At 34.3% G+C, this 72,089-nt stretch overlaps 1 protein-coding gene and 1 non-coding gene across 2 annotated transcripts; both read right to left on the bottom strand.

Annotated features, from left to right (window-relative positions):
• Window positions 1–42,114: 42,114 nt before the first annotated feature.
• On the bottom strand, window positions 42,115–42,188 carry TRNAW-CCA (transfer RNA tryptophan (anticodon CCA)). Its single transcript has one exon. It is a non-coding gene; the product is annotated as a tRNA-Trp (tRNA).
• Window positions 42,189–47,073: 4,885 nt separating this feature from the next.
• LOC139860145 (putative pentatricopeptide repeat-containing protein At5g13230, mitochondrial) lies at window positions 47,074–49,727 on the bottom strand. The gene has a single exon (XM_071848917.1). It carries the CDS (start codon window positions 49,725–49,727, stop codon window positions 47,238–47,240), a length of 2,490 nt encoding a protein of 829 aa, XP_071705018.1. The 3' UTR covers window positions 47,074–47,237.
• Between the last annotated feature and the right edge of the window lie 22,362 nt (window positions 49,728–72,089).

Consider the following 72,089-nt stretch of genomic DNA (forward strand, 5'->3'; position numbering starts at 1 on the left):
TGTACGTGGACCGGGTTATTGGAGCCAAACAGTCCTCAATTATATTGAGACCAAACGAATCCTGCCCCTCTGCTGCATCTTTTGGCTATTCGAAACGTGGGCAAAATCAGAAAAGTCTATTAATTGGATAACTTATTATAATTTTTCTTTCCTTTTTAAAACTAATAGGATATTCAGTGAATGCACCGAGCAAGACGTTCATCACCTTTTGTACGTTCACCACCTGTAACTAGATCAAGACATTTAGCAAATATAACCGCCGTTGATTTTTCTTTAGAATCATCATCCAGTCGACCAAGTACTTCAGTTCAAATTTCCGATAATCCATTTTTTGAACCCGACCTCACAATTGAGAATCCGGAGAATATTCAGGAACGGTTCATAGATCCTGAACCATTAAACTTTCCCCCGGAACCACCAATCATTCAAACAGAGATTGTTGAGGAATGAACCATTAAATCAGAATCATCTAGTGATACCGATTCAACAAATTCAATTATGGAGAATCTGGAACCTCTAAGTATGGAAGACCGAATGAGAGCTAAACGCACTGGCCAAGGTCACGCAATTACTCATCCAGACATTAATGCGCCAGATTATGAAATCAAAGGACAAATTCTACACATGGTAACTAATCAATGCCAATTTAGTGGTGCGCCGAAGGAAGATCCTAATGAACATCTACGAACCTTTAATAGGATCTGCACACTATTTAAAATCCGAGAAGTGGAGGATGAACAGATATATCTCATGTTATTTCCCTGGACTTTAAAGGGAGAAGCCAAAGATTGGTTGGAATCGTTACCTGAAGGGGCGATCGATACATGGGACGTTTTAGTTGACAAATTTCTTAAACAATTCTTTCCTGCATCTAAAGCCGTAAGACTTCAAGCAGAAATTGTTACGTTTACACAGAAACCAAATGAAACTCTATATGAGGCGTGGACAAGATATGGAAAGTTATTAAGAGGATGTCCGCAACATGGTTTAGACACCTGTCAAATAGTGCAAATATTCTACCAAGGATGTGACATCACTACAAGAAAAGACATAGATATAGCAGCTGGTGGTTCTATTATGAAGAAAACCGAAACTGATGCTTACAAAATTATTGATAACACTGCTTCCCACTCACATGAGTGGCACCAAGAAAAAGATATCATTAGATCATCTAAAGCAGCTAGAGCCGATTCTAGCCATGACTTAGATTCCATTTCCGCAAAGATAGATGCTGTGGAGAGACGAATGGAAAAGATGACTAAAGATATTCACTCAATACGAATTAGTTGTGAGCAGTGTGGAGGACCACATTTGACAAAAGATTGTCTCAGTATTGAATTAACAATGGAACAAAGAGAGAATATTTCATACATAAACCAAAGGCCTGGAAATAATTATCAGAATAATTATCAACCGCCAAGACCGATTTACAATCAAAACCAGAATTATAACCGAAATATTCCATACAACAACCAACAAGGTCCTAGCAATCAACAAGTATCCAATAATACTTACAATCAGCAAAGACCTAATTTTCAAAACAAACCACCACAACAAACCGATGATAAAAAGCCAAATTTAGAAGATATGATGACGAAGCTAGTTGAAACTCAAACGCAGTTTTTCACATCTCAAAAACAAACTAATGAACAAAATGCTCAAGCATTTAGAAATCAACAAGCTTCTATTCAAAATCTGGAACAAGAAGTAAGTAACCTAGCAAGGTTAATAGGTGAAAGAAAACCGGGAAGTTTACCGAGCGATACAAATGCTAACCCCAGGAATGAAACAGCTAAAGCTATTACCACAAGAAGTGGTACAACACTTAAACCACCTGAAATACCTGTAACTTCTAATGAAACTATTCCTACTCCACAAGAACCACAACCTGATCAAGATAAGGAAAAAGAACCGGTAGTTGAAAAAGTTAATGAAGATAACACAGTTAAGGATAAACCTTATGTTAAACCATACCAACCACCACTTCCTTACCCGAGTAAAATGAAGAAAGAAAAACTTGAAGCCGAGCAATCCAAATTTTTGGATATGTTTAAACAGATAAATGTAAATCTTCCTTTCATTGATGTGATTTCAGGAATGCCAAGATATGCTAAATTCTTGAAAGATCTAATCTCAAATAGAAAGAAAATGGAAGAACTCTCGGCTGTTACTATGAATGCTAATTGTTCAGCAGTGCTGTTGAATAAGATACCAGAAAAACTATCTGATCCAGGAAGTTTCACAATTCCATATTTTCTGGGTAGTCTTAGTTCAATAGAAGCATTGGCAGACTTAGGTGCTAGTATAAATCTAATGCCGTATTCACTATACGCTAAACTAGACCTTGGAGAATTGAAATCAACCAGAATAAGCATACAACTAGCCGATAGATCAATAAAATATCCTAGAGGGATAATGGAGAACATGCTAGTTAAAGTTGGTACTTTAGTATTTCCAGTAGATTTTGTTGTTTTGGACATGGAAGAAGATTCTCAAGTTCCTCTCATATTAGGAAGACCATTCTTAAACACGGCTAAAGCAATGATAGACGTGTTCGGTAAGAAACTGACCCTAAGTATAGAGGATGAGAGTGTTACCTTTTCAGTTGATAGAGCAATGCAACAACCACAATCTGCAGATGATACATGTTATTATATTCAAACTATAGATGCACATGCAGAATTATTAGAAGAATTTCCAGAATTACAAGGAACAGGAGAATGTTCTTTAGGAGAAGGTAATGAACCAATTGATGAAGCTGAAATGTTAGCTACACTTATAGCTAATGGATATGAACCAACAACAGAAGAAATTCAAATGCTAAAAGAAGAAGACAGATATCGATACAAATCATCGATAGAAGAACCTCCGAAATTAGAGTTAAAGCCACTTCCAAACCATTTGGAATACGCTTATTTACATGGTGAATCTGAATTACCTGTAATAATATCGTCTTCTCTTACTGAAAATGAGAAATCACAACTCATTTCTGTGTTGAAAGCTCATAAACCCGCCATTGCATGGAAGATTCATGATATTAAAGGAATAAGTCCTTCGTATTGCACACATAAAATCCTTATGGAAGAAGGTCATAAAACGTATGTGCAACGCCAATGAAGACTAAATCCTAATATGCAAGATGTAGTTAAGAAAGAGATTATTAAACTGCTAGATGCAGGTCTAATTTATCCAATCTCTGATAGTCCATGGGTAAGCCCAGTTCAATGCGTGCCTAAGAAGGGTGGCATGACTGTCATTACAAATGAGAAAAATGAGCTTATTCCTACTAGGACTGTAACAGGATGGCGTGTGTGTATTGATTATAGAAAATTAAATGACGCCACCAGAAAAGATCACTTTCCCTTACCTTTCATAGATCAAATGTTGGAAAGATTAGCCGGAAATAGTTACTATTGTTTTCTAGATGGATTTTCCGGATCTTTTCAAATTCCAATAGCACCCGAAGACCAAGAGAAAACCACATTCACGTGCCCTTATGGTACTTTTGCTTACAAACGCATGCCATTTGGACTTTGCAACGCCCCTGCAACCTTTCAAAGGTGTATGATGGCGATTTTTCACGACATGATAGAAGAATGCATGGAAGTATTCATGGATGACTTTTCAGTCTTCGGTGATACATTTAAATCATGTCTAGTTAATCTGGAACGAATGCTAATTAGATGCGAAAAATCAAATCTAGTACTTAATTGGGAGAAATGCCATTTCATGGTTAAAGAAGGCATCGTTCTTGGACATAAAATTTCAAAAGAAGGAATTGAAGTGGATAGAGCTAAAGTAGATGTAATTGCTAAACTTCCACATCCCACCAATGTTAGAGGAGTTAGGAGTTTTCTAGGGCATGCCGGTTTTTACCGACGTTTCATAAAAGATTTTTCAAAAATTGCCACTCCTATGAATAAACTCCTAGAAAAGGATGCTTCATTCATCTTTTCAGATGAGTGTATCAAATCTTTTAATATTCTTAAAGAGAAACTCACTAATGCACCGATCATGATAACACCAAATTGGAATCTACTATTTGAACTAATGTGCGATGCAAGTGATTTTGCAATGGGAGCCGTTTTAGGACAAATGATTGAAAAACGATTTCAACCTATATATTATGCTAGTAAGACATTACAAGGAGCACAAACAAACTATACAACTACTGAAAAAGAACTCCTTGCTATTGTCTTTGCTTTTGACAAATTCCAAGCATATCTCGTTCTAGCAAAAACGGTGGTCTATACCGACCATTCTGCTCTTAGATACCTATTTTCAAAACAAGATGCTAAACTAAGATTAATCCGTTGGATCTTACTCTTACAAGAGTTTGATATTGAAATCCGAGATAAAAGAGGAGCAGAAAATCTCGCCGCTGATCATCTTTCTCGTCTTGAAAATCCTGAGTTAGAAGTTCTAAATGAATCGGCCATACAAGACAACTTTCCTGATGAATATCTATTGAAGATAGATTATAAAGAAATCCCATGGTTTGCAGACTATGCAAACTACTTAGTTTGTGGATTCCTTAAAAAAGGATTATCGTACCAAAGACGAAAGAAATTCTTCAGTGATATAAAACACTATTTCTGGGAAGATCCACATCTGTTTAAAAGTTGTCCCGATGGAATAATACGCCGATGTGTATTTGGAGATGAAGCTAGTAAAATTTTAAACCATTATCACACAGGACCAACAGGAGGGCATTATGGGCCTCAACTAACAGCAAGAAAAGTTTATGAAGCTGGATTCTATTGGCCTACAATTTACAAAGACGCACACCTTCTTTGCAAATCCTGTGATGCTTGTCAAAGGGCCGGAAAAATAAGTCAACGTGATGAAATGCCACAAAATGTCATCCAAGTATGTGAAGTATTTGACATTTGGGGCATTGACTTTATGGGTCCATTTCCAAAATCTCATAATAATCTATATATACTCGTAGCCATTGATTATGTATCTAAATGGGCGGAAGCACAAGCTCTCCCAACTAACGATGCACGAGTTGTAGTCAACTTTTTAAAACGTCTTTTTGCAAGGTTTGGAACACCGAAAGCTTTAATAAGTGATCGGGGTACTCATTTATGTAATAATCAACTTGAGAAAGTTCTTAAAAGATATGGAGTAACTCATAAAATCTCCACCGCATATCATCCACAAACAAGTGGACAAGTTGAAAATACCAACCGAGCTTTAAAACGTATTCTAGAGAAAACCGTAGGATCAAATCCGAAGGAATGGTCCATTAAATTGGAGGATGCACTCTGGGCTTTTAGAACAGCCTACAAAACTCCAATTGGAACCACACCTTTTAGACTTGTTTATGGAAAAGCATGTCATCTTCCAGTAGAAATTGAACACAAAGCATTTTGGGCTTTGAAAACATGTAATCTTGATTTACATGAAGCCGAACGTCTACGGTTAAGTCAACTAAACGAATTAGAAGAATTAAGACATGAAGCATACGAAAATTCGTTAATCTATAAAGAAAGAACGAAGAAATGGCATGATAAAAGAATCAGAAGTTCAAAAGAATTTAAAGAAGGAGACAGAGTTCTTCTTTTCAATTCACGATTCAAGCTATTTCCTGGAAAATTGAAATCAAGATGGTCTGGACCATTCATAGTCAAAAGAGTTTTCCCATACGGAACGATAGAATTGATAAATTCAAATGGGATTGAATTTAAAGTTAATGGTCACAGAGTTAAACATTACATACATGGTCCGATGGAAGTCGACAACGAAGTTAATCACAATTTCGACACCACAGCTAACTAAGTGTGGGGAGAATCAAGTCTTTAAAGGATAATATGTATTTCTGTTAGAGTTAGATTGTCTGTTTTCGTGTAGTTCTCGAAAATGGAACCCGAATGGTCTTTCCCTAGCAGACCCTAAAGAACTAGTCTTCTCCCCCCATTCTGAATTTTTATTTTTTTTAGGTTTTTACAAAATGAAGACTGCCTGTGAACTAAACCATGGTCTAATGCTACACGCTTTGATCACTAAACGTAATAATGACATACTACCGAGTGAAATAGTATCAGTAATCAGAGAAAGAATGGACGGAGTTAGAAAAGAATCCAGATGCGAAGATAATAAGTTACAATTTGGTAAAGGAAAATCAAAATCCGCAGCGAAAAGAAGAGCACGACACCTAGAAAGATGTCACAAATGCGGAAAATGGTCACATGGAGGTAAATGTTCAAATAATCAAACCTATTCAAATACCGAATTTGTTACTTTATGCAGAGACGGACCGTTCATATGTTTAGAAGAAAAGACACTGAATGCTCGAGGTTACGCCTATGTAGCCATGGAAAATCAATTAAACTGACTATCTTATGAATGGGATAGATCATATAACTAAGAAATCTATTTCACAGGTATGTCTGTACAGTTTTTATTTTTATTTTTATTTTTAACCTTTTGATAATAAACGCTAATTTGTTCGCTAAAAAGTATTAAATTGGTATTAAATAAAATTAGGTTTGGCGACCGAAATTATTGATATCATTCAAAAATTTATTACATCACTGCGAAATTTAACGTTTATTCTTAAGGTATAAATATCTTTAAACAATCAACCCAAAATATTTCAAAAATTCGTCATGAGTTAAATTAGGTCTTGGAACCGAAATAACTTTACCGAAAAGAGGGGCGCATATTTTTGATAATATTTGATTGATTAAAGTGGGATAAAAGACCAAAAAGATTTTTAATTTTATTTTTACTTTGTTTTAAAACTAATATATATATATCTTATGATATAATATCTTTAAGTTTTTAAATATTTTAAATCAATATTCAATATAAGTTTATAAAAATTAATATAAGTTTAAAAATATCAACAATATATTGCATTTTTAATTTTTAATATGAATTTTTAATTTTATGCATTTCAAATTAAGTTGTGTGAATTTTTTTTTTTAAAAAAAAAAAAAAAAATTTACTTTATCTCATTAAGTTAAAAATATGATTTTTAAAATTCGTCGTGAGTTGAAAACTAGACCGTTGAGTCGAAATTGCTTTACCCGAGGGCGGGACGAGAATTTTTATTATTATTATTTTTAAGCTTCTTGATTTAAAGTATGCCAAAAAAATTGAAAAATCCAAAAATCTAAGCTTTTAAAACAATCGCTTGAAAATGACAAAATTTTAAAATTTTGTCGAGGGACGGACTAGGGCATCGTTCCGAAACGACCTCGTCCTAAAAAGAAACAAAATTTTTAAAATTTTATTTAATTCTATGTTTTAAAAGTATAAGGTTTTATAAATAAAAAAAAAAAAAAAAACCTAGATTTCAACCCCATGCGACTCGCATGGGGGAAGGGCAAATACCATGCGAGTCGCATGGCTGATAAAAACTGGCCACATACAAAACTTCTCAGTTTCGCTGATTCTGTCACAATACACACACATATACACGAACTTGCACCCAAACTCTCTCAAAAATCCGTCATTTTTTTTGAAATTTCTTGCAAAACTTCACAATAATCATGCGTAGGTTCAGTAGGCTCAACCCCTTCAGGCACACGGTAAAGATTTCACCCCTAATCTCTTTAAATTCGAATTATGTGTGTTCTTGAGCCATTTTACCTAATTTAATTTTTGTTAATTTTTAGTGAAATTAGTGTTAAATTGATGTTATATTATGCATGTATATCCTAGATAGAAGCTATTTAACATGAATTGAAGCTAAAAACTTCAAATTTTTAAGAATCTAGGGTTTGTGTTCTTGAGCAATTTGGGGCTTTTTGATATAAACAGGTTATGGCCGATTTTTGTCATGAATTGTTGCTAAATTAAGTAGTGTAACATGTTTAGGTAGTTAATTGATCCAAACTTTGAGCCTAAACATGTTTTTGAGAATTAAAGTAGACTTTTTAAGTCTAAAAAATTCATAAACTAGGTTAAATTGATATAAAGGCCATTTTAAACTTGTTTAATTGCTAGTAGTGATTAGTTTGGCATGTTATTTAAGATGAATGTTTAAAAACTTGATGAATATTTTCATATGTACTTATTTGAAAAAAATGTAGGATTGACAAAAATATGAAAATGAGCACTAGTTTGATATGAATGCCATGTAACAAGTGTTTAATTGTTATAATAATTATTGTTGACATGTTTAAGAGTTTAAATGTGATAAAACATTGTACACATTTTCGTATGTAAAAGTATAGAATTGTTATTTTTAGGAAAATATGTATAAAATGTGTTATGAATTGAACATGTCATCATAATTGTTTCAAGTTATTATTTTGCTAACACTAATGCATATTTGGATGCACAATTTTTGTGTTTAATGTGTTTTGCAGAGAAATACAGATACGGACGGTGCATCATCGTCCAGACAACCAGAGCCCGAACCGGAAATGTTTAATGAACAAGAACAACAAGTGCAAGAAGAAGAAGAACAACATGAGGATCAACATATTCCATATCACGATCAAGATCAATTATTCATGAATCAGTTTCGTCAATTCGCTCCACATCAAATGATTCTGAGCTTAGACATTAATGAAGATCAGTTACACCCAAATCTGAGATTTGATCGATGTTGGATAGAGTATCCAGATTATCAAAAGAACATGCACATTCTCTACTTTAAGGTTGTTGAAATGCCAAGGGCAATTGACTGGGTACCTTTGGAAACAGTTGACCTTGCCGAACCGATTCGGGAATTATTGGTGCAAAGGTATGGTAATTCTCAGTTTAACGATTGGATGCGCCTATTTTCCATTCGTAGAACCATATATAGGGAATGGTGTATAGAATTACTTAGTACTATTAAGTTAAACAGTGATGTTAGGAGGATAGATGATAGAAGCTTTATTAGATTTCTGTTAGGTGGACGCATGTACAGAATGTCCATGATAGATTTAGCCAGGGCCTTACAGATTTACACCCCTGCTGAACTTTTGAGCCCCGACTGTAATAGCCTGATTGCCCAAGGAGAAAGGGTAGATAGGGAATTTAATGTTAATGCCGTCTGGAGGCGTATGTCCCATTTTAATGAGTTTCAAGCTGGTGGGGGACATACATACTTAGATATTGATAGAGCTGAACTCCGGGTGATACATCGATTCTTAGCAAACACAATTACACAAAGGGGTAAAAATAAGGAGAAATTGACTTTAAATGATTTATTCTACCTTAAGTGTATTAGAGACCCGAGGAGTTTCGTTAACATTCCCTATTGTGTAGGTTATTATCTATCTAATGTAGTTGGGGGGATGAAATCGGGGAGTATTATAGGTGGTGGTATTTTCATTACTCTCATTGGAGAGTATTTAGGTGTTGACAAGAACCGAGGGGGTCCAATGGTAGAAATAGAGGACGAAGGTGAAACTATAAGTTCACACGTCTATCAGGGTGCAAAGGTTTTATTGATGAGACGTAATCGGGTATATCGATACGAGGGACCTCAGCGACAGGTAGAAAGAGGTTCGGATGACGAAATGGAGGAGGCGAACAACATTATGGAAGTTTTTCGGGAGACTGCTCTTGATTTAGGCGTTCGTATGGAGGAAGAATACATGACGAACGATGATAGGCATATGCAGTACGAGGCGTGGCAACGCCGGAATGATTACGAGCATTCCCGGCAACGAGAGCATCACCGATGGGATTATCATCAGCGCCAAATCATAAGCCGGCTGCAGCCTAATGAGATTTATTATCCGACCCGACCCGCATTCTATCCTGCACACCAGCCAGAAATGAGACCGCCCTATGACATATATGATTATGACGCAGCATACCAGTTCACCTATCAACAGCCATGGAACCCTGATCCGAACATGAATTGGGATCCCTATCCTAATTATCCTCCTAACCCACCTCCTGATCAGTAGAGATAAGTTGGTAATTTATATTTTTATTATTTTAAACACTTAACATTTTAATTACATTTATGTAATGTTTGATATTTCTATTATTATTATGTACTAATATTTTTCTTATAATTTGAAAGTGGGATGCCAAAGTTCCATTTCAAATTGCATGTATGATTATATTTGTATTGTATGTATTTTATGTTATGCACAAAACAGGATAAAACAACGCGTTTTCAAAGACTGGCATTAAGTTCAGCAAAAGCAAGTAATTTTGACGACAAGATGCAAAATATATGTGAAATAACAACAAGACGGAATGAACAAATGACGTGCACCATTTATCATTCAAACAATCAAACGACAATATGTTTGAAACTTTGGTAAAATTTAATCATTTTTCTGCGCTAATCACCCTCAATAATTTAAATTATTTCTGATTTCTTGCAAATGAGGGCATTGCAAGATCTTAAGTGTGGGAAGGGGTTAAATTCTTTCGGATTTTAAAATTTTTTTTATTTAAACACTTGGTTACCATTAAAAATGCTAGTAACGCAGTAGTTGTGTTAGAATCTAGTGCTCTCCGATAACAAGGAACAGCCCTAGTCTTATATACTGACTACCCACTTCTAGTAAATTTTTCAAAATTTTTAACAAAATGGATTCAAAATCATGTTTATACATATTTATGAACGATTAAAACTAGGTCATTGAACCGAAATTATTGTTACCTCGGAAAGGACATAAATTGAGAAACAAACTAAAATGTTAAAATTCATTTAAAATAGAATAGAGGACGATAAAAAGGAAAATAAAAGCCAAGTGTGGGAAAATTTACCAAGTTATTTTAAACATATGTCACATATATCTGTAACAAATAACTGAAAATACTTTTGCTTTGGACTAAACTAAACTGTTTTACCCGATGAAAGAAAAGAAGAGATGGATCTACACGATGAATCAATTCCATCATTTAAAGGAAGTAAATTCTTCCGAAAAAGACACACGCTTCTTGATTTAGGTCATGAAGTTGTCGTCCAGACCAGCTGTAGGTTGACGAAAAATCTAGAAAAGTCATCACTAAAATCGGCTGGAAATCCACGGACCTCAGCATCAAACAGGGTCGCCAAGTGGTCAGATTTATCCTAACCATGAGAAGGATTTATCTCGTACAATGGGGAGGCACCGTGCAAATTAGCTGGATAAGACTAATGAATCAGATCCCCAGAAAGGATAATCTCCTTAAAGATTAAAAATCAGCTTTTAAGCCTGATATTACTCAATCCTTGAGATTGACCTTAAAGATTGAGAATTTAAACTCATGGAATTCGATGATATCTAAACTCGAGCTTGAACGAGAAAATATTTTGATCAAAATTATAAACCGATTTGTTTTCTGAAAACCCATTTTCAATGCGTTCATTACCATTGAACGTAAAATCCTAGGAATTCATCTGGAATTCATTAGGTCACCTGAACCAAATCGGGTGTCAACCGTAAGAACGGTGGTTGCATAGCATGGTCGGAGACAGGACCTTATGCCAGACCGAAAAATTAAAGGATGATCTTTACTATTGCTCCTACCAAGGATAGTTCTAGCATCCGACACGTTAAAAAGACCATAATCATCTGCATGTCACTGGACATTGCCTTAACAGTTTCTTGTTCATCGCTTTCCTTTACAACCGGACGGTAGTTTACTGAAAGGTAATATACGAAACAAGTAAACTGGATGTGTGCTTTCCGATACCGGGATAGCAGTGGATTACACGAACCTAAAAAGTTTTAGCCAAAATATTGATCCACAAACATATTTTGCAACACCGATGATGGATCAAATCAGAAAACTTGTCTAGGGTAAAATCTAGCTTGAATTTTCAAAAGATCAAATGTTTTCATAAAGATCCAATTTCCTAAAGGATCTAAATTTTTATAGTCATGTGGGACTGTAAACCGCCTTTCAAATGTGCACTTTGCTTTGGAAACCGAAAGTAAATCGGCTATTTAATTGCCAGTGTCGTTGACCTAAACCCGAGGCAACCATAAAAAGACACACCCACCTTTAACCACATCGTTACTACCATTGTTTATACCGCTGTATTGAAGTCACTGATGTACAAAGTGTGAAGAATAAAGAAGTGATTCAAGTGTTTCAAGACTATATTGCTTGAGGACAAGCAACGCTTAAGTGTGGGAATATTGATAATGCCAAAAATGAACACATATTTTATAGCATTATTCCCCAAGAAAGACAAGATTTTAGTTGGTATTGTTCGATTTACAAGCAATATTCGTTTAAATATTAAAAAGTGAAGACAAAAGGCAGATTCGACAAATTGAAGACAAAAAGGTCCAAAGAGCTAAAAAGTACAAGATACAACTAAAAAGGTTCAAAATATTGATGAGGAATGTCTCAAAATGACAAGAGTACAAGTTACAAGACGCAAAGTACGCGATTTAAAATAATACGCGAAGACGTCCGAAAATCCGGAACCGGGACCTGAGCCTAAAAGAAACGCCCGACGTAACGGACCAAAAATATCTACTCAACTATGCATATAAATATAATATAATATATAAATAATTATTAAAATTATTTATATATTTATATTATTTATTTATTATTTCGGCAAGCTAGAAAACAAATGATCCTGAGCTGGAAATCACGGCCATGCGAGTCGCATGGCCTAATGCCCAAACTCATGCGACTCGCATGAGTACCTTTTCCAGGCCACCTTCTATTTAAAGCGACTTCGTGATCCGTTTTTACTTACACCATAAAATCTATTTCTCTCTTCTCTCATATATACGATATATATATATATATATAATTTATTGGTGCAAAGGTATGGTAATTCTCAGTTTAACGATTAGATGCGCCTATTTTCCATTCGTAGAACCATATATAGGGAATGGTGTATAGAATTACTTAGTACTATTAAGTTAAACAGTGATGTTAGGAGGATAGATGATAGAAGCTTTATTAGATTTCTGTTAGGTGGACGCATGTACAGAATGTCCATGATAGATTTAGCCAGGGCCTTACAGATTTACACCCCTGCTGAACTTTTGAGCCCCGACTGTAATAGCCTGATTGCCCAAGGAGAAAGGGTAGATAGGGAATTTAATGTTAACGCCGTCTGGAGGCGTATGTCCCATTTTAATGAGTTTCAAGCTGGTGGGGGACATACATACTTAGATATTGATAGAGCTGAACTCCGGGTGATACATCGATTCTTAGCAAACACAATTACACAAAGGGGTAAAAATAAGGAGAAATTGACTTTAAATGATTTATTCTACCTTAAGTGTATTAGAGACCCGAGGAGTTTCGTTAACATTCCCTATTGTGTAGGTTATTATCTATCTAATGTAGTTGGGGGGATGAAATCGGGGAGTATTATAGGTGGTGGTATTTTCATTACTCTCATTGGAGAGTATTTAGGTGTTGACAAGAACCGAGGGGGTCCAATGGTAGAAATAGAGGACGAAGGTGAAACTATAAGTTCACACGTCTATCAGGGTGCAAAGGTTTTATTGATGAGACGTAATCGGGTATATCGATACGAGGGACCTCAGCGACAGGTAGAAAGAGGTTCGGATGACGAAATGGAGGAGGCGAACAACATTATGGAAGTTGTTCGGGAGACTGCTCTTGATTTAGGCGTTCGTATGGAGGAAGAATACATGACGAACGATGATAGGCATATGCAGTACGAGGCGTGGCAACGCCGGAATGATTACGAGCATTCCCGGCAACGAGAGCATCACCGATGGGATTATCATCAGCGCCAAATCATAAGCCGGCTGCAGCCTAATGAGATTTATTATCCGACCCGACCCGCATTCTATCCTGCACACCAGCCAGAAATGAGACCGCCCTATGACATATATGATTATGACGCAGCATACCAGTTCACCTATCAACAGCCATGGAACCCTGATCCGAACATGAATTGGGATCCCTATCCTAATTATCCTCCTAACCCACCTCCTGATCAGTAGAGATAAGTTGGTAATTTATATTTTTATTATTTTAAACACTTAACATTTTAATTACATTTATGTAATGTTTGATATTTCTATTATTATTATGTACTAATATTTTTCTTATAATTTGAAAGTGGGATGCCAAAGTTCCATTTCAAATTGCATGTATGATTATATTTGTATTGTATGTATTTTATGTTATGCACAAAACAGGATAAAACAACGCGTTTTCAAAGACTGGCATTAAGTTCAGCAAAAGCAAGTAATTTTGACGACAAGATGCAAAATATATGTGAAATAACAACAAGACGGAATGAACAAATGACGTGCACCATTTATCATTCAAACAATCAAACGACAATATGTTTGAAACTTTGGTAAAATTTAATCATTTTTCTGCGCTAATCACCCTCAATAATTTAAATTATTTCTGATTTCTTGCAAATGAGGGCATTGCAAGATCTTAAGTGTGGGAAGGGGTTAAATTCTTTCGGATTTTAAAATTTTTTTTATTTAAACACTTGGTTACCATTAAAAATGCTAGTAACGCAGTAGTTGTGTTAGAATCTAGTGCTCTCCGATAACAAGGAACAGCCCTAGTCTTATATACTGACTACCCACTTCTAGTAAATTTTTCAAAATTTTTAACAAAATGGATTCAAAATCATGTTTATACATATTTATGAACGATTAAAACTAGGTCATTGAACCGAAATTATTGTTACCTCGGAAAGGACATAAATTGAGAAACAAACTAAAATGTTAAAATTCATTTAAAATGGAATAGAGGACGATAAAAAGGAAAATAAAAGCCAAGTGTGGGAAAATTTACCAAGTTATTTTAAACATATGTCACATATATCTGTAACAAATAACTGAAAATACTTTTGCTTTGGACTAAACTAAACTGTTTTACCCGATGAAAGAAAAGAAGAGATGGATCTACACGATGAATCAATTCCATCATTTAAAGGAAGTAAATTCTTCCGAAAAAGACACACGCTTCTTGATTTAGGTCATGAAGTTGTCGTCCAGACCAGCTGTAGGTTGACGAAAAATCTAGAAAAGTCATCACTAAAATCGGCTGGAAATCCACGGACCTCAGCATCAAACAGGGTCGCCAAGTGGTCAGATTTATCCTAACCATGAGAAGGATTTATCTCGTACAATGGGGAGGCACCATGAAAATTAGCTGGATAAGACTAATGAATCAGATCCCCAGAAAGGATAATCTCCTTAAAGATTAAAAATCAGCTTTTAAGCCTGATATTACTCAATCCTTGAGATTGACCTTAAAGATTGAGAATTTAAACTCATGGAATTCGATGATATCTAAACTCGAGCTTGAACGAGAAAATATTTTGATCAAAATTATAAACCGATTTGTTTTCTGAAAACCCATTTTCAATGCGTTCATTACCATTGAACGTAAAATCTTAGGAATTCATCTGGAATTCATTAGGTCACCTGAACCAAATCGGGTGTCAACCGTAAGAACGGTGGTTGCATAGCATGGTCGGAGACAGGACCTTATGCCAGACCGAAAAATTAAAGGATGATCTTTACTATTGCTCCTACCAAGGATAGTTCTAGCATCCGACACGTTAAAAAGACCATAATCATCTGCATGTCACTGGACATTGCCTTAACAGTTTCTTGTTCATCGCTTTCCTTTACAACCGGACGGTAGTTTACTGAAAGGTAATATACGAAACAAGTAAACTGGATGTGTGCTTTCCGATACCGGGATAGCAGTGGATTACACGAACCTAAAAAGTTTTAGCCAAAATATTGATCCACAAACATATTTTGCAACACCGATGATGGATCAAATCAGAAAACTTGTCTAGGGTAAAATCTAGCTTGAATTTTCAAAAGATCAAATGTTTTCATAAAGATCCAATTTCCTAAAGGATCTAAATTTTTATAGTCATGTGGGACTGTAAACCGCCTTTCAAATGTGCACTTTGCTTTGGAAACCGAAAGTAAATCGGCTATTTGATTGCCAGTGTCGTTGACCTAAACCCGAGGCAACCATAAAAAGACACACCCACCTTTAACCACATCGTTACTACCATTGTTTATACCGCTGTATTGAAGTCACTGATGTACAAAGTGTGAAGAATAAAGAAGTGATTCAAGTGTTTCAAGACTATATTGCTTGAGGACAAGCAACGCTTAAGTGTGGGAATATTGATAATGCCAAAAATGAACACATATTTTATAGCATTATTCCCCAAGAAAGACAAGATTTTAGTTGGTATTGTTCGATTTACAAGCAATATTCGTTTAAATATTAAAAAGTGAAGACAAAAGGCAGATTCGACAAATTGAAGACAAAAAGGTCCAAAGAGCTAAAAAGTACAAGATACAACTAAAAAGGTTCAAAATATTGATGAGGAACGTCTCAAAATGACAAGAGTACAAGTTACAAGACGCAAAGTACGCGATTTAAAATAATACGCGAAGACGTCCGAAAATCCGGAACCGGGACCTGAGCCTAGAAGAAACGCCCGACGTAACGGACCAAAAATATCTACTCAACTATGCATATAAATATAATATAATATATAAATAATTATTAAAATTATTTATATATTTATATTATTTATTTATTATGTCGGCAAGCTAGAAAACAAATGATCCTGAGCTGGAAATCACGGCCATGCGAGTCGCATGGCCTAATGCCCAAACTCATGCGACTCGCATGAGTACCTTTTCCAGGCCACCTTCTATTTAAAGCGACTTCGTGATCCGTTTTTACTTACACCATAAAATCTATTTCTCTCTTCTCTCATATATACGATATATATATATAATTTATATTTTAATTTTAATTATAATTATAATTCTAATAATAAGGGTATGTTAGCGAATGTTGTAAGGGTGTAAGTCGAAATTCTGTCCGTGTAACGCTACTCTATTTTTTAATCATTGTAAGTTATGTTCAACCTTTTTATATTAATGTCTCGTAGCTAAGTTATTATTATGCTTATTTAAAACGAAGTAATCATGATGTTGGACTAATTACTTAAATTGGGTAATTGGGCTTTGTACCATAATTGGGGTTTGGATAAAAGAACGACACTTGTGGAAATTAGACTATGGGCTATTAATGGGCTTTATATTTGTTTAACTAAATGATAGTTTGTTAATGTTAATATAAAGATTTACAATTGGGCGTCCTTATAAATTACCATATACACTCGATCGGACACGATGGGCGGGGTATTTATATGTACGAATAATCGTTCATTTAACCGGACACAGGAATGGATTAATAGCCACTAGAATAATTAAAACAGGGGTGAAATTACATTCAAGGGTAATTGGTGTAATTGTTAACAAAGTAGTAAAACCTTGGTTTACACGCAGTCGATAACCTTGTGTATTCATTAAACAAAGTATTAAAACCTTGTTACAATTCGAATCCCCAATTAGTTGGAATATTTAACTTCGGGTATAATAATAATTTGACGAGGACACTCGCACTTTATATTTATGACTGATGGACTGTTATGGACAAAAACCAGACGGACATATTAAATAATCCAGGACAAAGGACAATTAACCCATGGGCATAAAACTAAAATCAACACGTCGAACATCATGATTACGGAAGTTTAAATAAGCATAATTCTTTTATTTTATATTTAATTTCCTTTATTTTATATTTAATTGCACTTCTAATTATCGCACTTTTATTTATTGTTATTTAATCGCACTTTTAATTATCGTACTTTTTAATTATCGCAATTTTATTATCGTTATTTACTTTACGCTTTAATTTAAGTCTTGTATTTATTTTATATTTTACATTAGGTTTTAACTGCGACTAAAGTCTTAAAATCGACAAACCGGTCATTAAACGGTAAAAACCCCCCTTTATAATAATAATATTACTTATATATATATTTGTATTTTTATAAAAGTAAACTAATATAGCGTTGAGCTTTGTTTAAAGATTTCCCTGTGGAACGAACCGGACTTACTAAAAACTACACTACTGTACGATTAGGTACACTGCCTATAAGTGTTGTAGCAAGGTTTAAGTATATCCATTCTATAAATAAATAAATATCTTGTGTAAAATTGTATCGTATTTAATAGTTTTTTTCTGCTAAAATTAATAACTATTTTATATACACCTCGCATAACATCAAATCTCTTTGGCTATAAATTCAGACGAGTGTTATCTGTATGTATATCACAATTTACTACTACAATTCATAAAAAAAAACATCGACCTCTATTCTTGTTCCATTATTCAAAAATCTAGATTTTGTATTGTTTTTAAAAATCCTTAAATGCCATATTGTTAGGAATCATCTAAGTAAACTAACTGCAAAGTTTGAGCTTCCAATTCTTTAAAACGAGTGTGAATTCGTGAGTCAAAGTTTCAGTTTTTAAAAGTCAAACTTTTGTTCATCGAGGAATTCAAAGTTGTTTTGATGTTTCAACTTAAATTGAAGAGTCATAAAGTTTCTAAAGATGATTTAGAACCTACTTCATTTTATAATCATAGCCTAAAACGAACTACAATTCAAAAATCGAATTTAAGTTGTTCTTCATTTTTTTCGAACAGCAGGTACCCTCTTTCTTTTAATTTTTTTTTTCGTTTTCTGTTAAATTCAAACACACAGAACGTTAATGTTTATTAATAAATCATAAAACTATTTTATTTTGTGTTCAATTGTTATGATTAATTTGATTTTGGCCGATTATATTTGTGAAGAAGAAGAAGGAGTAGAACAGAAAGGAACGGGCTATATATATTTAGGATAGGATAAATTCAGAAAAACGTAAATAGAGGAGTGGTTTTGGGTGTTTAATGTTGAGCGAGAGGTCTCGGGTTCGAACCCCGTCTTGGGTATTTTTTTTTTGAAAAGTTTTTCAAGGTAGTTCTCTTTATCAAAGTTTTATTTTAATTATTATTGTTATTATTATTAGCATTATAATTATTATCATGATGATTTTAACTATTATTATTAATAATAAAAGTTACCAAGTATTATTAACATAATTAAAATTAAAATTATAATTACTATTATTGTATTACTACTAAAAATATTATTACTAGTATTATTAGTAAGTATTATTATTAATATTATCGTTAGTATTATTAAAAGTATTACAAATTTTGTCATTTTAAAGTATTATTATTATCATTATGATTAACAATATTACCATTATTATTAGTACTAGTATCATTTTAAAAGTATTCTTATTAATGATATCATTATTATTATTACTAATATGATTATCCTTATTATTAAGTATTATTTTTATTAACATTTTTATCTTAACAATAATATTAAAACTTTCATTTTTAAATTATTATTATTACTATCATTTTTACAAAATAATATGATCCTTTATACATTATCATTATTAAAGTCATTTAATCAAACAAATACTTATACATAGAATATATATATATATATATATATATATATATATATATATATATATATATATATATATATATATATATATATATATATATATATATATATATATATATATAAATATGAAACAATTGAAAAAAAATTATTCGATTATGAGTATATGTGTTAATATATATACTTGATATAGGTTCGTGAATCCGAGGACAACTTTACATTTGTTCAGTACCATCATACACATATTTACTACAAACTATCGTATCGTATCGTGAGTTCATTTGCTCCCTTTTTATCTATATTTTTGTGCTGAGAATACATGCACTATTTTTATAACTGTTTTACACGTTAGACACAAGTACTCAAACTTTTATGCTATATACGTGCTTTGTCATGCTAAATCCCTGCCGTAATATCGTTAATTGCTGAGGTATAAGATGCAAGCTTAGTTATTGTGAGTAGCGCTACTGAGAGTGACGCCTCTGTCCATTTGACCGTTGGTCTTTGGATACATAATAATGATTCAACGACACTGACAGTACAAGGTGTCACGGGGTAACTTTTGTTTAGTCGCGATATTACAAACATCAACTCTTTCGATTGATATATTTGGTATCAATCAACTTTTAACTGAAATCTTGTGGTCTAATGCTATACTGAACTATTGATTTATGATAAACCTATGAACTCACTCAACCTCGTGTTGACTTTTTAAGCATGTTTATTCTCAGGTACTTAAATATTGATTCCGCTGTATATCTGCTGCTTTGATGATGATTGCTTGCTATGCTTGGAGTCTTCATTACATATCATATCAATTAAAGAACATTTAATGCTTTAAATACAATGTAATCTATTTATCTTCCGCTGCAAAACTCAATAAAACGTCTCATATAGAGTTGATCTCGTTTATACAACTGTGATTTGATATAATTAGTCACAAATAACTCAGGCCCTATTTGGGGGTGTGACAGATTGTTATCAGAGCAGGTTGTTGTAGAGAACCAGGATTGCATTTTATGTATGCCTTATACAATTAGGTGCCTTAGCAATGTAGGACTACAACTTTCCTTGACCGTAGTACCTTTAATTGTTACCTTTAACTGTTAAATGCCACACTATGCCTTAGAAACTATGCTTATTAAATTCTTTAATATTTCTTAGAATGCCGAACCAATCTGAGAACTCTGTCTACTCTCCAATTATGCCACCACTTTCAAATGCGACACCTGTTGATTCTGCTGACTCTGGCTCTAATCACTCACCGGTATATAAACCAACGAGTACTTCTGAATGGGAAGCTATTTAAAGCCTTCCTAACTACAATGGTGACTACTCAGGCTACGAGCCCGAAGAAGAGCCTATTAAGGAATCATCTAAAAACTTATCTCTAAAGAGAAAGCAAACCAAAACCGCTACTGCTGATGAAGCCGGTCCATCAAAAAGGGCTAGCTCACCATTTTGTGAAAACATCGCTCAGATAGAGGCGCGTCTAAATAACTGATGTTATGAGAGGTGTATATGAAATAGCTTATATTTTACTAGGAAAAACTATTAAATACGATACAATTTTACACAAGATATTTATTTATTTATAGAATGGATATACTGAAACCTTGCTACAACACTTATAGGCAGTGTACCTAATCGTACAATAGTGTAGTTTTTAGTAAGTACGGTTCGTTCCACAGGGAAAATCTTTAAATAAAGCTTAACGCTATATTAGTTTTAATTTATAAAAATACAAATATATATAAGTAATATTATTATTATAAAAAGGGGGTTTTTACCGTTTAATGACCGGTTTGTCGATTTTAAAACTTAGTCGCAGTTAAAACCTAATGTAAAATATTAAAAATAAATATAACTTAATTTAAAGCGTAAAGTAAATAACGATAATGAAATTGCGATAAATAAAAGTGCGATGAAATAAAATACAATAATTAAAAAGTGCGTTAATTAAAAGTGCAATTAAATACAATGACAATAAATAAAAGTGCGATAATTAGAAGTGCAATTAAATATAAAATAAAGGAAATTAAATATGAAATAAAATAATTATGCTTATTTAAACTTCCGTAATCATGATGTTTGACGTGTTGATTTTAGGTTTATGCCCATGGGTTAATTGTCCTTTGTCCTGGATTATTCAATATGTCCGTCTGGTTTTTGTCCATAACAGTCCATCAGTCATAAATATAAAGTGCGAGTATCCTCGTCAAATTATCCTTATACCCGAAGTCAAATATTCCAACTAATTGGGGACTTAAACTGTAACAAGGTTTTAATACTTTGTTTAATAATTACACCAGGTTATTGACTGCGTGTAACCCAAGGTTTTAATACTTTGTTATCAATTATGCCAAGTGTCCTTGTACATAATTTCACCCCTGTTTTAATAATTCCATAGACTATTAATCCATTCCCGTGTCCGGTTAAATGAACGATTATTCGTACATATAAATACCCCACCCATCGTGTCCGATCGAGTGTATATGGTTATTTATAGGGACGTCCAATTGTAAATCTTTATATTAAAATTAACAAACTATCATTTAGTTAAACAAATATAAAGCCCATTAATAGCCCATAGTCTAATTTCTACAAGTGTCGTTCTTTTGTCCAAACCCCAATTATGGTACAAAGCCCAATTACCCAATTTAGTCCAACATCATGATTACTTCGATTTAAATAAGCATAATAATAACTTAGCTACGAGACATTAAATTAAAAAGGTTGAACATAACTTACAATGATTAAAAATAGCGTAGCGTTACACGGACAGAATTTCGACTTACACCCTTACAACATTCGCTAACATACCTTATTATTATTAAGATTAAAATTAAAATTAAAATTAAAATATAAATATATATACGTTTTTGAGAGATAGATAGAATTAGGATATATAAAACTCGTCGAATTCGCTGCCTTTTATAGACATTCTGGGACCTGGTTTCTCCGCGAGTCGCGGTACTCTAACCCTTCAAACTCCGCAAGTCGCGGAGTTTGCTTTTACAGCTCATCCCTTTTTGGATCTTCTTTGCCGACGTTTTATTATATAAATATAATATATATATAATTTATATAATTAATTATATATTATATTTTATTTATATACATAATTAATTTGTAACTTTCGCTCCGTTACGTCGTGCGTTGAGAGTTGACTCATGTCCCGGTTCCGAATTTTCGAACGTCCTTTAGTACTATTTTATATCGTGTACTTTGCGTTTTGCGTCTTGTACTCTTGTCATTTTTAGACGTTTCTCATCAATAATTTGAACCTTTTTGATTGTATCTTGTACTTTTTAGCTTTTTGGACCTTTGTGTCTTCAATTCGTCGAATCTGCCTTTTGTCTTCAGCTTTTAATATTTAAACGAATATCACTTGTAAATAGAACAATTGCAACTAAAATCTTGTCTTTCTTGAGGAATAATGCTATGAAATATGTGTTCATTTTTAGCATTATCAATATTCCAACACTTAAGCGTTGCTTGTCCTCAAGCAATATAGTCTTGAAATAAAAATACTTGAATCACTTCTTTATTCTTCACACTTTGTACATCAGTGATTACAATACGACGGTATGAACAATGATAGTAACGATGTGGTTACAGTCTCACATGACTATAAAAATTTAGATCCATTAAGGAAATTGGATCTTTATGAAAACATTTGATCTTTTGAAAATTAAATCTAGCTTTTACCCTAGATAAGTTTTCCGGAATAACCCTTCACCGGTGTTTGCAAATTCTTTTTTGTGGGTTTGGTGGGTTTCATATTTGAAATTTTTAGCTCAAAACTTGTGGTTTTGTGTCACCCACTTGCAAACTTTGTATTGGGAAAGCAACACGTCCAGTATACTTGCTCCGCGTATTACCTTTCGGTAAACTACCGTTCGGTTGTAAAGGAAAGCTTTGAACAAGCAACTGTTAAGGCAATGTCCCCTGACATGCTTTTAATTATGGTCTATAACGTGTCGGACGCAATTACTATCCTTGGTAGGAGCAATAGTAAAGCTCACCCTTATAATTTTTTGGTCTGGCACAAGGTCCTGTCTTTGACCATGCTATGCAACCACCGTTCTTACGGTTGACACCTGATTTGGTTCAGGTGACCTAATGAATTCTAGGTGAATTCCTAGGATTTTACGTTCAATGGTAATGAACGCATTGAAAATGGGTTTTCAGAAAACAAATTGGTTTGTAATTTTGATCAAAATATTTTCTCGTTCAAGCTCGAGTTTAGATATCATCGAATTCCATGAGTTTGTAATTCTCAATCTTTAAGGTCAATCTCAAGGATTGAGTAATATCAGGCTTAAAAGCTGATTTTTGATCTTTTAATTAGATTATCCTTTCTAGGGATCTGATTCATTAGTCTTATCAAGCTAATTTGCACGGTGCCCCCCATTGTACGAGATAAATCCTTTTCATGGTTAGGATAAATCTGACCACTTGGTGACCCTGTTTGATGCTGAGGTCCGTGGATTTCCTGCTAATTTTAGTGATGACTTTTCTAGATTTTTCGTCAACATACAGCTGGTCTGGACGACAACTTCATGACCTAAATCAAGAAGCGCGTGTCTTTTTCGGAAGACTTTACTTCCTTTTAATGATGGAATTGATTCATCGTGTAGATCCATCTTTCTTACAGAAAATCGGGTAAAACTTTTTAGAAATTATCCAAAACAAAAGTATCTTCAGTTATTTGTACAAAAATATGTGACATATGTTTAAAATAATTTGGTAAATATTCCCACACTTGGCTTTTATTTTCTTTTATTTGCCTTTTTATTGTCCTCTATTCTATTTTAAATGAATTCTAACATTTTGGTTTGTTTCTCAATTTATGTCCTTTTCAAGGTAATAATAATTTCGGTGTTAACACCTAGTTTTATCATTCATAAATATGCATAAATATGATTTTGAGTTCATTTAATTGAAAATTTTGAAAATTTTTACTAGAATTGGGTAGTCAGTATATAAGACTAGGGCTGTTCTTTATTATCAGAGAGCACTAGATTCTAATACAACTACTGCTTTACTAGTATTTCTAATGGCAACCAAATGTTTTAAGTTAATTTTTTTTTTTTAAATTCCGAAAGAATTTAACCCCTTCCTACACTTAAGATCTTGCAATGCCCTCATTTGCAAGAAATCAGTAACAATTTAAATTATTGAGGGTGATTAGCGTAGAAAAATGATTAAATTTTACCAAAGTTTTCAAACATATTGGATTTTTTTTTCTTTTTTTTTCTTTAACTTATAAAACAAATAATTAATTAATTTTAAAATTTTGTTTCTTTTAAGAATGAGGGCGTTTCGGTACGTTGACCTAGTCCGTCCCTCGACAAAATTTTAAAATTTGTCAATTTAAAGCGCGGTTTTAAAAGCTAAGATTTTTTTGGATTTTTTAATTTTTTTTGGCATACTTTAAGTTAATAAGATTAAAAATAATGATAATAAAATTTCTCGTTCCGCCCTCAGGTAAAGCAATTTCGGCTCAATGACCTAGTCTTCAACTTACGACGAATTTTAAAAATCATATTTTTAACTTAGCGAAATAAAGTAAATTTTTGTTTTTAATTTCACACAAAACATAAATTTAAAATGCATAAAATTAAAAATTCATATTATTAAAATTGAAAATTCACACCAAACTTTTTATTATATACATGCAAACTTATATTAAAAATATTAATTTTTCAAATATTTACAAATTTAAATATATTAATTTTAACAAGTTTACAATATTATTTTAATATTAATTTTAAAAACAAAGTAAAAATAAAATTTAAAATCTTTTTGGTCTTTTATCCCACTTTAATCAATCAAATATTATCAAAAACATACGCCCCTCTTTTCGGTAAAGTAATTTCGGTTTCATAACCGAGTTTAACTCATGACGAATTTTTGAAATATTTTGGGTTGATTGATTAAAGATATTTATACCTTAGGAATAAACGGTAAATTTCGCAGTGATGTAATAAATTTTTGTATGATATCAATAATTTCGGTCGCAAGACCTAATTTTATTGAATACCAATTTAATACTTTATAGCGAACAAATTAGCGTTTATTATCAAAAGGTTAAAAATAAAAATAAAAACTGTACAGACTTACCTATGAGATAGTATTCTTAGTGATATGCTCTAGCCCACTCATAAGATAGTCGGACTAATTGATTTTCCATGGCTACATAGGCGTAACCTCGAGCATTCAGTGTTTTTTCTTCTAAACATATGAACGGTCCATCTCTGCATAAAGTAACAAATTCGGTGTTTGAATAGGTTTGATTATTTGAACATTTACCTTCGTGTGACCATTTTCCGCATTTGTGACATCTTTCAAGGTGTCGTACTCTTCTTTTCGCTGCGAATTTTGATTTTCCTTTACCAAATTGTAACTTATTATTTTCGCATCTGGATTCTTTTCTTACTCCGTCCAATTTACTTCTGATTAATGATACTATTTCACTTGGAAGTGTGTCATTATTACATTTAGTGATCAAAGCGTGTAGCATTAGACCATGGTTTAGTTCACAGGAAGTCTTCATCTCGAAAAACCTAAAAAAATAAAAAATTCAGAATGGGGGTAGAAGACTAGTTCTTTAGGGTCTGCTAGGGAAAGACCATTCGGATTCCATTCTCGAGAACTACACGAAAATAGAAAATCTAACTCTAACAGAAATACATATTATCCTTTAAAGACTTGATTGTCCCCACACTTAGTTTGCTGTGGTATTGAAATTGTGATTAACTTCGTTGTCGACTTCCATCGGACTATCTATGTAGTGTTTAACTCTGTGACCATTAACCTTAAATTCAATTCTATTTGAATTTATTAATTCTATTGTTCCGTATGAGAAAACTCTTTTGACTATGAATGGTCCAGACCATCTTGATTTCAATTTTCCAGGAAATAGCTTGAATCGTGAATTGAAAAGAAGAACTCTGTCTCCTTCTTTAAATTCTTTTGAACTTCTGATTCTTTTATCATGCCATTTCTTTGTTCTTTCCTTATAGATTAACGAATTTTCGTATGCTTCTTGTCTTAATTCTTCTAATTCGTTTAATTGACTTAACCGTAGACGTCCGGCTTCATGTAAATCAAGATTACATGTCTTCAAAGCCCAAAATGCTTTGTGTTCAATTTCTACTGGAAGATGACATGCTTTTTCGTAAACGAGTTTAAAAGGTGTGGTTCCAATTGGAGTTTTGTAGGCTGTTCTAAAATCCCAGAGTGCATCCTCCAATTTAATGGACCATTGCTTCGGATTTAATCCTACAGTTTTCTCTAGAATAGTTTTAAAGCTCGGTTGGTATTTTCAAGTTGTGGAGATTTTATGAGTTACTCCATATCTTTTAAGAAATTTCTCAAGTTGATTTTTACAGAAATGAGTTCCCCGATCAGTTATTAAAGCTTTCGGTGTTCCAAACCTTGCAAAAAGACGTTTTAAAAAGTTGACTACAACTCGTGCATCGTTAGTTGGGAGAGCTTGTGCTTCCGCCCATTTAGATACATAATCAATGGCTACGAGAATGTAGAGATTATTATGAGATTTTGGAAATGGACCCATAAAGTCAATACCCCAAATGTCAAATACTTCACATACTTGAATGACATTTTGTGGCATTTCAACACGTTGACTTATTTTTCCGGCCCTTTGACAAGCATCGCAGGATTTGCAAAGAAGGTGTGCGTCTTTGTAAATTGTAGGCCAATAGAATACAGCATCATAAACTTTTCTTGCTGTTAGTTGAGGCCCATAATGCCCTCCTGTTGGTCCTGTGTGACAATGGTTTAAAATTTTACTAGCTTCATCTCCGAATACACATCGGCGTATTATTCCATCGGGACAACTCTTAAACAAATGTGGATCTTTCCAGAAATAGTGTTTTATATCACTAAAGAATTTCTTTCGTTTTTGGTACGACAATCCTTTTTCAAGGAATTCACATACTAAGTAGTTTGCATAGTCTGCAAACCATGGAATTTCATTATGATCTATCTTCAATAGATATTCATCAGGAAAGTTGTCTTGTATGGCCGATTCATTTAGAACTTCTAATTCAGGATTTTCAAGACGAGAAAGATGATCGGCTGCGAGATTTTCTGCTCCCTTTTTATCTCGGATTTCAATATCAAACTCTTGTAATAGTAAGATCCAACGGATTAATCGTGGTTTGGCATCTTGTTTCGAAAATAGGTATCTAAGAGCAGAATGGTCGGTATAGACCACCGTTTTAGCTAGAACGAGATATGAACGAAATCTGTCAAAAGCAAAGACAATAGCAAGGAGTTCTTTTTTAGTAGTTGTGTAATTTGTTTGTGCTCCTTGTAACGTCTTACTAGCATAATATATAGGTTGAAATCGTTTTTCAATCCTTTGTCCTAAAACAGCTCCCATTGCAAAATCACTTGCATTGCACATAAGTTCAAACGGTAAATTCCAATTTGGAGTTATCATGATTGGCGCATTAGTGAGTTTTTCTTTAAGAATATTAAAAGATTTGATACATTCATCTGAAAAGATGAATGGAGCATCCTTTTCTAGGAGTTTATTCATAGGAGTGGCAATTTTAGAAAAATCTTTTATAAAACGTCGGTAAAAACCGGCATGCCCTAGAAAACTCCTAACTCCTCTAACATTGGTGGGATGTGGAAGTTTAGAAATTACATCTACTTTAGCTCTATCCACTTCAATTCCTTTCTTTGAAATTTTATGACCAAGAAAGATGCCTTCTTTAACCATGAAATGACATTTCTCCCAATTAAGAACTAGATTTGATTGTTCACATCTAATAAGCATTTGTTCAAGATTAACTAGACATGATTCAAATGTATTACCGAAGACTGAAAAGTCATCCATGAAAACTTCCATGCATTCTTCTATCATGTCGTGAAAAATCGCCATCATGCACCTTTGAAAGGTTGCAGGGGGGTTGCAAAGTCCAAATGGCATGCGTTTGTAAGCAAAAGTACCATAAGGGCACGTGAACGTGGTTTTCCCTTGGTCCTCGGGTGCTATTGGAATTTGAAAATATCCGGAAAAACCATCAAGAAAACAATAGTAACTGTTTCCGGCTAACCTTTCCAACATTTGATCAATGAAAGGTAAGGGAAAGTGATCTTTTCTGGTGGCGTCATTTAATTTTCTATAATCAATACATACACGCCATCCTGTTACAGTCCTAGTAGGAATAAGCTCATTTTTTTCATTTGTAATGACAGTCATGCCACCCTTCTTAGGCACGCATTGAACTGGGCTTACCCATGGACTATCAGAAATTGGATAAATTAAACCTGCATCAAGCAGTTTAATAATTTCTTTCTTAACTACATCTTGCATATTGGGATTTAGTCTTCATTGGCGTTGCACATACGTTTTATGACCTTCTTCCATAAGGATTTTATGTGTGCAATACGAAGGACTTATTCCTTTAATATCATGAATCTTCCATGCAATAGCTGTTTTATGAGCTTTCAACACAGAAATGAGTTGCGATTTCTCATTTTCAGTAAGAGAAGACGATATTATTACAGGTAATTCAGATTCACCATGTAAATAAGCGTATTCCAAATGGTTTGGAAGTGGCTTTAACTCTAATGTCGGTGGTTCTTCTATCGATGATTTATATCGATATCTGTCTTCTTCTTTTAACATTTGAATTTCTTCTGTTGTTGGTTCATATCTATTAGCCATTCGTGTAGCTAACATTGCAGTTTCATCAATTGGTTCAGTTCCTTCTCCTAAAGAACATTATCCTGTTCCTTGTAATTCTGGAAATTCTTCTAACAATTCTGCATGTGATTCTATAGTTTGAATATAATAACATGTATCATCTGCAGATTGCGGTTGTTGCATTGCTCTATCAACTGAAAAGGTAACACTCTCATCCTCTATACTTAGGGTCATTTTCTTACCAAACACGTCTATCATTGCTTTAGCCGTGTTTAAGAATGGTCTTCCTAATATGAGAGGAACTTGAGAATCTTCTTCCATGTCCAGAACAACAAAATCTACTGGAAATACTAAAGTACCTACTTTAACTAGCATGTTCTCCATTATCCCTCTAGGATATTTTATTGATCGATCGGCTAGTTGTATACTTATTCGTGTTGGTTTTAATTCTCCAAGGTCTAGTTTAGTGTATAGTGAATACGGCATTAAATTTATACTAGCACCTAAATCTGCCAATGCTTCTATTGAACTAAGACTACCCAGAAAACATGGAATTGTGAAACTTCCTGGATCTGATAGTTTTTCTGGTATCTTATTCAACAGCACTGCTGAACAATTAGCATTCATAGTAACGGCCGAGAGTTCTTCCATTTTCTTTCTATTTGTGATTAGATCTTTCAGAAATTTAGTATATCTAGGCATTCCTGAAATCACATCAATAAAAGGAAGATTTACATTTATCTGTTTAAACATATCCAAAAATTTGGATTGCTCGGCTTCAAGTTTCTCTTTTTTCATTTTACTCGGGTAAGGAAGTGGTGGTTGGTATGGTTTAACATAAGGTTTAGCCTTAACTGTGTTATCTTCATTAACCTTTTCAACTACCGGTTCTTTTTCCTTATCTTGTTCAGGTTGTGGTTCTTGTGGAGTAGGAATAGCTTCATCAGAAATTACAGGTATTTCAGGTGGTTTAAGTGTTGTACCACTTCTTGTGGTAATGGCTTTAGCTGTTTCATTTCGGGGGTTAGCATTTGTATCACTAGGTAGACTTCCCGGTTTTCTTTCACCTATTAACCTTGCTAGGTTACTTACTTCTTGTTCCAAGTTTTAAATAGAAGCTTGTTGATTTCTAAATGCTTGAGCATTTTGTTCATTCGTTTGTTTCTGAGATGTGAAAAACTGTGTTTGAGATTCAACTAGCTTCGTCATCATATCTTCTAAATTTGGATTTTTATCATCGGTTTGTTGTGGTTTGTTTTGAAAATTAGGTCTTTGCTGATTGTAAGTATTATTGAATACTTGTTGATTGCTAGGACCTTGTTGGTTGTTGTATGGAACATTTCGATTATAATTATGGTTTTGATTATAAATTGGTCTTGGCGGTTGATAATTATTCTGATAATTATTTCCAGGCATTTGGTTTATGTATGAAATATTCTCTCTTTGTTCCATTGTTAGTTCAATACTGAGACAATCTTTTGTCAAATGTGGTCCTCCACACTGCTCACAACTAATTCGTATTGAGTGTATATCTTTAGTCATCTTTTCCATTCGTCTCTCGACAGCATCTATCTTTGCGAAAATGGAATCTAAGTCATGGCTAGAATCGGTTCTAGCTGCTTTAGATGATCTAACGATATCTATTTCTTGGTGCCACTCATGTGAGTGGGAAGCAATGTTATCAATAATTTTGTAAGAATCAGTTTCGGTTTTCTTCATAATGGAACCACCAGCTGCTATATCGATGTCTTTCCTTGTAGTGATGTCGCATCCTTGGTAGAATATTTGTACTATTTGACAGGTGTCTAAACCATGTTGCGAACATCCTCTCAATAACTTTCCAAATCTGGTCCATGCCTCATATAGAGTTTCATTTGGCTTCTGTGTGAACGTAACAATTTCTCCTTGAAGTCTTACGGCTTTAGATGCCGGAAATAATTGTTTAAGAAATTTTTCAACTAAAATGTCCCATGTATCAATCGCCTCTTCAGGTAATGATTCCAACCAATCTTTGGCTTCTCCCTTTAAAGTCCAGGGAAATAACATGAGATATATCTGTTCATCCTCAACTTCTCTTATTTTAAATAAAGTGCAGATCCTATTAAAGGTACGAAGAAGTTCATTTGGATCTTCCTTCGGCGCACCACTAAATTGGCATTGATTAGTTACCATGTGTAGAATTTGTCCTTTGATTTCATAATCTGGCGCATTAATGTCAGGATGAGTAATTGCGTGACCTTGGCCAGTGCGTTTAGCTCTCATTCGGTCTTCCATACTTAAAGGTTCCAGATTTTCCATAATTGAATTTGTTGAATCTGAATCACTAGAGGATTCTGATTTAATGGTTCGTTCCTCAACAATCTCTGTTTGAATGATTGGTGGTTCCGGAGGAAAAATTAATGGTTCAGGATCTATGAATCGTCCCTGAATATTCTTCAGATTCTCAATTGTGAGGTCGGGTTCAAAAAATGGATTATCGGAAATTTGAATTGGAGTACTTGGTCGACTGGATGACGATTCTAAAGAAAAATCAACGGCGACAATATTTGCTAGATGTCTTGATCGAGCTACAGGTGGTGAATGTACAAAAGGTGGTGAACGTCTTGCTCGGTGCATTCACTGAATATCCTATTAGTTTTTTTAAAAAAGAAAGAAAAATTATATAAGTTATCCAATTAATAGACTTTTCTGATTTTGCCCACGTTTCGAATAGCCAAAAGATGCAGCAGAGGGGCATGATTAGTTTGGTCTCAATATAATTGAGTACTGTTTGGCTCCAATAACCCGGTCCACGTACAAATCCAACTATTACTACGAACCAGAAAATTTTGATGTCAATCAATTTAACCACTTAAAATAAATTTTTGTAATTTTAAGAAATTTAGAGAAGAAGTAGAAAAATTCTAAATCCTAAAAACTAGAATGGCGAGAAATAAGAAAGAAAAAGAGCGCGTCGATATTAAAATTGGAGAAATAAGAAAGAAAAAGAACGACTTATAAAACTTTAAAACACTCGACTATCCCAACCTTATTATTATCACTAACTTAAAATTAAAATTGCAAATTGAGATTACTAATTGGAGTGATAATTGATACATAGGTAAAAGGCGTCGAAAAATAAAAATAAGAAAGTAGCGCGTTGAAACTTAAAAAGGAACTAAAAACTAAGAATTAAAAGTTGCGTCTAAAAATATTAAAGCTTAAAAGAAATACTATATCCCAAATGGCAATATCTTAAAAAGGTACTAAAACTTAAAAAAGGCGTCGCAAAATTCTAAAGCACCTAAATCTTAGTCTAAAGAGAAAGCACTTAAGGGATTTTACGGCAAAGCCTAAAAATCTAAAAGTAAAAATAACTATGGCAAAAACTATGACCTAAAACTAATTACGAGCGAAAATACAAATATTACGAATAAACGATTAAAAGATATAAAATATAAAAAAATATAAAAAGTGATAAATTACTTATTTTTATAAAAATATTATTTTTATATTTTTATTTTTATATTTTATAAAAGTATTAATTTTTATATATAGAAAAACTAATTAAAATTTAAAATACAATTTAATTTAAAAACTTAAACTAATTATAATAATAATTAAGTAAATAGGGTTAAATAAAAAAATAAAAAATAATAATTACTCCGTAATAAATGCGAATTAGGGTTGCTGGACACGCGTGTCAGGGCAGCTCCGCGAGTCGCGGTGCCACGTACCAGAAAAACTCCGCGAGTCGCGGGGTTTGAAAATTCAAATGAGGTGCAGGTATAAATTCGATAGTTTCAGTTTTTTTTATATATTTTTTTCTTTTCTATTTTTAATTTAATTAAAATATTTATATAAATTAAATAAAAGTTATATTATAAAAACTAAAATAGAAATAAAATACTTTATAATTTTATAAAAATCTTTAAAATAAATTTATATATTTATTTTTTTTATTCGGTTTTTAATTTTTTAATTATATTTTTAATATTTAAAATGTATTTTTATAAAAAAAACTAATTAAAACTTAATAAATTTTTTTATAGCGTTTCGCTTCGGCGATCCCCGGCAGCGGCGCCAAAAATTACTTGATGTTATGCGGGGTGTATATGAAATAGCTTATATTTTACTAGGAAAAACTATTAAATACGATACAATTTTACACAAGATATTTATTTATTTATAGAATGGATATACTTAAACCTTGCTACAACACTTATAGGCAGTGTACCTAATCGTACAGTAGTGTAGTTTTTAGTAAGTCCGGTTCGTTCCAGAGGAAAAATCTTTAAATAAAGCTTAACGCTATATTAGTTTTAATTTATAAAAATACAAATATATATAAGTAATATTATTATTATAAAAAGGGGGTTTTTACTGTTTAATGACCGGTTTGTCGATTTTAAAACTTAGTCGCAGTTAAAACCTAATGTAAAATATTAAAAATAAATATAACTTAATTTAAAGCGTAAAGTAAATAACGATAATGAAATTACGATAAATAAAAGTGCGATGAAATAAAATACAATAATTAAAAAGTGCGTTAATTAAAAGTGCAATTAAATACAATGACAATAAATAAAAGTGCGATAATTAGAAGTGCAATTAAATATAAAATAAAGGAAATTAAATATGAAATAAAATAATTATGCTTATTTAAACTTCCGTAATCATGATGTTTGACGTGTTGATTTTAGTTTTATGCCCATGGGTTAATTGTCCTTTGTCCTGGATTATTCAATATGTCCGTCTGGTTTTTGTCCATAACAGTCCATCAGTCATAAATATAAAGTGCGAGTATCCTCGTCAAATTATCCTTATACCCGAAGTCAAATATTCTAACTAATTGGGGACTTAAACTGTAACAAGGTTTTAATACTTTGTTTAATAATTACACCAGGTTATCGACTGCGTGTAACCCAAGGTTTTAATACTTTGTTATCAATTATGCCAAGTGTCCTTGTACATAATTTCACCCCTGTTTTAATAATTCCATACACTATTAATCCATTCCCGTGTCCGGTTAAATGAACGATTATTCGTACATATAAATACCCCGCCCATCGTGTCCGATCAAGTGTATATGGTTATTTATAGGGACATCCAATTGTAAATCTTTATATTAAAATTAACAAACTATCATTTAGTTAAACAAATATAAAGCCCATTAATAGCCCATAGTCTAATTTCCACAAGTGTCGTTCTTTTGTCCAAACCCCAATTATGGTACAAAGCCCAATTACCCAATTTTAGTAATTAGTTCAACATCATGATTACTTCGATTTAAATAAGCATAATAATAACTTAGCTACGAGACATTAAATTAAAAAGGTTGAACATAACTTACAATGATTAAAAATAGCGTAGTGTTACACGGACAGAATTTTGACTTACACCCTTACAACATTCGCTAACATACCTTATTATTATTAAGATTAAAATTAAAATTAAAATATAAATATATATATGTTTTTGAGAGATAGATAGAATTAGGATATATAAAACTCGTCGAATTCGCTGCCTTTTATAGACATTCTGGGACCTGGTTTCTCCGCGAGTCGCGGTACTCTAACCCTTCAAACTCCGCAAGTCGCGGAGTTTGCTTTTACAGCTCATCCCTTTTTGGATCTTCTTTGCCGACGTTTTATTATATAAATATAATATATATATAATTTATATAATTAATTATATATTATATTTTACTTATATACATAATTAATTTGTAACTTTTGCTCCGTTGCGTCGTGTGTTGAGACTTGACTCATGTCCCGGTTCCGGATTTTCGAACGTCCTTTCGTACTATTTTATATCGTGTACTTTGCGTTTTGCGTCTTGTACTCTTGTCATTTTTAGACGTTTCTCATCAATAATTTGAACCTTTTTGATTGTATCTTGTACTTTTTAACTTTTTGGACCTTTACGTCTTCAATTCGTCGAATCTGCCTTTTGTCTTCACCTTTTAATATTTAAACGAATATCACTTGTAAATAGAACAATTGCAACTAAAATCTTGTCTTTCTTGAGGAATAATGCTATGAAATATGTGTTCATTTTTAGCATTATCAATAACCTAGAGAAAGAAAACAAAATCTTGAAAGAGAACATCATAGAATCCTTCGGAACTCAAACCGAAAGGCTAGAAGAACTTGTAAAGTATAACACAGAAAAAGTGATGGAGAAAGTGATGAAAGTGAAGGCTGATGAAGAACGCAATTCCCGCTGGGGAAAGCAATCTCTTGCCTATCTAAGAGAAGATGTTGACCTTAGATTGAAGATGGAGGAAAACCGCGTGAATAATCAACTTTCTATGAGGGACTACAAGTACCATGTAATCAACAATGATGTTTTCAATCTTTATGATAACCTCGAGTATCTTTGTGAGAAACAAAAGGAGAAGAACGAGAAAGTTGAAAAGTTTATGAAGAATGTTGAGGACGAGAAGAAGAAATATGAAGACTACTTCAATCTTAATATTTCCTAGTTATTTTTCCTATTTTCTATCTATGTAAAGGCTAGGCCTTAAACTATTTCTATCTCCGGATCGTGTAATAAGAAGGCTTGTTTAAAGCCTCGTTCTTAATAAAATAAAGTGTTTCGTTTATATCATATTCATCTTTATCCCACTTAATTTTTTTTTTCAAACTTATGACCTATCAGATTTATCAAAACTTCTATACACCCTTATGTAGTGAAGATAATGGTTCGTTCACAAGCTCCTACTGCTACTCCAAACATTCACGTATCTATATGCCTTATGCCTTTATGCAACGGTTCGCGAACCAGAAAATGTCATTGGGTTATCATAGTATATGAATTGAAATTCTTTAATCGTTATCTGGTTACATACTTAAAATTTTTATCTCAACACGTCATACTGCCATTATTGCATAAATGGAGTATAGACACATTATATCTTATCATATCTTATCATATCTATCCCAATAGACTTTGTCTAACACTTTTCCTAAATTTCCTCCGTAAATTAAGGAAATCTTTTTGCTATATATACGTATTCAAGGAGACGAATATATCATTCAGTATCCAACACCCATTTCATATCAAACCCTATTCCAAACACATAATATGGATTTCTCACCTGATTCCTCAAGTTCCTCTAGCTCCGAAGATAGCGTGACGGGAGCACACCCACCGATCAATTACCGTAATTTCTTCAGAAAATGAGGATGGGTTCGCGAAATACTCACCCTATGGAGAAATAAAGAAGATACTCCTTATCACGAGCCAAACTTACCACCAAACGTCGGAGTACTCGATCCGCTTACCGGCGAACCTGTTCGTAATACCGTTTACACTCTTTTCGCAAGGATTTTCGGCCTCGAATGTCGACTCGATGTAGCCCAAGACAGTATTCGTCCTCTACTCCAGAATTCTAACCAGATTGGGTTATTAGAAGAAGTTAGAAGACTTCGAACTAAATATCAAAAATTGATAAACCTTACGGAGGAATGGGTAGAACAAATCCATAGACTCGAGCGTAAAGTAGAAACCCTGGAGGAAACTGTGCACGATTTGGAAGCTAGGCTCGCACCTACTACCCAAGTACCACAAGCAACACTAGTAGTATAACCAGCACCACCAGTACTAGCAATACCGCCAACATCACCAACGCCACAAGCACTGAATGCACCAGTATCAGTAACAGCAACACCAGTACTATCGGCACCATCGACATCACCACTAACAGCATCAGCTTCACCAATAATAACATCAGCATTCCACACCTCAACATCACACTAGTTACCTCAAGCATCAATATCATACGCCCCATAGATACCGAAGTATATCAATAACCATGAACGATGAAATACTGATTCATAACTTCATTAAAGAAATATTCCGCAACGATTATGTACTCTCAAGTTTTGAAGATTATATATTCTCGTTTTAACCATAAATCAAATGAGCATAATATTATATTAACTCATTAAATCCATGATTACATCTGAAGGAAGATATATATGTACGGATATTTTCATAAAGATTGTAATTAAAAATTCTTTTGTACAAACTGTTGATTGTGAACATATTTTAACGGGTAGGTAATACCCGAGAAATATTTATATCTCACATTAATATGTTACATTGTACATTCTTCAATTCTGATTCAACGATCAAATTTAAAATCCTTGAAAACACCTTAGAACTATAACCAACGATTCAGATTCGTTAACCCTAATAATGCTGATGAAGCAGCAAAAGCCGTAGATGGTCTTAATGACCAGAAGCTTGATAATAAAGAATTGTGTGTTGGAAAAACTCAAAAGAAAATCTGGTATTGCGAAACGGATTAAGCAAAACATGAAGGAAGCTGTGGACAAATAAGGAAATCACAGAAGATCTTCTTACTTATCTTAAATCCTTACAGAAGAATTTTTCTCATTATCATTTGATCTTAGAAAATTCTAAGATATCATCGTATCTTTAGTTATAAATATCCTCTATATTTCTGAAGATATCTTCAGAACGATTCTTGTCCGCAATTAATTATCTCTTTGCGATATCTTTATTACATCATAAAGGAAACTGTTTTAGTTTCTATATTCTGTAACATACAAGTTTAAATTTTGAATGATTTGAAGTAGTGTTGGGAATTGAAGCATGAGTTAGTATAATATAATGGCGTCAGGCCAACGTGATTATATTACAGTAAGTCATGCTAAATTTTTAATGGAAGATGATGATTTATAGACTTTATAATCATCTTTTGCCATGTTACACGACTCTTACATTCTACTTAATCTCTAAACATATCAAGAACATATTTTCTTGATAGTTCTATCTTTTTCGGATATTCTGGTAATTTGACAAATCAAATCGTGCTATTACCTTTCCTTCTATCTTGTATATTATGATCATTCGAAACTTCATACCTACGAATTCTGGACCATTACTTGCTTTACAAAAGCATGAAGCTTCGACATATAAGAAAAAATATATAGCCCGATAACAACACCGAAATTACAAACCGTGTATATCAATGCGTCTAACAATAAAAAGACACGGGAGAACTAAAAATACAATAAATACTAGAGCATAATAGAAGTAAACAGACTCCTCTGGTGGGAGTTGGAATAGAAGGAAGATTGTGGCGATAACCAATATAAGGTCAAGAACAAGAACTGGATTGAGCATATTAACAAATCTTTTAGAAGTATGAATTGAGGAAGAAAGTATAGAAGTGGTGAAGATAATGAAACGGAAGAAGCTAATTTATAGCAAAATTTTAGACACAACAATTGAGGAAATTCACCGCATTTAATCAAAGAAAATATCAAATTCCTTAATTACCGGAGAATCGAATCTTATAAAGATTACGATGATTTCTTTAATTCCTTGAAATCCGAAAATCAATCGTGATTACGTCAAAAGTTAAGGCGAACATTTAATTTCCTCATTTCAATCTTTTACGATAGCTTCGTTTACACTCTTCCTGTAATCGAATCATTTCATCCATATTACCCAATATTGATAAAACTCTATTTTTCAACTCATATTCATCATTCTTGTTGTAAAGAATGACGATCTCTATCAAATTTCATGATTATGATTTTCATGAACTCCTCTCTATTTTGTCTACCCTAATATTGTGGCATAAACGCTCAATGTTTAAATAAGCTCACTATTATTCATAACCCATTTCATGTGTATTGAAATGCTTGTATAGCGTCATCAATCCTTTTTGAGAAAACCTAATCGATGACACTCTTGTTAATCCTTTAGATAACCTCCACATTAATGATAAAATGCACTTCATAGAAGAACCTGTAGAATTTATGGTTCGTATGATTTAAACTCTTAAAACAAAACAATATTCTATCCATTAAAATTCATGCAAGGCCCCGTGTATACCTGGGAACGTGAAAACCAAATAAAAACGAAAATATCCTCACCTGTTTACAAACAACGCCGACTGGTGGCAACAACTAAAATTTCGGGACGAAATTTCTTTTAACGGGTAGGTACTATGACAACCCGGAAATTTTCAACTAAATTTAAACCTAATCTTTATATAATTTTGAAACGTTAAGCGAAGTTTGATATTCGGTGTATCAATTTTTTTTTTTGAACTATTTTCACGAATTCATTTAACTTTGACAAATCCCGACGATTCACGAACAAATAATTGTAAATAAAAAATATATATATAAACTTGAAATATAATACGATTTAATTGTGTAAAATAATATACAAGATAATATAGTTGTTGTATTATTATTACTTTAATTATTATTATACTAAATTAGTATCATTATTAGAATTAAAATAAGTATTATTAGTATTAATATTAAAAGTATTCTTATTATTATATATTTACTAATTATTGATAATATATATATATATATATATATATATATATATATATATATATATATATAAATAACAAACAGAAACCGGATTAAATTAGGTATTCAACTTTTTCATTTTTTTTATATTTCTTTTTGCTATCTGATCGTGAATCCAGTATTAGCTAATAACAAACGATTTCAGAGATATCATATCTGCTTTATGTATTTTTTTTTATTTTTTTCTGTGGAATCATGAATTATGAGTCGACAATCCATTCATCATATTTATATAATCTAATCTCTTTGGCTATAAATTCAGACGAGTGTTATCTGTATGTATATCACAATTTACTACTACAATTCATAAAAAAAGGCATCGACCTCTGTTCTTGTTCCATTATTCAAAAATCTAGATTTTTTATTGTTTTTAAAAATCCTTAAATGCCATGTTGTTAGGAATCATCTAAGTAAACTAACTGCAAAGTTTGAGCTTCCAATTCTTTAAAACGAGTGTGAATTCGTGAGTCAAATTTTCGATTTTTAAAAGTCAAACTTTTGTTCATCGAGGAATTCAAGGTTGTTTTGATGTTACAACTTAAATTGAAGAGTCATAAAGTTTCTAAAGATGATTTAGAACCTACTTCATTTTATAATCATAGCCTAAAATGAACTACAATTCAAAAATCGAATTTAAGTTGTTCTTCATTTTTTTCCGAACAGCAGGTACCCTCTTTCTTTTAATTTTTTTTTCCTTTTCTGTTTAAATTCAAACACACAGAACATTAATGTTTATTAATAAATCTTAAAACTATTTTATTTTGTGTTCAATTGTTATGATTAATTTGATTTTGGCCGATTATATTTGTGAAGAAGAAGGAGTAGAACAGAAAGGAACGGGCTACATATATATTTAGGATAGGATAAATTCAGAAAAACGTAAATAGAGGAGTGGTTTTGGGTGTTTACTGTTGAGTGAGAGGTCTCGGGTTCGAACCCCGTCTTGGGATTTTTTTTTTTTTTAGAAAAGCTTTTCAAGGTAGTTCTCTTTATCAAAGTTTTATTTTAATTATTATTATTAGCATTATAATTATTATCATGATGATTTTAACTATTATTATTAATAATAAAAGTTACCAAGTATTATTAACATAATTAAAATTAAAATTATAATTACTATTATTGTATTGCTACTAAAATTATTATTACTAGTATTATTAGTAAGTATTATTATTAATATTATCATTAGTATTATTAAAAGTATTACAAATTTTATCATTTTAAAGTATTATTATTATCATTATGATTAACAGTATCACCATTATTATTAGTACTAGTATCATTTTAAAAGTATTCTTATTAATGATATCATTATTATTATTACTAATATGATTATCTTTATTATTAAGTATTATTTTTATTAACATTTTTATCTTAACAATAATATTAAAACTTTCATTTTTAAATTATTATTATTACTATCATTTTTACAAAATAATATGATCCTTTATACATTATCATTATTAAAGTCATTTTATCAAACAAATACTTATACATAGAACATATATATATATATATATATATATATATATATATATATATATATATATATATATATATATATATATATATATATATATATATATACATATATATATATATATACATACTTATATATATATAAGTATATATATATAAATATGAAACAATTGAAAAAATATTATTCGATTATGAGTATATGCGTTAATATATATACTTGATATAGGTTCGTGAATCCGAGGACAACTCTACATTTGTTCAGTACCATCATACACATATTTACTACAAATTATCGTATCGTATCGTGAGTTCATTTGCTCCATTTTTATCTATATTTTTGGGCTGAGAATACATGCACTATTTTTATAACTGTTTTACACGTTAGACACAAGTACTCAAACTTTTATGCTATATACGTGCTTTGTCATGCTAAATCCCTGCCGTAATATCGTTAATTGCTGAGGTATAAGATGCAAGCTTAGTTATTGTGAGTAGCGCTACTGAGAGTGACGTCTCTGTCCATTTGACCGTTGGTCTTTGGATACATAATAATGATTCAACGACACTGACAATACAAGGTGTCACGGGGTAACTTTTGTTTAGTCGCGATATTACAAACAACAACTCTTTCGATTGATATATTTGGTATCAATCAACTTTTAACTGAAATCTTGTGGTCTAATGCTATACTGAACTATTGATTTATGATAAACCTATGAACTCACTCAACCTCGTGTTGACTTTTTAAGCATGTTTATTCTCAGGTACTTAAATATTGATTCCGCTGTATATCTGCTGCTTTGATGATGATTGCTTGCTATGCTTGGAGTCTTCATTACATATCATATCAATTAAAGAACATTTAATGCTTTAAATACAATGTAATCTATTTATCTTCCGCTGCAAAACTCAATAAAACGTCTCATATAGAGTCGATCTCATTTATACAACAGTGATTTGATATAATTAGTCACAAATACCCCAGGCCCTATTTGGGGGTGTGACAGTTTCTATACCTGGAACAGACGGGGATGTCAAGCCCTATGGATCCATATACAACTATTCGCGCCCACCAGTTCTTATAACCGGCAGTTACTAGTTACCAAAGCTTAGGGATTTTCGGTTCAAACTCGGTGTAAAATTTAGTATGTACTTGAATCCATTTCGTTTAAAATAAAGTGCATGTATTCTCAGCCCAAAAATATAGATTGCAAATCAAACTTCTCTCTTCATCAGAGAGTAGAGGTTGAGCTAATTGTGGAATCACAACGGGGACCGGGGCAGGTACCGGGGGTCAATTCAGGTTGCTGTTTAAATGAGTGAAGTTATTGAATTCTAATTGGACCTAACAAGAACAGAATCACGCTCTGTAGGATTTGAACCTACGACATCAGGTTTTGGAGACCCACATTCTACCGAACTGAACTAAGAACGCTTTCTTATCACAGTAGATACGACTAAAAAGAAAAGGATTCTTTTTGTATTAAAAAGGGAGCAAATGAAACTCACCTTAGCAGCACATAAGGTCATTCACCGAAATGTGACCGAAACTCGGAATGCAAAATAACCGTAGATCTCAACCTAGAGAACATACGTTGGTCAATACATGTCTAACAAGCTAGGTATGGTCATAGTGTATCACGATACTAATGCTCGAGACCGTCATACAAAAGTTAACAAAAGTCATCTCAAAAAGTCAACCTGGCCCAATATGATCTTTAAATCTATACATGTTTATTATATTAACATAGTATAAGTCTTGATAGTTGAACGAATTATAGTTTATCAAACTCAAAACATTATTTATTTCAGGAGTTATATTATATTTGAATGATCATGGCAATCAAACATATTTTATTATTTCACATAGTTTTCCAATACTTGTAAAATCAGATTATAGTGTTTATAAAGCTTTAAAACATGATAAGACAGTCAATTTTGACAATTGATCAACAAAACAAAACGTGCCTTATATAGAAATTCATTTACTCGATTAGTAATATCTAAAAATCCAATTTATCAATCTCGTAGACAAGTTGTTTAAATATTAATTTACAGTTTCAAACACAATTTCAATTAACGTTAACCATAATTCAATTGACTATATCTTTTAATCCGTTCATCGAAATCACGCGATTTCTAAATGAAAAGTTATTAATTTTTCGATAGCTTTCCAAAAACATGCATATCATATACTTTATATCAGTAGCATATGTATCAAATTCGTGATTCATCATAAACTATCTAACGAAAAATTAAATCATACAAGCATGCATAAACATATATACTCGAGCACTAGAGATGGATACACTATTAATATATAAAAGATAAGATATGAATGCTCACGTATCAATATTGTGATTCAATATTGCAGGAAAGTACGTAGACGCAACTGAAATGATAAACGCTAGGTTGACCTCATGAACAATACCCCCAAACAATACCCATATCTTCCATAGCTATAACCCATATTCTCCTTAGCTCTATCTAGCTCATAAAACTCGTTTTGAAATAACTCGCTCAAGACCTCGTCGTAATATTTTATGTGAAATGCTTAATAATAATAATACTACTAATAATAATTAGATTAATAATAATAATAATCTTAATAATAATGTAAATAATAATAATAATAATAATAATAATAATAATAATAATAATAATAATAATAATAATAATAATACAGAGGGAGTAGATGAATAATTTGTGTGTGTGCGCAACTGAAATAGTTCGATATTTATAGAGAATTCCAGCTCCAGACTGCCATGCGATCGCATGGGATTCTAGGCTTATGGCCATGCGATCGCATGACCTTAAATTCCAGCTCATGATCGTTTTGTTTTCTAGTTTGTCGACATAATAAAAATATATATATAATATATATAATTTATATTAATTATATATATTATATTATATTCTCGTGTATAGTTGACTTGTAAATTCAGTTCCGATGACTTGTACGTTTATGCCCGACTTATGTTCCGGTTCCGGTTTTTCGAACGTTACTTCGTATGTTTTAATAACTTGTACTTTACGTTTCGCGACGTGTACCTTTGTCAAAATATAGACTTACATTACCAATAGCTATATTACCTGAAGTGTATCTTGTACGTTCGAGTGTTTTGGTCATTTGCGTCTATAAATTAACGTCTTAATATATAATAATATGATTTTAAATTAAAACGTTTTATATCTAAGTTAATATTATATTTTATAATATTTGTAAAATATACATACATTTTCATTTTGAAATAGTGTTTTACTGTAGTAAAATGATTTTTAATATAGCAAATAGTGGTTTTCGAAAACACTGTAGCTTTTCGGGTACTGTAGCAATTCGAAAATACTGTAGCAAATTAGTGTTTTACTTGTTCATCTTAAACGTTTTAGTTAACTTATCTAAATATTAATCGAATCAATAAACTAATGTTACTATCGTTTACTAAATAACTTGAAATTATATATATGTATATATCTTTATTTAATATACATGAATCAGTTTTTAAATACACATTGCAAGTTATTTATAATTAATTTTAATAATTAATATTCCAACTTATTGTGTGTGTGATATATATATATATATATATATATATATATATATATATATATATATATATATATATATATATATATATATAGTGGTAGAATCAAGAGGGAAGTAACCAATCGGGGGGAAGCGGGGGGAAGCAAAAACTTTTTTTTTTTTCGTTTTTTGAAAAAACTTTGTTCACGAACATTATAGATGGGATGAAAATATGAACATTTAGTAGAGACACTTTGTGATAAATGTTTTTATTTTGGCGGAAAAACGCTCGAAGAAGTAATATATAACAATTATCGTGTTTTCGAGCGTATGTTGAGGTTTTAGCTATTGGGGTTTAGATATTAGGGTTTAGATATTAGGGTTTATAGGGTTTAGATATTAGGGTTTAGAAATTTAGGGTTTAGGGTTTAGATTTAGGATTTAGATTGAGTTTTTAACACGAACGGTTTAGAGTTTAGGGTTTAGGGCTTAGGGTTTAGGGTTTGGTGTTTTGGGTTTATGGATTAAACCCAAAACACCAAACCCTAAACCCTAAGCCCTAAACCCTAAACCCTAAACTCTAAATCGGGCTAAATTTTACTTCACAAAACATGAAAAAAAATCGTTCATATTTTTCACGAACAATATTATCTTGAATATTATTTTTGTCGATCGTTTTCCCGTCTAAATAATAACATTCATCACGAAGTGTCTCTTCTAAATGTTCATATTTTCGTGTGATCTTGATGCCGAAAAAAAAAATTCCAAAAAAAACGAAAAAAAAAAAAATTTGCTTCCCCCCGATTGGTTACTTCCCCATTGATCCTGATATATATATATATATATATATATATATATATATATATATATATATATATATATATATATATACATACAAATAGATGTTCGTGAATCGTCGGTCAATAGTCAAAGGTTAACTGAATATATAACATTAATTCAAAAATTTTGAGAATCAATATTACAGACTTTGCTTATCTTGTCGAAGTCATATAAAGATTAAGTTTTAAATTTGGTCGGAAATTTCCGAATCGTCACAGTATACTTCATTACTACCTCATTAACAACTTTTGAGGTGAATAGAGAAATGGTAGAAAAAGTTTAATATGCGTAAATATGGGATCATAGGTCAGTTCACCCTTTAAACAAGCATATTTGATCAAAGAATTAACTAGACTAATTTTAAAATAAAAGATCAAAGAATTAAATACATTGTTTGATTTCAGAAATATTTAACTCAACTAAAGATCATATTAGAAAATCAAATCAAATATTACGAAGTACTCCGTAATACAATAAAAAAAGAAAACTTTTGACAAGAATATTTCAAATATTATCCGAGAAAACTGTCCGAAAAGGCGCTATAGAACATGAGGATGTCCAGCAAGTCAGCAAGTGCATCCAATTCCTCAATACTTTACAATTCTGATATATGTAAACTTACAACCTTTTACAACAACAACAACAAAACCCAATACCACATGATTGGTGTATGGGAGAGGTGATATGTAGACAATCATTCTCCTATCCGAGAATAAAGACAAGTCATTTCTCCACCCAGAGTGAAACACTCTCAAGAGTAAAGAAAGTCATCCCTTTCTTTATTCGACGGATAGAGAGATTGCTTCCGAGTGGACCTCCGGCCAATAAGTAGGAAATTTTTTTAAAAATAAAATAAAATAAAATTGAGACGCCATGAAAATGGTAAAATCAAATTTCCATGGGTTTTAAATCCTGCCTGAAATTTAATTTAGACTCTAAGAGTCAGTCAAGTCGCCAATAAATCGACGCTTGCTATCGACTCAATAGTTAGAGCCGTTGGTCAGACTATACCCCTAATCCAATGAGTCAGGGACTAGTCGACCGTCTTTTACAACACCGATATCCATTGAGGGAGCTTTCAATTGGTAGCCAACCAACCAACCTACAAGATAAAGATGTAGATGTCCACATATTAGACAAAACAAAATGTTTTGTTTGTGTGAACTGAAAAGTTGAAAGTATGTCAGTATGTTTGGATAGCCTACTGAAAAATGATAACAATACAACCACTGGCTAGAGTAGTAGTAAAATATGGTGAAAAAGATAATTGTTGATATTTTACATTGCTAAACTTTATATTTGATGCATTTGTGATAAATATAACCAAATATTCAACTCTGAATATGAGATTTCAAGACATGGTAGTCAGAAGATTTAGTATTGCCAAACAAACACAATCAAGTTTACAAGTTTCCATTACAAAAGGCCATTACTTTAATAAGATGGAGATGTACATAAACTGTAATTAGGTGTTTGAACCGGAAAGAAACAATTTGAACAGAAAAATGATCATACATAATTTGAAAATATCTGACAGACGCAAAAAGATGTTCAAATTTCATGATCTTTGTGTTGTAAATTGAGGTGGCAAAATTGAACACCTCGCCCGGATCAAATAACTGGCCAAAGAGTTCTTCAACATCTTTAGTTAATTAAATCGTTTCAATATACCTCTTAAATAAAATACAACCCAGATAAATGGATTCATATTTCCACCTCTACTTGTAAAGGTTGTTAAAATACAATAATAAACACAATATGAGCAAGTTACCAAAAGGTTCCAGAAATGCATAGATGTCCTGTATCATCTTCAAACATGATTGAGGAACAAAAAAACATAACTTCAAACATCTCTTTCGCACAGTCAAACAGACCATACTTGATATACAGGCTTTCATACATGATTCATTAATTTAATTAGATCAATAAAATCAATGAGTTGTAAATTCTTTATACAAAATATGATGCTTTGTTAGTTACAAAAAAATAACAAATTATTCAAAAATTTGAGTATTAAATATTGCTTCAACTACATAATACAAAAAAATGGGAAATTTTTCCACAAGAGATATCAATTCTACAATAACATTATCATCAAGAAACATAATAGTATGAACTCTACCAGTAATCACCACAAGAGCAAATCCCATCTTCAAAATGATGAAATCGATTTATATCTCTAACGATTATTTCACGCTGCACAATCTTCGATATAATCTTGAAAACATCATGACAGTCCAAACAAAATCTAAGATTTTTTATAATCCGAATTGGTGATCCTGATGGTGTACTAACTAAACCAAACGCTAGCGCTAATCTCTCACTGTGTACCCATAACAAACGCGCCTTTTCATCATCTTCTACATCAAGTAATATAACATCATGATTAGACACATAACCCATTTTCCTAATTTTCAAATTTAACCACTCCAAGATCCCGTTTATTAATCTAACATCTCGATGTGATGAATCACCAACCGTAAAATAATGAACTATACCCTGATTTTCGATCCAGCTAAAACCAGGCTCTTTTTTCACCTTTTTCTTTTTCATATTTTTCCTAACTAAAGCTACATTATCCCATCTTTTTGCACTTGCATACATGTTTGATAATAGCACGTAAGTCGACTCATCGTATGGCTCCAATTCAAGAACACGTTTAGCGCACAATTCACCAAGCTCGACGTTTTTATGAATCACGCAGGCTCCAAGTAAAGCACGCCACACCATTACGCTTGGTTCACATGGAATTTTATCGATTAAATCCATAGCTTTGACTAATTGACCTAGTTTCCCGAAAAGTGATACCATACAAGTATAATGCTCCATACAAGGTTCAATCAAATAGTCCTTTACCATCGAATTAAAATACATTTCTCCTTCTTTTAACATACCTATATTACTACACGCCGAAAGTACACCAACAAACGTTAATTGATCCGGTTTCACATCCGTTTTATTCATCGTTTCAAACATGATCAAAGCCTCTTTACCAAGACCGTGCATCGAATACCCCGAAATCATTGCGTTCCACGACACAACGTCCTTTTGGCTAATCGCGTTGAACACCAAACGAGCACTTTTAATGCTACCGCATTTTCCATACATATCTATTAAAGAATTTGCAACCACTACATCGTTTTCATAAAGGGTTTTAATTGTCACACAATGTATTTGGATCCCGGGCTCCAAGATTGTCAAATTAGCACACGCACGAAGCACACTAGAATATGTCACCTCAGTTAACCAAACATGATCTTTTAACATATCAGAGAATAAAGTCAGCGCCATATTCCAATTTCCTAAGTTCACATAACCAACCATTAACGTGTTCCATGAGACCTCGGTTCGGTTTTCGGACATATTAAATAGTTCAACCGAGTCATCTATGAATCCACATTTAGCATAAACATCCATAAGTGCATTTGATACATATACAATTAAATCAAGACCAACTTTTTGTACATGGCAATGTATTTGTTTCCCTAAATTTAAATTCTCCATCGTTGCACATGCTTGCAGTGCACTAGCAAAAGTGAACTGATTAGGAACAACCGATTCCTGTCTCATTTTACAAAATAGTTTAACCGCTTCTTCACATCGGTCACTTTGCGAATATCTTGCAATCATAAAACTCCATGGAACCACGTCTTTTTTAGGTATCTCTTCGAAAGCTAGTTGTGCATCTTCAATGTCACCAGACTTGGTGTACAAGTCAAGCAACGAAACACTAACATATGGATCAATCTCATTACATGTTTTTATAGCACACGCGTGAACACTTTTACCGATTTTAACAGCCTGAACTCCGATACATGCCTTGAAGATACTAGCTAGTGTGAAGTTGTTGGGATTAAACCCCGACACACGCATTTGAGAAAACAAGCTAAAAGCCTCTTTAAAATAATCATTTTCGGCGTAACATGTGATCATTCCTGTCCATGATACCATGTCTTTACACGAAATGCAATCGAATACTTTTCTTGCCGTATCAACAAACCCACAAGACGAATAAGCATCAAGAAGTGCAGTGCCAACAAAAGCATTCGAATGATGACCGAGTTTAAAAATTAACCCATGAACATATGTGGCTAACTCAGTACAGTCCAAGTTCACAAGCAGCTTCAAAACAGTAGTGAAAACAAACGCATTTAGCTCATGACCTTCTCTGTGTAACCTAACAAACAATTTAGTACACTCAAAATTCGGATTTAAATCTGAAAACCCCTGAATTAAAGTAACAAATGAAACTGTATTTCTGTCAGGCATTTCATCAAACACCTTGCGTGCATCCGACAAGAGCTCTGATTTAATGTACATATTCATGAGTATATTCCATCCAAACAGATCCAAGGCACCACCTTTTTTCAAGATGTGACAATGAAGGGTCTTTCCGGCTGCTAGGTCGCCGGTGACAATACAATCTTGAAGAATACGGGCACCGGTATAAGCATCGAATCCGGGGTTTGGTGATGTATAATTTACTTGTTGCTGAATTAATCGGGCACAGGTGGATAGCGATGAACAAAACCCACATCGTGAAAATTGATTTAGAGCTGGGGTTGATAACAATTTGTTCAATGCATGTGTTCTGTAAAATTTTATCATGAGTTTTGGGATAGAAGGATGCTTTTGCGCGGTAAATTCATTGATTAAATAGTTGTCCCCAGACCTCAGATTGAAGTTGAAGGGAAAAAAAAAAAAGGTAGAACAGTTTTCAAGTAAAGTATCACAATTGTCAATTGAAAGACCCGTGAAACTACACGATTTATTAAAGGAAGACCGTTGAATGATATGTTATAGTTTAATAAACCCTGTGTAAACTATGAGTGCTTCCGATTGAGTAGTTCCTCCATCCCTAGTTTTCAGTGTCACATCAGTGCTACATCAGTACTTCCTTTTCAGGACTAAACTCGGGACTAAATACTCTCAACAATGACACTCCTTACTCAAATAAATTGGGACCCAATATATAAATTAATTATTATGTGTACAAATTTTGAAACATCATGTACAAGCTAACAAAACACTTTCATCCGTCCACAAAAATTTCAAGAAAGCACGATTAGAGGGACGAGTTGCTGGACGCTTACTTGGGCGGAGCCCTGGGCGGGTGGCTGCCATCAGCGCCCACCTGGGCTGGTGGTTGGGCGAGCCTCAAGACTGAGGCGTTGGGAGCTGTCTAAGTATAATACAATAAATTTTCATATTATCACTAACCAATCACAATCCACGAGTCAGATATTATACTAAATATTTCCAAAAAATAATAGTAGATATAATAAATAGAAATATAAATTTATAGATAGATAGAAATGAGTCAAGTGTGGTTGTGACGTTTATCCATTACATATTTCTTTGCATTAACAATGTATCACATCAACGTCACATCAATATTTTCTGCTCATCACTAACCCATTACATTTTATTAGTATCTATGTCATACTCCTTCACCATAAAATGAACTCACCTAAATTAATTAATTAATACAATGTATAACCTTTAATGCATATCATACAAAAAAGCAAATGTTTCATGTTAGATTATGCTTGACAACGACTTGGAGCACCACTGAGATGGCAATGGCGATGGAAGGACATTTGCTAGTATGGGTGTAACGAAGCTCCCAACCATACTCCAAGGACTAATTGATACTAGTAGTCTAGTAAATACTCAATAGTTAATAATGTTGGCTTGGCTCATCATGATCCTATCTTTCGCTGTTTGGTTTTCGTTATTTGCTTCGTTTGTTGTGTATGATGGTTCGAATTTTGTAGTATTGATTGCTTTAGTGCTTTTTTTTTCCAGCAAATGATGAAACTTTATTAGAACCCCCTAGTAAGGCACTAGGGAAAGAACACAAACAATGAATACAGCGATTACAATGACTTTACAAGTCACTCATCCCACCGTAAACGATAGCTACTACGATTACAAAGCCAACTAAATGAAAATAGAATCTAAAATTGTATCTTTCTTTATCGACCGATCTCCAAACATAATATTATTCCAATATCTCCACATGAACAAAAAAGAAGACATAATCGCGAAAATCTTATCCTTGTTAAGTAGCAATTTCTCTTATTTTGATTTTTGTGTTTCTTAGTAGTGTTTCGATTGATTTCTTAAAATTCTTATGAAAGTTTTCTTTTTGTAACAAATACTCCCACATTGTTGGTCTTTTTTATCTTAAATGTTCCCCATTTATCTACAAGGACATTTGTCACACTCAAGCCCAATTATTCGCCTTGTAACCTAATTTACATATTAACTAATGGACAAAAGTTATGAATAATACTAGGGGCATTTTCGACTTTTCACCTTTTTTTAATTTTAACTAAATTTCATTTTGCCAACAAAGGCCCCCACACTTTTTTGAAAAATTCAAATCGACCCCCCAAACAGGGGGGTAAAGTGTCAAATAACCATTTTCATAAAAAATCTTAAATAAACTCCACCCAAATATTCAACGGGTCATATCTTCTCGCTCGCAACGAGTTAAATTTTTCCGACACCATCGTTAAACTCGAAATAATTTTAGGAACACAATGTCACTAGCTATACGCAAAACGGACGCTTTTTAAAAAACGCTAAATATTTGGGGTACTTTTCATACACGTTGATTTTGCGTTAAATTTTTAAAAGTCGAAAATTCCATAGCGAAACGCGGAGATGCACATATATTATTAATTTAAAATAACATTTAAATCTCTCACGGGTTATACCTTTTAGTTCGACTCGAGTTGCGCTTCAACGACATCATCGTTAGCCACAAAATAATTTTACTAGACGCAATAAAATACACTAAAAATCGAACCCCCGGCGCGAAGCGAGGGTTCAATAACTAGTTTTTATCAAAAAACGCATGCACATATAAACCAACTTCTAATGCATCATCCTTGTAGTTGTTTATGTATAGGGTTAGATGTCTCAAATTGTAAAGAGTGTAAATCACAATACCCACATTGAATATGGAAAGAAACAAATGTGTGTATAAAAAACTCTTGGACAGGGGCGGAACTTAGTGTATCACAAAAGAGGTATCCGCACCACTTAGATTTCACAGAAAAAAATTTACTAATTTTTTTTAATACTAAAAAGTAAGGTTTTTTTAGTGTTTACTCCTGCTGACTTTGAAAAATTAATTAAATTCCTACCTTCGCCCCATCTGTATCCGGTTCAAGTTCCGCAACTACTCTTGAATTTATGTGTATGACATGTTGTTTTGGCTAATTCAGCTAGACTATATCCCGAATGTGGTGGACAACGCTACGGGTGCACCTAGCCCGGTTGAGTGTTCCGAGTTAGGTGTGGTATAGTTGAATCGTACTATCGTTAGAGAGGAGGCATAGACATGGTTTTGAGGGATTAGGGATGGCAATGGGCGGAAAACACCGGTGACCCGCAGGTACCCGTGCCCGTGACGGGCAGGTATTTATAAAATAATGTACCCGTGTGTAACATCCTCAATCGGGCCTAGTTGTAAAATTACTATTCTGCCCTTAAGTTTGTATTGCGTTATTATATGCTTTTATTTTTATTTAATATTTATTATTATTTAATGATGTGGTTAGGACCAGTTTGTGACAAGGGTCACAGAACAGGTTTGTTTATTTAATTTGGACTTCGTTTGGGTCTCCAAATGATGTACGAAAGATATCAGATAACTGATAAATACCCGTGTATCGCACAGTGTGGGAATTAAACCCAATTTAGTGACTAGTCTGTGTTCTTTCTTTCCATTTCTAGACCCTTCTTCTCTAAACACCGTACCTTCCCTTCCACCTACAATCAAACCCTAATCCTTAATCTTTACCTAGAGCTCAAATTGTTCATATCTTTGTGTTCCTTGTGATTCACTGATTCGTTTAAGGTAAGGATCACAAGCTTCCATGCTCTAATCTTTGAGAAATTTAAGGTTTTGTGTAAGTTTTCATAAAAGTGTAAATTTGTGTCAAAAAAAGTGATTTAAGTGTTGTTATGGTCAAATTATTGTGGGTTTTGAGTCTATAACAAGTAGTGAATAAGTTGTGGTCGATTTTGGTGTTTAAAACGAGCTCTAAATTGAGATTTGAGGATTTCATCGTGAAGTCCGTAGCCTTTGTTCAGTTTCTGATGAAGATGAACACACTCGGCCGACTGTCTGTCGACAGTCGACCGACTGAGGGTTGAACCGACTGATTGACGAAGACAATTACCGACTGTTGAGTGAATCGACCGACTGAGATTTACCTTCAGCCGATTGATGTAATACCAAATGAATCGACCGACTGGGAAGGTCAGTCGACCGGTTGTGTCGACCGACTGTAAGAGTCAGTCGACCGACCGACTGGGAAGGTCAGTCGACCGGTTGTGTCGATAGTCGACCGACTGAGTGTCCAGGGCAGAATATTTTACCTAAGTGTTGATTTTTAGCCGTTATGCTGCCCGTTTGTATTTTGGTGTTTAGGATGTAAATTTTAAAAGTGCACAAGTGTTAAGAAAATTTTTTTAGCGGATACTTTTTCTGACAAAAATTTATATATTGTGTTATTTGATGTTAACGAACAGAAACTAACTTGTGGATATGTTTTTCTCAGGAGAAAAGGAGAAAGAGAAGGTTCAGTGATTAGATAGCTGAATACCTTCTCGTTTGCTGGTAATCGGTGAGTGGGACTAACTAGAGATTATAGTATATAGAAGCATATTATATTATGATTGCCATGCTTGTTAGATATACTTATTGTTGTGGTTAGTTAGTTCTTGTGATGACTGCATGTTAGTTGATGCTTGTCTGCTGGAGCCCAGTGCGTCCCTATTGTGTGGTAGCCTCGGTAGGAGAGATCAACCTGCGGGTTGGGTTCCTCTGTGGTAGCCTAGACAACCGTGGTGTATATATATGTGAATGACGCGTCCGTCGCGTGTGGATTATGTATATACATACGGTGGTGGAGGAACTTCTGGTAAGCCCCAGTCCGATCAGCTGGTGGTTAATGGTTTGGCCGAGCCGCCAGAGTCTCTGTAGACGACACTTGGGTGATGTTTGTGTGTTAGACTATTGTGACATGATTAGTATAATACTTATGTATGCTATAGCCTGTAGTTAGCTGTACTCACTTAGCTTCGTGCTAATTCCCCTCCATCTCCTCCCTGCAGGTTGTTAGCTTTTGTAGATAGTGCTTTTGGGAGAAGACGGGCATGATGATATTATGTTTGACAGGGTTAACTCTGATGTGGTCTTTTAGAATATGAACCATATACTTTTGAAAACAGAATGTATTTACGTCTCTTCCTGTTAATATGTAAATTGTTTTAATGACACGTGACATCGGTTTGTACAAATGTCGATATCGTATTTAATTAATATTATGCTTCCACCACGTATTTATTATAAAAAAATAAAAATAAATAGCGGTGTCACAAGTTGGTATCAGAGCTGAGTTTGACAGCATTTGCATTGTGATCTACATGTCATGTTCCCAAACTTAGAAGAGTCATGTCAAATATAACATGTTAGGGATGGGTTAAGTGAGTATTAGGACAGGATATGTGTTAGTTGTTAGTACTAACAGAATTTATACTAAGCTTTGGTGTGAGTGTTGTGGTAGTGCAGCAATGACAGATAATGAAGCTAACGCTACTGGCCCTGCTGCCCCTGGAACTGGTACATTTAGAGCCCCTGACGAAGATGGACATGTGTCTTCAGAAGAAGAAACATCTCAAGAAGTAATAGAACTTCAAAGTCGGTTATTAGAAGCTCAAGAGAAAATCAAAGAATTAGAACAAGAACGGGCGCAATGGAACCCTAATACCACTGCGTTAAACACAACCTTTCCTCCTAACTTTTATAATCAAGCCGGTGGCAGTTCTCAGTCACAGTTTCCACAAAATACCTATCAAAACTATAAAATGCCATTTCCATTTAATCAGACTTTTCCTAATCAAATGATGTACCCATTTCAAGTCCCTGAGACAAGAAGGAAGTGTACCTATAAACAGTTTATGGACTGCAAACCTCCTGAGTACAGTGGCCACACAAACCCTACGATGACCCTCAATTGGCTAAGAGAAGTTGAGAGGGCGTTAGAAGCATGTTTTTGTGAGCCAGAATCCATGGTGTTATTTGCTAGTAGGCTTTTCAAAGGTGAGGCAATGGAATGGTGGGATTCTATTACTGCATATTTACCTAAAGAACATATCAGTCAAATTACCTGGGAACAATTTGCTACTAAAGTTCGTGAGCAGTATTGTTCTGAGTATGAGATGGAAAGATTGAAAACCGAGTTTCTGAGTATGAAGATGACAGAAAGTATGACGATTGATGAGGTTTTCAGAGATTTCACATCTAAGCTAAGGTTCGTTCAACAGTGGGTACCAACTGAGAAAGATAAGATTCAGCATTTCATGCAGGTGATTAAGCCGGAGTACAGAACCGTTGCTAGATTTGCAACAACCTTGGCGTAGGCTCATGAGATGGCTAAAGTTACTGAAGGTGATATAATGGCAGCGAAAAGAGAAAGTTCAAAGGGTGGATCTTTTGGGGGAAAATCAGAAAGTCAATCAGGTGGACAGTCGACTCAGCAGTCGAGTAAGCAATCTGGTTTTCGTGGTAAAAAGTCAGGCGGGTTTAAACAGAAAAGTAAGTCTGGTATTAGTGGATCGGGTTCAACTCAGTCTGGGTGGTTTAATGTTTGTAAGTCGACCCATGTCGGTCCGTGTTCTCCAATGACCAGAAGGTGTTTGAAATGTGGAGTGTTAGGTCATGAATCAATAGCTTGTTCTTTTAAGTCTAATGTTTGTTGGAGTTGCCATCAAGAGGGGCATAGATCTGCAAATTGTCCATCTGCGTCAAGAGCCAGTTCTGGGGCAGGGTCAGGGGCGAGGTCAGTTACTTCCGGGGGATCTTCTGCTTCTACTGTCGGGTAGAAGAGAAAGAATCCTCCAACAGTAGAGGCAAGGGCATTTCAGATGACGGTAGACACTGCAACCGCTACCGATGACGTCATTACCGGTATATTCTTGGTTAATTCCTTGCCAGCTCGTGTGTTGTTTGATTCAGGAGCGAATCGTTCTTTTATGTCCTTAGGCTTCTTTGATAAGTTGAAGTTGCCTGTTAGGATGTTAGATGAGCCTTTGGGAATAGAGGTAGCTGATGGTAAAATGGTTCCATGCACATCATCTGTGTCTTGAATTGCCATCGAAATTGACGGCCATTGATGTTATGCGAGGTGTATATAAAATACTATTAAATTTTACAAGGAAATACTATTAAATACGATACAATTTTAAACAAGATATTTATTTATTTATTGAATGGATATACTTAAACCTTGCTACAACACTTATAGGCAGTGTACCTAATCGTACAGTAGTGTAGTTTTTAGTAAGTCCGGTTCGTTCCACAGGGAAAATATTTAAACAAAGCTTAACGCTATATTAGTTTACTTTTATAAAAATACAAATATATATATAAGTAATATTATTATTATAAGGAGGGGTTTTTACCGTTTAATGACCGGTTTGTCGATTTTAAAACTTTAGTCGCAGTTAAAACCAAATGTAAAATAATAAATAAATACAAGACTTAATTTAAAGCGTAAAGTAAATAACGATAATGAAATTGCGATAAATGAAAGTGCGATAAAATAAACTTGCGATAATTAAAAAGTACGATAATTAAAAGTGCAATTAAATACAATAATAAATAAAAATGCGATAATTAGAAGTGCAATTAAATATAAAATAAAGGAAATTAAATATGAAATAAAAGAATTATGCTTATTTAAACTTCCGTAATCATGATGTTTGACGTGTTGATTTTAGTTTTATGCCCATGGGTTAATTGTTCTTTGTCCTGGATTATTTAATATGTCCATACGGATTTGTCCATAATAGTCCATCAGTCATAAATATAAAGAGCGAAAGCCTTCGTCAAATTATTCTTATTCCCGAAGTCAAATATTCCAACTAATTGGGGATTCGAATTGTAACAAGGTTTTAATACTTTGTTTAATGAATACACCAGGTTATCGACTGCGTGTAAACCAAGGTTTTACTACTTTGTTAACAATTACACCAATTGCCCTAGAATGTAATTCACCCCTGTTTCAACAAGTCTATTAACTATTAATCCAGTTCAGTGTCCGGTAAAATGAATAATTATTGGTATTTATAGATATCCCGCCCACCGTACCCAGTCAAGCGTATGTGGTTATATATAAATACGTCGAATTATAAGTTTGTATATTAAATTAACAAGGTATTGTTTAGTTAATATAAAACTCATTAATAGCCCATAGTCTAATTTCCACAAGTGTCGTTCTTTTATCCAAACCCCAATTATGGTACAAAGCCCAATTACCCAATTTTAGTAATTAGCCCAACATCATGATTACTTCGGATTAAATAAGCATAATAATAACTTAGCTACGAGACATTAAATTACAAAGGTTGAACATAACTTACAATGATTAAAAATAGCGTAGCGTTACACGGACAGAATTTCGACTTACACCCTTACAACATTCGCTAACATACCCTTATTATTAGGATTAAAATTAAAATTAAAATTAAAATATAAATATAAATATATACGTTTAGATAGATGGATGGATATATATTGGATGATTTTTACGATCAGAATGCGCGAGCTTTATAGGCAGTTTCAAAATTTGGGGCTCCGCGACTCGCGGCCCTTTTCTTCTTCAAACTCCGCGAGTCGCGGAGATCGTTTTTACAGCTCACCCACATTTGGCTCTTTGTTTGCCGACGATTTATTTTATAAATATAATATATATATATAATTAATATAATTAATTATATATTATATTATATTTATATACAGAGTTAACTTGTAATTTTTAGTCCGTTGCGTCGAGCGTTGAGAGTTGACTTTGGTCCCGGTTCCGGATTTTCGAACGTCCTTGCGTACAATTTAATATCTTGTACTTTGCGTTTTGAATCTTGTACTCTTGTAATTTCGAGACGTTTCTTATCAATAATTGGAACCTTTTTGATTGTATTTTGTACTTTTGAGCTTTTTGGTCGTTTGCGTCTTCAATTCGTCGAATCTGTCTTTTGTCTTCACCTTTTATTATTTAAACGAATATCACTTTTAAATAGAACAATTGCAACTAAAAGCTTGTCTTTCTTGAGGAATAATGCTATGAAATATATGTTCGTTTTTAGCATTATCAAATATTCCCACACTTGAGCGTTGCTTGTCCTCAAGTAATATCGTCTTGAAATACTAGAATCACTTCTTTATTCTTCACACTTTGTACATCAGTGATTTTTATACGGCGGTATAAACAATGGTAGTAACAATATGGTTTACAGTCCCACATGACTATAAAAATTTAGATCCATTAAGGAAATTGGATCTTTATGAAAACATTTGATCTTTTGAAAATTAAATCTAGTTTTTACCCTAGATAAGTTTTCCGAAATAACCCTTCACCGGTGTTTGCAAAATATTTTTGTGGGTTTGGTGGGTTTCAGATTTGAAAATTTTAGCTCAAAACTTATGGTTTTGTGTCACCCACTTGCTAACCTTGTATTTGGAAAGCAACACGTCCAGTTTACTTGTCCCGTATATTACCTTTCGGTAAACTACCTTCCGGTTGTAAAGGAAAGCGTTGAACAAGCAACTGTTAAGGCAATGTCCCCTGACATGCTTTTAATTATGGTCTATAACGTGTCGGACGCAATTTCTATCCTTGGTAGGAGCAATAGTAAAGCTCACCCTTATAATTTTCCGATCTGGCACAAGGTCCTGTCTTTGACCATGCTATGCAACCACCGTTCTTACGGTTGACACCCGATTTGGTTCATGTGACCTAATGAATTCCAGGTGAATTCCCAGGATTTTACGTTCAATGGTAATGAACGCATTGAAAATGGTTTTTCAGAAAACAAATCGGTTTATAATTTTGATCAAAATATTTTCTCGTTCAAGCTCGAGTTTAGATATCATCGAATTCCATGAGTTTGAATTCTCAATCTTTAAGGTCAATCTCTAGGATTGAGTAATATCAGGCTTAAAAGCTGATTTTTAATCTTTTAAAGAGATTATCCTTTCTGGGGATCTGATTCATTAGTCTTATCCAGCTAATTTGCACGGTGCCCCCCATTGTACGAGATAAATCCTTCTCATGGTTAGGATAAATCTGACCACTTGGCGACCCTGTTTAATGCTGAGGTCCGTGGATTTCCTGCTGATTTTAGAGATGACTTTTCTAGATTTTTTGTCAACCTACAGCTAGTCTAGACAACAACTTCCTGACCTAAATCAAGAAGCGCGTTTTTTTTCGGAAGACTTTACTTCCTTTTAATGATGGAATTGATTCATCGTGTAGATCCATCTTTCTTACAGTAAATCAGGTAAAACTTTTTAGTTTAGTCCAAAGCAAAAGTATTTTCAGTTATTTGTACAGAAATATGTGACATATGTTTAAAATATCTTGGTAAATTTTTCCACACTTGGCTTTTATTTCCTTTTTATTGTCCTCTATTCCATTTTAAATGAATTTTAACATTTTTGTTTGTTTCTCAATTTATGTCCTTTCCGAGGTAACAATAATTTCGGTGTTAAAACCTAGTTTTATCGTTCATAAATATGTATAAACATGATTTTGAGTTCATTTAGTTGAAAATTTTGAAAAATTTTACTAGAATTGGGTAGTCAGTATATAAGACTAGGGCTGTTCTTTATTATCAGAGAGCACTAGATTCTAATACAACTACTACTTTACTAGTATTTCTAATGGTAACCAAGTGTATAAAGTAAAAATTTTAAAATCCGAATGTAAGACCCGAATATTCGTAGTGTACATATGTCTATATGAGTTACTCAAGTTTGGGGTTTTTGTTGCACATAATTAAAAAGACAAAAGATGCTGAACTGGAAGGTCGCGCGCCGCGCGGCTAGGTGGCGCGCCGCGCCATCTGTCTGCGACAGATTCCTTTCTTCTTTTTAAAATAGATATTTTGAGGGCGATTGTGTAATTTTACTTTGGGGCCGAATTTAATACCCTAGATTAGTTTTGGGGAGCTCATTTACTACTCCCACAACAACCTCATCTTCTCTAATTAGACTCTAGAGAGAGAGTGCAATCCTTGAGAGAGAAAGCTCCATTAAAGGGTAAAAGAGGTTGAATCGGGTCTCGGTGCAAGTTATAAAGTCGTTCATCTAGTCGATAGCTACGTGGTGATTGTGTTGGTAAGTTATAAAACCCAATTTCTTACTTTAATTGCTTTAAGGGTTAGGGTTTGGGCTAGTGATGAACCAAAGACCCATTTTGTTAGTATTTTCGGGATTTTAGGTGAATATGGGTTATGAAGGCTCGTTGATGACTAACCTAGGGTTTGAATGTGTTAATTGGACTTTTGAGTCTTAAATTTAGTTAGTTAGTGCTAGAACACTTTAATAATATGTAAATGGGTGTTATTGGGTATGGATGACCCAAATGGGTGTGTTGACCTTGAAATGGGTCAAATGAGTCTTTAATGACCAAAGTGGCCTAGCAATTATGAAAACGAGTTAGCCTTGTGACCTAAATGTGTTTTAAACCCATCTTGACGAATGATTAGGGTTTTGGTGTGTGTTGACCCAATTTAGGGTTAAGGGTGCAAATGGGTTGAAATTGCACCATTGGGTCAAAATGGCTTAGAATGGTGAAAGGGTTTGGTTGACCGACTTGAGTTTGCGTTTGATGATGTGTATAATATGATAGGTACGTTACTTTGAGGTCTTGCAAGCTCGGGTATCTTTTCACAAGACTTTGAGGTGAGTGGAATAATTATATGCGTATGTATATAATGTATCTATTTGTTGTAGCGTGAAATGTGTAGTGTCGAGGTGTTAAGACACCACGTTTCACGTGAAGAGTGTAGCATCGAGGTGTTAAGATGCCACTCGGGTGTAGCATCGAGGTGTTAAGATGCCACCTAGGAGTGTAGTGTCGAGGTGTTAAGACACCACTCCGTAAAAATAATGAGTGATGCATCGAGGTGTTAAGATGCCACTCAGGGTGATGTACCGAGGTGTTAAGGTGCCACCCTAGGGGTTAGTGGTGCGAGGTGTTAAGTGCCCTAACGGATGTTATGAACACCGATGGCGTTTTCGCGAGCGCCGTTCCCTTGTACTATTGGTCGACCATGGTTATTTGTGTTGTAAGCATATTATATTATTCGAGTTATATTCATATGCGGTTATTATGCTAGCTTGTAGTATTGGTGATTTATAGCTCGTTATTGTGACGGTAAGCTAAGTGTGTATGCTAGCGTGTTTGCGGTTTGGTGTGTAAGTGTATGCAAGTAGGTATAATTATATATGTATTCGTATAATTATTGCATTCACTAAGCTTTGCTTACCCTCTCGTTGTTTACCATTTTATAGGTTCGGTTTTGGACAAGGGTAAGGGCATCGTTTTGGACTAGAGATTCCGCTTGATGCTAGGGGACGCTTTTGGCTTTAGTAGCTCTTGGAGTTTGACCGATAGTTGGGTAGTTTAATTCCAAACGCCATGCTCATTGTGTAGTTTGGAACTTAAACTTTTTGGTGGTCGAAACTCGTAGATTGTATTAAACTCGTAAAACGGCCGATGTGGGCCCAACTTATAAAACATCATTTTTATGTTTGAATCGTGATAGTTTTACATATTTGAATGTGTGGTTAAAAGCGTGTCGTCTAAAAATGTCTGGAACTAGCCGATCTTTTTCGCATTTTAAAACTTTCCGGACAGACCACTTTGCCGCGCCCCTACCTGGCGCGCCGCGCGGGTATGCTGCACAGGAATTTTTTTTTTTTTTTGTATTTTCGCGTGGTTTGGTCGAGGGTTGGTTTGGGTTGTTACAAGTGGTATCAGAGCATGGTCTAAGGGATTTAGGTGACTTGAGATAGGCGCCTAGACTTAGACTTTTTGTGTACGCGTTTATGCGGGACTTGTAGGACTTTGGGTCGGATCGGGATGGTTAGTGCATAGGTTTATGTGAACTAATCATGCGCTATTTGTTGTGTTGTGTTTAGCAATCATCAAGAGAGATGGACGTTGTACTAGCGAGTTAACGCGACGTGCTCGCGTAGTAATGACTAGCTACCACCACTACGAGTGCAAATCGTGTCAAACAAGTAATGTACGACGATTGTTGAGCGAGATGGAGTAGTGTGGCGTATATGTATGTATATATGTAATCTGTCCTTCCGTTTTGTGGTTTAACCTAATTCGTTTTATAGAATGAAGACGAGAAACGGTCCCGAACATGATAATGGAAGTACAAGTGGGGACGCCGAGTTCTCAACCAAGGTTGAGGCCATCTTTAAGAAGTTAAAATCGGATTTTCTTGCGGACGTTCGAAAGGTCTTCCAAGATTCGGTTGATGAGCAAATAACCGATCTAATTAATGAACGAATGAAGGCCACTATCGAAGAGGCCCTTGATGCTAGGAATATCTACCCTCGCGGTGAAGGAGGTGAAGGAAGGCGGGACTTCCACTACAAGAACTTCAAGGATGCTCAACCCCCGATGTTTAATGGGGTGCGGGATCCTTTAAAAAGTACATGTTGGATCTCCGATATTGAGGGAGCTTTCCGTACCGCGGAATGTCCTCCCGAAAGGAAGACGAGGTATGGTTCTAGCATGTTACGCGAAGAAGCTAAGTTGTGGTGGGACGATAAAATCAACTTGTATGGTGAAGAACAATGTATGGGCTTGACATGGGAGGAGTTCAAGAAAGAATTTTTCAGAGAATACCGAACTTCATCCGATCTCGATAGAATCCGGGACGAGTTGCACCATTTGCAACAAGGTTCCATGGATTTGGTTACCCTCAAGTCTACATTCTTGGCAAAGACTCGTTTTTGCCCGGAATATGTGGGTGATGATCATAAGCTCATGAAGGATTTCTACCGTACTTTGAATGATGAGTACAAGGGGAAGATTAGTTGGGGTATGGCTAAGTCTTTTGATGAATTGTTCGAGTTGGCTCGGGGTTTTGAGCCGGAGGTTCCAAGAAAGAGTGATTTCATGTTTTCCAAAAGAAAGTTTGAAGGTTCTAGTTACTTTAACGCCTCAAGCAAGAAGTGCAAGAGCAAGAGGGGGGCCGAAAGTGTCAATAGTGCGAAGAAGGGCACTACCGGCGGGTTTTCTTATACGTGCTACAACTGTGGGCAACCTGGTCATATGGCTCGTGAGTGTCCGAAACCACGTTCCGGAAACAAAATCACTTGTTTTAATTGCGGCAAAGAGGGGCATAAGAAGCCGGAGTGTCCCGATTTACGAAAAGATAATGTGAAGCGGTTAGAGAAGGCGGCGGGTACGGCTAGGGGTCGCAACTACTTGATGACTAATGATGAAGCCAAACAATCGAACAAAGTTGTCTAAGGTACTTTCATGGTTAATTCTAATCCGGTGAGGATTCTTTTTGATAGCGGTGCAAATTTGTCGTTTGTGTCTCCTAAATTTGTGCCTAAACTTGATAGACCATTAGCTAAGTTGAGTGGTCCGGTAGAAGTCGAAATAGCGAACGGCAAGACGGTGCTAGTGGTTGATGTGTGTGAAAATTGTGATGTTGTTTTTGGTGCCGAAACCTTTAAAATTAATCTTATTCCAATGACCTTGGGCGACTTTGATATTGTCGTTGGTATGGATTGGCTTGATCGTTATAGAGCCGATATTGCATTCCATGATAAGTTTATTCGTGTGAAGACCCCAAGTGGGGGAGAGTTGATTATTCATGGTGATAGGTGGAGGAGACCGGTGCCGATATGCACTTTTGCACGGGCACATCGTCATGTTGTTACCGGCGGTATGGCTTTCCTTGCTCATGTTGTTGATACTCGTGATGAGCCGCCACCCATTCGTGGAATTCTGGTTGTTAGTGATTTCGAAGACGTTTTTCCGGACAAATTACCGGGTGTTCCGGCGGAAAGACAAGTTGAATTTCGCATCGAGTTGGTTCCGGGGGCTACCCCCTTTGCTAAAATTCCTTATCGTTTAGCGCCAACGGAGATACAAGAGTTGTTAAATCAAATTCAAGAATTGCTCGAGAAGGGTTTTATTCGACCGAGTGCTTCACCGTGGGGCGCTCCGGTGTTATTTGTGAAGAAGAAAGATGGTAGTATGCGTATGTGCATTGATTACCGTGAGTTGAATAAAGTGACGATCAAGAATCGTTATCCATTACCTAGGATTGACGATTTATTTGATCAACTTCAAGGTGCAACGTATTTCTCTAAGATCGACCTACGGTCCGGCTATCACCAAATGCGGGTCCGTGAGGAAGATATTGAGAAAACGGCTTTTAGAACGCGGTATGGGCATTTTGAGTTTGTGGTGATGCCTTTTGGCCTTACGAATGCACCGGCGGCATTCATGGATCTTATGAACCGAGTGTGCCAACCTATGTTGGACAAGTCGGTAATAGTGTTCATTGACGACATACTAGTCTACTCGAAAAGTATGAACGAGCATGAACGTCATTTGCGTGAAGTATTGAAGACGCTACGAAAGGAGAATTTGTATGCTAAGTTCTCCAAATGTGAATTTTGGCTAAGGGAAGTCCAATTCCTTGGTCATATTGTGAACAAAGACGGTATTCAAGTAGATCCGGGGAAGATAGAGACGGTGAAGAGTTGGGGACGACCGACTACACCTACGGAAATCCGAAGTTTTCTCGGATTGGCCGGTTATTATCGTCGGTTTATCCAAGACTTTTCCAAGATTGCTTCTCCATTAACGAAGTTGACGAGGAAGAATGCTAAGTTTATTTGGGAGAACGAACAAGAAATTGCTTTTCAATTGTTAAAAGTGAAGTTGTGTCAAGCTCCGGTGTTAGTATTACCGGAAGGTGTGGAAGATATGACGGTTTATTGTGATGCTTCGCTAAATGGGCTCGGGTGTGTTCTAATGCAAAGAGGTAAAGTCATCGCTTATGCCTCTCGACAATTAAAGGAACACGAAACAAGATATCCGACTCATGATCTTGAGTTGGCGGCGGTAGTGCATGCGTTGAAAATTTGGCGCCATTACTTGTATGGTGTCAAGTGTACGATTTATTCGGATTATAAGAGTTTGAAACATCTCTTTAATCAACGAGATTTGAATTATCGCCAACGTAGGTGGATGGATGTGGTGAAAGACTACGATTGTGAAATAATTTATCATCCGGGTAAGGCGAATGTTGTCGCGGATGTGTTGAGTCGAAAGAGTCAACATCCGACGATAAAAGTGGGGTCGTTACGTTTGATTATTTCCAACGATTTTCTTGAGAAGCTTGGCGAGATTCAAATAGAGGCTTACGTTCACAATAAGCATGTGGAACGAATCATGGGCCAATCGGAGTTCATTACTATGGGCCCGCGTGGTTTGTTGTCCTTTCAAGGAAGGGTGTGGGTGCCTAAGATGGGTGATTACCGATGGGTGCTACTTGATGAAGCACATAAGTCAAAATATTCCATTCATCCGGGCACGACAAAAATGTATCATGACATGAAGAAAGATTATTGGTGGCCGGGCATGAAACGTGATGTTGTGAAGTATGTTGAGCAATGTGTCACGTGTTTACAAGTAAAAGCCGAACACCAAAAGCCGTATGGTAAGTTGCAACCGTTAGAAATCCCGAAATGGAAATGGGAGCATATTACCATGGATTTCATTACAAAGTTACCTAAAACGACGAGAACCCAATTCGATTCGATTTGGGTTATAGTTGACCGATTGACAAAAAGCGCTTTGTTTCTTCCCATTAAGGAAGCGATATCGTCGGAGACCTTGGCTAAGTTGTTTATCAAGGAAGTGGTCTCGCGACATGGGGTTCCTATATCTATTATTTCGGATCGAGATACCCGTTTTACATCTCGGTTTTGGGAAAAGTTTCATGAAGATATGGGTAGGCAATTGAAGTTGAGCACGGCGTATCATCCTCAAACGGACGGTCAAACCGAATGTACAAATCAAACTTTGGAAGATATGTTACGAGCGTGCATCATTGACTTCGGTGGTAGTTGGGATGAGCATTTGCCTTTGGTGGAATTCTCGTACAATAATAGTTATCATACTAGTATCGGGATGCCACCTTACGAAATGCTTTATGGGCGTAGGTGTCGAACTCCCATTTGTTGGGGGAGAAGTGGGTCAAAGAGAGATCGGTAGTACCGATTTGGTTTGAGAGACTAATAGCAAGATCGATTTGATTCGGGAACATTTGAAGAAGGCTCAAGATAGGCAAAAGTCGTATGCCGATAGACGTAGGCGATTGATTGAGTTCCAAGAAGGCGATATGGTGATGCTTAAGGTTTCGCCATGGAAAGGTATTATTCGATTTTGAAAACGGGGAAAGTTAGCTCCTCGATTTATTGGACCGTTCAAGGTTTTAGCTCGTGTTGGTGAAGTTGCATATCGATTAGAATTACCCGAAGAGCTTGCGGGGATCCATAATACATTTCATGTTTCCCACCTCCGTAAGTGTCTTGCGGATGATTCCTCATGGATGCCTTTAGACGAGATCGAGCTAAACAACAAGTTAGAATATGTCGAAGAACCGATTGCTATCCTTGACGAGAAGGTGAAAATGTTGAGGAATAAAGAGGTGAGGACCTTTAAGGTTCAATGGCAACGAAGTAAAGGTTCCGAGTTCACTTGGGAGCCCGAAGAGTTCATGTTAGTTTATCTTCCCTCGTGTCATGCGGCTTGGATTGCGAGGACGCAATCCGAATAAGTGGGGGAGAGTTGTAAGACCCGAATATTCGTAGTGTACATATGTCTATATGAGTTACTCAAGTTTGGGGTTTTTATTGCACATAATTAAAAAGACAAAAGATGCTGAACTGGGAGGTCGCGCGCCGGGCGGCTATGTGGCGCGCCGCGCCATCTGTCCGCGACAGATTCCTTTCTTCTTTTTAAAATAGATATTTTGAGGGCGATTGTGTAATTTCACTTTGGGGCCGAATTTAATACCCTAGATCAGTTTTGGGGAGCTCATTTACTACTCCCACAACAACCTCATCTTCTCCAATTAAACTCTAGAGAGAGAGTGCAATCCTTGAGAGAGAAAGCTCCATTAAAGGGTAAAAGAGGTTGAATCGTGTCTCGGTGCAAGTTATAAAGTCGTTCATCTAGTCGATAGCTACGTGGTGATTGTGTTGGTAAGTTATAAAACCCAATTTCTTACTTTAATTGCTTTAAGGGTTAGGGTTTGGGCTAGTGATGAACCAAAGACCCATTTTGTTAGTATTTTGGGGATTTTAGGTGAATATGGGTTATGAAGGCTCATTGATGACTAACCTAGGGTTTGAATGTGTTAATTGGACTTTTGAGTCTTAAATTTAGTTAGTTAGTGCTAGAACACTTTAATAATATGTAAATGGGTGTTATTGGGTATGGATGACCCAAATGGGTGTGTTGACCTTGAAATGGGTTAAATGAGTCTTTAATGACCAAAGTGGCCTAGCAATTATGAAAACGAGTTAGCCTTGTGACCTAAATGTGTTTTAAACCCATCTTGATGAATGATTAGGGTTTTGGTGTGTGTTGACCCAATTTAGGGTTAAGGGTGCAAATGGGTTGAAATTGCACCATTGGGTCAAAATGGCTTAGAATGGTGAAAGGGTTTAGTTGACCGACTTGAGTTTGCGTTTGATGATGTGTATAATATGATAGGTACGTTACTTTGAGGTCTTGCAAGCTCGGGTATCTTTTCACAAGACTTTGAGGTGAGTGGAATAATTATATGCGTATGTATATAATGTATCTATTTGTTGTAGCGTGAAAGGTGTAGTGTCAAGGTGTTAAGACACCACGTTTCACGTGAAGAGTGTAGCATCGAGGTGTTAAGATGCCACTCGAGTGTAGCATCGAGGTGTTAAGATGCCACCTAGGAGTGTAGTGTCGAGGTGTTAAGACACCACTCCGTAAAAATAATGAGTGATGCATCGAGGTGTTAAGATGCCATTCGGGGTGATGTGCCGAGGTGTTAAGGTGCCACCCTAGGGGTTAGTGGTGCGAGGTGTTAAGTGCCCTAATGGATGTTATGAACACCGATGGCGTTTTCGCGAGCGTCGTTCCCTTGTACTATTGGTCGACCATGGTTATTTGTGTGTAAGCATATTATATTATTCGAGTTATATTCATATGTGGTTATTATGCTAGCTTGTAGTATTGGTGATTTATAGCTCGTTATTGTGACGGTAAGCTAAGTGTGTATGCTAGCGTGTTTGCGGTTTGGTGTGTAAGTGTATGCAAGTAGGTATAATTATATATGTATTCGTATAATTATTGCATTCACTAAGCTTTGCTTACCCTCTCGTTGTTTACCATTTTATAGGTTCGGTTTTGGACAAGGGTAAGGGCATCGTTTTGGACTAGAGATTCCGCTTGATGCTAGGGGACGCTTTTGGCTTTAGTAGCTCTTGGAGTTTGACCGATAGTTGGGTAGTTTAATTCCAAACGCCATGCTCATTGTGTAATTTGGAACTTAAACTTTTTGGTGGTCGAAACTCGTAGATTGTATTAAACTCGTAAAACGGCCGATGTGGGCCCCACTTGTAAAACATCATTTTTATGTTTGAATCGTGATAGTTTTACATATTTGAATGTGTGGTTAAAAGCGTGTCGTCTAAAAATGTCGAAAACTAGCCGATCTTTTTCGCATTTTAAAACTTTCCGGACAGACCACTTTGGCGCGCCGCGCCCCTACCTGGCGCTCCGCGCGGGTATGCTGCACAGGAATTTTTTTTTTTTGTATTTTCGCGTGGTTTGGTCGAGGGTTGGTTTGGGTTGTTACACCGAAAGAATTTAACCCCTTCCTACACTTAAGATCTTGCAATGCCCTCATTTGCAAGAAATCAGTAACAATTTAAATTATTGAGGGTGATTTGTGTGAAAATGATTAAATTTTACCAAAGTTTCCAAACATATTTGTGTTTGCTTGCTGAATGATAAATGGTGCATATCATTTGTTCATTCCGTCTTGTTGTTATTTCACATATATTTTGCATCTTGTCGTCAAAAATTAGTTGCTTTTGCTGAACTTAATGCCAGTCTTTGAAAATGCGTTGTTTTACCCTGTTGTTTACATAAGATAAACTGCAAACATATATTCATATTTTTGAAGTTTGGTATATTACCCCACATTCAACAATTATTAAAATCTAATAATAAAAGTTAGAAAATTATAAAAACTATTACAATATTAACATAAGTATTAAATGTATCAACATTACAAATTATAAAATAAATAAAACTAAGTAGACTAGGGATGATACTGATACCAGTAGGGGTTCCGTGCAAAACCGTATGTGCTATAGAATGCTTCGGCAGGGTTATACGTAGGATACGGTGGTTGCATCTCTATAGACCAGGGAGGAAATATGGGCGTTGGAGTAGGAATATAGTTTCTACCTATATATTGGCAATAAGCTATGATTTGGTTTTGATGAACTTGCCAATCTTCAAATGCTCTATGTCTAGCATTTTTGTACTCCTGTGAAGCTATAAACCTTTGCATTTCTTGCATTTCATTTCCCCCTCCTACATTACCTTGCTGTTGGTTTCTCTCAACCTGTGGATGTCTACCATTATATCGTACTGCAGTGTTATTTCGCCTCTTCAAAACTTTAGCACCATGGTATAAATTTAAACCTATTGTATCTTTGGGTTCTGGTTCTTCGACTAATAATCCCCCCCGACTTATATCCACATTGAGATACTCAGCAATCAAAGTAATAAATATACCACCTCCTATTATGCTATGCGGTCTCATCCCCCTAACCATAGCTGATAAATAATAACCCACACAATAAGGTATACTTACAGCGCTTTGTGGGTCTCGAATACACATATGGTAAAACAAATCCTGTTCATTTACCTTTTCCTTATTCTTACCTCTTTGTGTAATCGAGTTCGCTAAAAACCTATGAATTACTCTTAACTCTGCTCTATCTATATCCAAATAAGAGTAATTCCCCCTTTAAATCGGTGATGGCTAGTCATCTGACTCCATACACCATGTGTATCAAAATTCTCATCTATCTTTCTACCATTTAGTATCAACCCTCTACAATCGGCAGATGCTAACTCCTCAGGCGTATATATACGTAAAGCCTGAGCCATGTCTAGTAAAGACATGTGGCGCATCGAACCTCCTAACAAAAATCTAATAAAAGATCGATCGGTAATACTAGCTACCCGATCATTTAACTCTATACTACACAACAATTCTTCACACCATACTTTATATACAGGTCTACGCATGGTGAATAAACGTACCCAGTCGTTAAAAGTAGAATTACCATACCTCTGTGCAAGTAATTCCCTAATTGGCCCGGCCAATTCTACAACTTCTAATGGTCCCCATTCTATGACCCTAGGTACCTCAACAGCTTTAGAATGAAGAGTATGCAATCCCCGTTGGTATTTTGGATAATCTATCCAACGTCTGTCAAATCTCAAGTTTGGGTGCAAATCTTCCAAGTGCATATCAGAAAATGTCATTACTGGATGAGGTATATCTTGCTTGTAGTAGTTATCCACCTCCTGTTGGTCCGCATTCTCAGGAGGAGCATTGCGAGCTTGGGATGAAGATTCACCCCTTTCGGTCTGCAAAACACATCAAACACAATTTTTGTGCATCCAAATATGCATTAGTGTCAGCAAAATCATTAATCAAAATAATTACAATGACATGTCCAATTTATATCAAACTTATGCTCATTTTTATATTTTTATCAAATCTACACTTTTTCAAATAAGCATATACGAAAATGTTTGCCAAGTTCATAAGCATTCAATTCAAATAACATGTCAAAATAATCATTACTAGTAATTAAACAAGTTTCAAATGACATTATCTATCAAAATATCAAGTTCATGAATTTTAGACTTGAAAAAGTCCACTTTAATTCTCAAAATCATGCTTAGGCTCAAAGTTTGGATCATTTAACTACCTAAACATGTTACACTTCTTAATTTAGCAACAATTCATGACAAAAATCGGCCATAACCTGTTTATATCAAAAAGCCCCAAATTGCTCAAGAACACAAACCCTAGATTATTCAAAATTTGAAGTTTAAGGCTTCTAATCATGTTAAATAGCATCAATCTAGGTTATACAAGCATAATACATAAGCAATTTAAGCATAATTACACTAAAAAGCATCAAAATCGAATTGGGTATAAAATTGCTCAAGAACACTAATTTTCGGATTAAATGGTGTTTAGGTGTAGAAATTTACCGTTTTTCTTGAGTAATTCCTTGATAGCATCCTTCTTAACATGATTTTAGTAAAAGATTTGATGATTAACGGTTAAAAATTGTGATTTTGGGGGTGTTTTCTCGGGTTTTTTCGGGTTTATTTTCGCTGTATGTTTGAGTTGTGGTGTGGACTGATCAGTTCAGCTCGATTTTATTTTTTTCTGTATTTTGGCCCTCCCGCGAGTCGCGGGGTTTGGTAGCCTCAAACACCGCGAGTCGCGGTGTTTGGTTTTTTTTTTATAAATAAAATCTTAACTTAATAAACAAATATAAAATAAATTTAAAATTTTGTTTTCCTTTGTTATTTAGGACGAGGTCGTTTCGGATCGATGTCCTAGTCCGTCCTTCGACAAAATTTTAAAATTTGTCTTTTTGTAGCGATTGTTTTAAAAGCTAAGATTTTTTAATTTTTTAATGTTTTTGGCATACTTTAATTCAATAAGATTAAAAATAATGATAATAAAAGTTCTCGTCCCTCCCTCGGGTAAAGCAATTTCGGTTCAAAGACCTAGTCTTCAACTTACGACGAATTTTTTAAAAATCATATTTTTAACTTAATGAGATAAAGTAAATTTTTGTTTTTAAATTCACACAACTTAAATATAAAATTCAAAATTAATATTAAAAATTCACACCAAACTTAAAATTTGAAATGCATAAAATTAAAAATTCATATTTTAAAAATTAAAAATTCACACCAAACTTAATTTAAAAATTCATATTATAAATTCACACCAAAC

The sequence above is a fragment of the Rutidosis leptorrhynchoides genome, chromosome 7, assembly GCF_046630445.1.
Source record: "Rutidosis leptorrhynchoides isolate AG116_Rl617_1_P2 chromosome 7, CSIRO_AGI_Rlap_v1, whole genome shotgun sequence".
Taxonomy (NCBI): domain Eukaryota; kingdom Viridiplantae; phylum Streptophyta; class Magnoliopsida; order Asterales; family Asteraceae; genus Rutidosis; species Rutidosis leptorrhynchoides.

Excerpts from the sequence above, each read along its gene's own strand:
- LOC139860145 (XM_071848917.1), bottom strand. The coding sequence starts at position 49,727 with ATGATAAAATTTTACAGAACACATGCATTGAACAAATTGTTATCAACC.